The sequence below is a fragment of the Antechinus flavipes genome, chromosome 5 (assembly GCF_016432865.1).
Source record: "Antechinus flavipes isolate AdamAnt ecotype Samford, QLD, Australia chromosome 5, AdamAnt_v2, whole genome shotgun sequence".
NCBI lineage: Eukaryota > Metazoa > Chordata > Mammalia > Dasyuromorphia > Dasyuridae > Antechinus > Antechinus flavipes.
Genome location: NC_067402.1, coordinates 162,595,678 through 162,667,766, shown reverse-complemented (window position 1 = coordinate 162,667,766; position 72,089 = coordinate 162,595,678). Strand labels below are relative to the sequence as shown.

At 35.4% G+C, this 72,089-nt stretch overlaps 1 protein-coding gene and 1 long non-coding RNA gene across 5 annotated transcripts; one reads left to right on the top strand and one right to left on the bottom strand.

The window, feature by feature from the left end:
- Positions 1 to 13,539: 13,539 nt before the first annotated feature.
- OPTN (optineurin) lies at positions 13,540 to 52,924 on the top strand. 4 transcript variants are annotated; one of them, XM_051961422.1, is made up of 14 exons: positions 13,540 to 13,699; positions 24,168 to 24,344; positions 24,972 to 25,174; positions 28,196 to 28,375; positions 31,856 to 31,929; positions 33,818 to 33,952; positions 34,929 to 35,031; positions 36,466 to 36,581; positions 37,943 to 38,092; positions 38,478 to 38,571; positions 39,463 to 39,621; positions 48,733 to 48,863; positions 49,701 to 49,783; positions 51,947 to 52,924. In XM_051961422.1, the coding sequence occupies exons 2-14, from the start codon at positions 24,179 to 24,181 to the stop codon at positions 52,075 to 52,077; spliced, it is 1,725 nt and encodes a 574-aa protein (XP_051817382.1). In that variant the 5' UTR covers positions 13,540 to 13,699; positions 24,168 to 24,178; the 3' UTR covers positions 52,078 to 52,924. The 4 variants fall into 4 exon arrangements, with proteins under 4 accessions (XP_051817382.1, XP_051817384.1, XP_051817383.1 ...); XM_051961421.1 differs by lacking the exon at positions 13,540 to 13,699 and adding an exon at positions 19,211 to 19,396 and having other exon boundaries at positions 49,698 to 49,783; XM_051961424.1 differs by lacking the exon at positions 37,943 to 38,092.
- Positions 52,925 to 59,397: 6,473 nt separating this feature from the next.
- Positions 59,398 to 70,565, bottom strand: LOC127537986 (uncharacterized). Its single transcript, XR_007947656.1, has 2 exons — positions 70,501 to 70,565; positions 59,398 to 67,943 (listed from the first exon to the last, which is right to left on the bottom strand). It is a non-coding gene; the product is annotated as an uncharacterized LOC127537986 (long non-coding RNA).
- Between the last annotated feature and the right edge of the window lie 1,524 nt (positions 70,566 to 72,089).

Sequence of the window (72,089 nt, the reverse complement as noted above, 5' to 3'; positions counted from 1 at the left end):
TAAAATCATTTTATATATTTTAGTTTCAGTTAATTGAATATATTTTTATAGGATTCAGAGGATGTGATTAAATCCTTCAGACAATAGAAACAGACTTCCTATTTGTCATCATTTCATTTCATTCAATGGCTTTCAAAAACTTCTCACATTGTGTCTAAAACCTATGATTGACATTAATTGAACATTTTGTCACTTTCTTTAAATTATAAAGAGAATTTTTATTGATTTATTCATCATTTGACTTCTATGTGTACACTAGAATACAGGCAAAAAGAATAAGCATTAAAAGCATTGAGCTGAGGATGAAAAAAAATTTTTAAAATAACTTTTAAATGAATGATGCAAAAATCTTTAATTAATTAATTGTCTTCTTCCCTCCCTTCTCCTCTCATCGCTTTGAAAATCATGATTTAACACTTTGAGATACAATGATTTTAAGATCTGGTTGTAAATTCAACTTATTACAATATTTGGTTTAAATGGCTATCACAGTTGAAAAAGATACTTTACAAAGATATGTAGGAAAGAGTGCATTGCTGACTTGGTTACTAAATCAAGCTTCTTGTTTTTCAGTCCTTTCCAGCAATTACACAAAGGTTTAAAATCTTTAAAAATCAGTCAGTAAAACCTCTTGTTCCCTTGAGTTAATTGTTCTTGCAAACTAATCAGAAAGTATTACATTCATATATTTTTGACAAATTAATTAAAAACCTACAAGACTAATTTGGAAGATTTTTAAACAGGCTAGAAAAACTATACTCCAAATTTCTAAATGGTCATATATGAGTTATTATCGATAACTACAATAAAAACTTGGTTTTTACATATCCTACTAATCATGATAACTTCACACTAGCTAATTATTATTAGCTAATATCCCAATGCAAAAAATATACTTAGGATGGGGATAATCTTTAAGAATAGTGGATGAACTATTCTGGACAATAATTTGGAATTATGCTCAAAAGGCGATAAACATGCCCTTTTACTCAGAAATACTGCTCTTAAGTCCTCTGACTCTAAACTCTGGGGATACACCTCGAAACAAAAAAACATTCTCTGCTCTTAAGAAACATAGTCTAATGGAGGAAAGCAATACAAAAAAGCTAAAAAGTTCGTGAGGATGAAGAGGAAGAAGCTACTTAGGTAGAGACCAGGTGGCTAAGTCTTAAGAATTATGGATAACTGGTGTGGAGTCCTTTTCCAAAATGGAGGTCCCAGGAAGAACTCACCAATAGGAGAGGTCTACAAGAGTAGAATTAGAAAGCAGCTCAAGCATGGTGGTTAAGTGCAGAGAATCAAGGATGATTGGTCTTTTTCCACCAAATGAAGATTCAAGGAAGAGCTCACTAGCCTCGGCCTCCCTAATGGCAGTAATTATAGGCAAATGTTACTAGCCAGAATGGAGTTTTCTGCCAGAATTAATAGAAAAGAAAAATGAAAAGAAAAACTCTATGTGAGACCAGATTTTAAAGCTCCTGAATTTGCTGCAGTGGGAAGTATTTCCTAAGAACTTCCATTTTCACAAAAAAAGGACTAGGCCACTTTTTCCATAATTCTTCATGAATAGAGCACTGTCTCAGCAAGAATTGGAACAGTTGGTTTCCCCCCTTTTCCCCAAGGTAAGATCAGGTTAACTACCAGTGAATACCTCAACAATTCTTGTATTTTAAACCATTTCTCTGATTTTCCAGTAGAATTAGAAACAGGAACAAATGAGATCAGAAAAAAAAAATTAGTAAATGATTGCATTATCTAAAGAAATTTTAGACAGAATGAAACAGTGACTCCTAAAGGCAGATGAGGGTTATTAAGTGGCAAAACACACAACTCACATGTGACTGGTTCCCTCAAGGTTTTGGCCAACTTTTTTGACCATGTTTGGTCATGTCACATCCTCTTCAGTTCTAGGTTCAGGAAGCAAAGTCCTGAAAGGCTGGGAATTCAAGCCATGGGAACCTTAGACTCCAGGATTCCAGGTTAGATGTTGCAACTAATTCAGTATGGAGAGCTCTGAAAAGCCAGAGTCCCAGGACCCAAGTTCTTGGATGCAGAACTTGATAAAACTAATGCTATATAGGAACTCAGTTAAGCTGCGAACCTAATTCCAGTCCCTTTCCCAGAGACTGCTGGGCTGAAAAAGGATATTTTGCTCCCAAGATATTTAGGGTGGATGGGAAGAGAAATGTGTACATTTGCTTTTATTATACCTTTGAAGTCAGTCTTCCTTTGTAAAAACTAATCTGATGGCTAATTGATTAAACAGAACCAGTATACTCAAACTCCTAAAACTGAGGAAACATAATCAGTGTGGCTTAGAGACAAGAAACCCACTGAGAGCCCCAAAGGGATCAGAGAACCCCGGGGAAGGAGTTAAATGAGCCTACCTGGAATTCAGGCAATGGAAGCTAGAGGGTAACTACTATTACACAAATTTGATAGTAGAATATTAAGTGGTCTACTAGAGTCCTTTTCTGATATCTCATTAGGGTCCAGAATTCAGCTGATATGCCTGCTGAATGTGTGTGTGTCTGTGTGTGTGTGATCAGATCTGGGATTTCATGAATGCATAAAGTTCCTGGAGGAGGCAATTCCCTCTACCAGAGCAAATCAGCAACTTCTCAGCAGTTTCTAGAGTTACAAAATTGCTCACTGAGAGATCAAATGATTTGCCCAGAGTTCCACAGATAGTAGGTATGAGAGGCAGAATGACCAGGTCTTCCCAGCTCCTAGGCCTGCTCTCTATGATCCATATTGCTTCTTGTCTGGAAATCATAGAATTGACATTAAAATTACAGTAAGCTAAAAAGTAATTAATTGACAGACATGTGGTAGGCATAAACAAGCCATATAGTATTTTGCCAGCTAAAATATGAATTGGCATAAAAGCTATAATCTAAGGTATTTAGGTCTGGAAAAGGAGATTTTACACATACACACATATATAATATATTCATACAACATACATGTATATAGTAATATCTGTATACATAGTAATATATATATAGTGATAATAGACAAAAGATGGATAGCTAAAATGCTACATTGGTATCCAGGAGATTTTTTTTGAAAAATCAATAATGAGGGCAGCTAGTTGGTATAGTGGATAAAAGGAAAGAAAAGGAAAAAAAAAAGAAAAGAAAAAAGAAAGAAAGAAAGAAAGAAAGAAAGAAAGAAAAAAGAAAGAAAGAAAGAAAGAAAGAAAGAAAGAAAGAAAAAAGAAAGAAAGAAAGAAAGAAAGAAAGAAAAACCAATAATGATATGATAACAGAGGAAGGCCTTTAGAACATTGCTTAATTCCTCTAAGACAGGGGCTTACATTTGATAGTTCACAAATCCCTAAAGGATTTGCAACAATGGTCCAAGGTATTCATGCTAACAATTCTTTAGTGACATCTTTGGTTGTAAATAATTGTAAAATATTATACATAGAATATTAAATTACCCTAGGTATCTACAAAACATTTTATTTATTAAAGAACAAAAAACACTGAAAGCTATTGCTCTGAAATATGTAAAAAATGATTATCCATGTAAAACCTCTTTTAGATTGCTAGTTGTCTTAGGAAGGGAAGAGAGAGAAAAGGGAAGAGAGGAAAAAAATTGGAATTCAAAATCTTACAAAATTGAATGTTGAAAAACATCTTTACATGTATTTGGAAAAATAATATTATATTAAAAAACAATTTAAAAATAAAAAGTTAATTTAGGAACTGCCCAAAGAATAGATCAAGTTAGAATCATAGAATGACAGACCTGGAAAGAAAATTAAAGATCAGTTTGTCTCACCCCCTCATTTCACACATGAGAAAATTGAGAGACATAACTAAGAGAAGGGAAGTAACTTCTTAAAAGTGAATAACTTATTAATATCAAAGCTAAGACTAGAACTTAGGTATTCTGACTTCCATTTTAGTCCTCTTTTAATTACAACACATCATCCTTATTGAAAGAATGAAATTTCCTCATTTTAAAAAGAATTTAAGTGAGATGGAAGATGATTACATCCCCACTGACCTCAACAGTACAAAGAGATCAATTATTTATATAAAGAGAAGAAATTAAGATGCTCTTTGTAATTAGACACTAAGATGGTTTTTCACACAGGCACAGAAAAAAATAATTTTTTCAGACCATGAAGAAGAAATATGAATTAGTTACATATTATTTTTTTCAGAAAACCAGGTATAGATAATGAAGGTTTTTACTAAAAATTTAATTCCTATGACTTCTGTCTCAAATAATATTCTATTAAAAAACAATTTAAAAATAAAAAGTTAATTTAGGAACTGTCCAAAGAATATATCAAGTTGGAATCATAGAATGACAGACCTGGAAAGAAAATTAAAGATCAGTTTGTCTCTCCCCCTCATTTCACACATGAGAAAACTGAGAGGCATAACTAAGCGAAGGGAAGAGGAGAAATTCTAGACATAAGGGGAAACCCAAGACTAAGTCCAAACTTAAGCTTTCAACTTAAGCTTTTTAGTCTCCCTTCACCAAGATGAGAATTTAATGAGTCAAAGAGTGTGAGGAAATGTAACCTACCTTTTCATCAGTGTAGCTCCCCCCGCAGGATTATCCTTAGAACAAACTACATGTGTAGGCTGAAAGTAGAGGGTCCCTTGGTGGAACAGGAGTGGCAGAGTAGTCCTGTCCACTGGCTCAAGAAGCTTTTTTGTAGTCAGAAGGCAACATAGGAAGTGGAAGGAATGATAAAGAATTAGGGAAAACAGGGGTGCAAATTCTGAAGGGACTATCATTTCCACTCCCAAGCTCCTGCACTTAGGCTGTTTTATTTTATGTCTTGACCTTTCCTTTGTGTGAGACAGAATGAGCCAAAATTAAGAACCTCAATTAATTTCCCGTGCTATTGTTATTTCGGCTTTGTCTGGTTCTTCATGAACCCATTTAGGGTTTTCTTGGAAAAGATACCAAATTTGCTATGTCTTCTCTAGCTCATTTTACAGTGCAGGAAACTGAGGCAAACAAGACTAAATGACTTGCTCAGGATCACATAGCTAGGAAGTGTCTGAGGTCACATTTGAACTCAGGAAAATGAGCCCTCCTGATTTCAGGCCTGGAGCTCTATACACTGCACTACCTAGCTGCTCCCTTCATACACTCCTAGTCTGTCAAATACTTTTTGAAATTCCACTCTACCCCTAAGTCTAATAACAGCTCTTAAGACGTGGGAAAGGTCTAGAAAAAATGAAAACATATTTTACTCTTCTCAAAGTTTTAATCCTCACATTTGATCACTTGCCAAATCTCACCAATCTATCCATTCTTTAGTTGAGATCTCTCCCTCATCTGTCCCATTTGCCATTTGCCATTTGCCACAGACACTGCACTTAGTCAAAGTCTTCTTTATCTCTCCTGGGAGATATATATATACACATGTATATAAACATATATATATATATAGTATATAAATTTCAACCATGTTTCCATTGTTTAAAAGATTTTTGGAAGAATTGGTATGTGAGTTACATAATAAAAATCAGTCATATTACCTTACACTTGAGTAAACAGTAAATGAAGAAGAAACTTTGTCATCTGACTCGATACCAGTATATCAGAAGTGGTCCTTTAACACTTTAATTTTCTTTCATATTCATCCTATTCATCAACATAATGCAACAGAATCTCAGTAGAACACTGGTGTCTTAGGAGGATAAGGACTTTTATAAGACAATGAAAGAGAAGCACTACATATCACTATAATTTGAACTGAAGGACAACTGAATCTACAATCTGCTGAGTTGCTTTATAATAAAGCTTAATTTTTTTCTTTTCAACAAATAACCAACAAATGTTTCAATACACAAAGAACAAGAAAGGATTGCCTAAGAAAATGAACTTCTATTGTGTTTTTTAAAGAAATATTCACCCTTAGCTATGTGACCCTGAGCAAGTCACTTAACCACAGTTTCTCAGGGGGTGGGGGGTAAATTTTTTCAGGCTTTTCTAAAACCACCCCGTTTTCATTTTTTAACAGAACAATAATATTCCATTACTTTCACATGCCATAACTTATTCAGCCATTCCCCAACTGATAGGCATGAGATATTTTTTAAGTGGTTAGCACAATATTTAGAACTTATTAGATGCTCTTATCCCTTACTTTCTCACCTTCTACTCGTCTTGAGCCTTTACAATATGACTTCTATCCCCATAATTCAAATGAACAGGTTTTTTCCAAATTCACCAATAATTTCATTTTTGCCTGATTTTATGTTGTTAGAGAGCATTCTCTTAGTTCCGATTCAATGTCAGGATAAAGTGAAGTGCTCACAAGTTGTTGAACAATTAATAAAAAGAGGTTTACTTTGCCCTAACAAAATAAGAATATGTAATGAAGGTACAGTGGCACTTAGTTTCTCTGGACACAGCCCTTGCTATTTTCCATATGGAAACATCTGGCCAACAAGGTAGAGTAGCAAAATAAAATGATAACTTTCTTGGTCTTCAGAAATCCTCTAAGTCAGAGAAGCCCTAACTGCATGAAGTGTGACTTTTTATATACCAATGTAACCAGAGAGCTGAGATCCAGACCAATTTTGTCTCCTTTTAGAGAAATGAATATCTGTGGTAGGAGAGAAGGAGGAAATATGGGCCTAATCTATGTAGGGAAATGCTAATATAATATTGGATTACTTGCCATCTAGAGGAAAGGACGAGAGAAGGGGGTTTTACAAGGGTTAATCTTGAAAAATTATCCATGCATATGTTTTAAAAATAAAAAGCTTTAATAAAAAATAAAAATTATATATAAATTAGTGCTAATAGTGTGTGTGTGTGTGTGTGTGTGTGTGTGTGCAAGAGGCAAGAGGATATAATGATTAGCAAACTTACTTCATTTAGGAAGTAAAAATCTTGCTTCTGATCTTGTGATTCTAAAAATATCAGTTGATTTCTCAGTGTACCCAGGCAATTCTCTAAGACTACAAATTTCAGAGCAAGGGCTGATCTGCATTAAAAGAGGAAGCTTCTTCATAGGTCTAGTGCAAAAAAATATGCATGTCTAAATGTAACTCCCACTAAAATATAATCATATTTCATTTTATTCTCATCTGCTAGCTACCTAATTCCCAAGATATCATAGGCATTTAATAAATATGACTAAAATAGATACTGAAAAATATACATCAGTCCTCAAACATTTAGTAAGCATTTCCTTTATATTGGGCACAGTGATAACTGTTGGGGATATAAATATAAAAGTGATATAATCTACTTCAAGGAGATAGCTGAGTGAAAGAGTAGTGTATGTAACAATTAATGAGAAGAGAATATCAAGAAAAGGGTGATTAATAATATGAAAGGCTGCAGAGAGGTCAAGATGGATTGAGAAAAAACCATTACATTTGGCAACTAAGAGATGACTTTGGAGAGAGAAGGTTCAGTTGATCAATGAAGTTTGAAGCCAGACTGAAGAGTTAAGAAGAGAGAAAGAGAAAAGGAAATCAAAGCACTGATGATAGCCTACTCCAAATAGAATGTCTAAGACAGGACCCAAAAGATCAGGTGATATATTGATTAGAGAGTCAACATGAATCAGGAATTTCATACCAATTTTATGGTATAAACTAATTGCCCCTCATGGAATTATAGATTTAAACCTAGGAAAAAATTTCAAAAGACCTCCACTCCCTCATTTTTATAGATGAAAAACTGAGACTTTGAACTTGAAGATTTGTTCAAGGTCTCCAAAAGTAAGTTTGAAAATCTATAATTAAACATTAGCTTCTCTAATTCCAAATCTCCCGTCTCTTACTTTCTGAATTTTTTGTTTGTCTATCTTTAATATAATAGTACTTACAAGGCTATATTATACTACCTCTCATACAACTATTTTGTTGAGCAACTAAAAGCATTTTACAAAAAAAAATTCATTTAATCTTAAGATATATTTTAATATATCTGCTCAAAAATTATATAGAGAATTGGTGGGAACCATCTGGGTTATTCAGATTAAAATGCAGATCCAACTCGAAAGTACTACATAGGAGCCAAGATGGTGAAGTAGAGAAGCTTTCAACCAAGCTCTTCCAAAATCCCCTCTAAACAACTCTAAAATAATGTCTCAAATCAAATGCTGGAATAGCAGAACCAACAAAAGCTTGTGAAGCTCAAGGAAATTTAGAGGTCAGCAGGAAAGGTCTATTATCCAGCATGGTCAAGTCTGAAGTCCAACAAGACCTCACAGTCCAAACCTGGTGGTGGGGCCAGCAGTGGACCTTGGAAAGGGTTGCATTGGTGGTGGCGGCAATTTCCAGAGCTCCCACTCCCAGATTGGGTTTTGTGGTGGGGGGTGGGGTGCTGGAAAACTAGCACCAAGGGAACTGCAAGGCACCCTTTTTTGCTGCATTGTCCATGCACAGTTCCCAGTGACAGTCGTAAAGCCAAAAGGATCCATAGCATTTGCAGCAGCCGGGGATCATGGGCCCTGGACATGGTTCCAGAGGGGAGAAGAGTGCTTATGGTAGCTCATGAAATAGTGGGATTCTGATCCCAATTCCAACTCGGAGGGGAGCGCTAGAAGTTGTGGCTATCAGAGAGTAGGGGACCTGGTCCCAAGACTAGGAGGAGTGCTAGTCTATGGGAGGCTATGGAAGGGGAAGGCCCCTTCCTGAGTAAAGACCAGAATACAATCCAGGAGAGCAGTGACCAAACTTCCCCCTAGATCATCACACCTTGCAAAACCCCCAAAACCTACAGACCCCCAGAACTAGCTCTGAAAACAACAGTAAGAAAGGCCTGAAGCCAGAGACAGTGACCCCTCCATCTTGGGAAGGGAACCCAAGTTTGACACAATGTTAGTCAATAATTAGGTTGGAAAATGAGCAAACCACCAAAACAAAAAGAATCTGGTCATAACAAGTTACTATGGTTGACACTGAAGGTGAAGATAAAAACCCAGAAGACAAGCTGTCAAAACAGCTACAAGCAAAATTAAAAAAAAAAAAAAAGTGAATTGGATTCAAGCTTAACAAGAACTCATGGAAGAGATCAAAAAGGATTTTAAAAATCAAATAAAAGAGAAAGAAATTGAGGAAAGAAATGAGAGTAATAGGAGAAAATTAGAAAAGACAACAACTTTGTAAAAGAGGCATAGAAAATAACTCCTTAACAGAATGGGCCAAGTAGTAAAAGAGGCACAGAAATAGAGTGAAGAGAAATCCTTAAAAAGTAGAATTTCAAATATAAAACTCAAGAAAATCATAAAAAAGGTAAATACAAAAGAGAAATCATACAGGATTCAATAAGGTTAAACTGTTTACATTCCTCCATAAGAAAATGATACCTAGAACTAAGTATTTTGTTATTATCAGGGCAGTTAGGAGTAAAAATAGAGGGCACTGGTATGAGTTAAATTTGATGGGATGGTATATAAAAAATAAAATTAAGGAGTGAGTAAGAGGAATGTACTGGCAGAAGGGGGAAGGAAGGAAGAGGTAGACAGAAGTAAATCATCTCACATAAAAGAGGCATGAATGAGCTTTTACAATAGAGGGGAAGATAGAAGAGATAAAGAGAAGTGATTGAACTTTACTCTCATTGGAAATAGCTCAAAGAAAGAATAATATACACCCTCAGTTGGGTGTAGAAATCTGTCTTAGCTTATAGGAAAGTAAGAAGGAAGGGGATAAGAAAAGACAGAGGGGGTCATAGAAGGGAAGGATGATTGGGCGGGGTGGTAGTAAGAGCAAAACATTTTTGAACAGAGAGGGTAAAATAAGGAAGTGAATAGGATAAATGAGGGAAAATAGGATGGAAGGAAATATACAGTAATCAGAACTTTGAAAAAAAATTTACAACTTTCTCTAATAAAGATCTCATTTTTCAAATATGTAGAGAACGAATGAAAAATATAAAAATAAAAAACATTCCATAATTGATAAATGGTCAAAAGATATAAACAGGCCATTTTGAGAAGGAAAATAATCATATAAAAATTAAATTACTATTGATAAGAAACATACAAATTAAAACAATTCTGAGGTACTATTCCACATCTATCAGATTGAATAATATAATTAAAATCTGGTCAAATGTGGGAAAACTGAGACACTAATGCCCTGTTGGTGGAGTTGTGAATTGATTCAATTATTCTGTAGAGGAATAATATTAAAGGGCTATAAAACCAAAAGCTATAAAATCAATACCACTACTAAGTCCATATTCCAAAAAGATAAACAAAAAGGTAAAAGACCTATATGTACAAAAATATTTGTAACAGCTCATTTAGTGGTACCAAAAAAAATTGGAAATTGAGGGGATCATCATCAACTGAAGAATAATTGAGGAAATTGTAATGTGTGAATGTGATTGAATTGTGAGAAATGACGAACAGGATGGGGACATTTACATGAACTGACACAAAGTGAAATGAGCAGAATCAGGAGAACACTGAATCTAGTAATAACCATATTGTATGATGGTCAGTTGTGAAGAACTTAGCTAATCTTAGCAATTTAATGATCCAAAGTATTTAAATGATGAGATTTAGATTTAGGGAACCAAAATGAAATTAGGGTTTCTGGTGATCAGGGAATTAAATGATAAAGTCTAGTGGCAGGTTCAGGGTTCAGGGAACCAAATGTAGAGGCTTGGCTCCCCTTGGGATTCGGCGCAAGGATAGGGAGTTTTGAAGATTCCCTTCTGGTGGCACGGAGTTTCTCTGTAAAAGAATTTACAGACGCGAAAACCTAGATTGATAAATGAGGTTTATTATGGGGACTGGAAGCAAGGTTAGAAATCCTGACAGAGAGGCATAAAGTCTGGTTAGGAAATAGGTGAGGATAAAGAGAGGATGACACTGGAAAGAGTATTCCAGGGGACAGAGACTCCTTGGCATGCTAAGCATGGAGCTGGCATGTTTGGAACCTCTACAAAGAGAGGGTTTTAGTTTGGCTCTTTTATAATGAGAGTTTTGGTTAGAAGCTGAAAGGGGCTCATGGGTGGAGTCCCAAGTTGGCTCATGGCTGGGGTTTCAGCTAGAGCTGGAATTTGAATTGATTTCAATGATTTTCAGGACTGAGCTGACCCCACCCAGATAACAAGGATGAAACTGTCCCTCAAGACAGGCCCTCACTGAGACAGAGTTGAAGGAGATTTTCTCCTTTAAGGATTTTCAGAGTTTCCAAGTCCCCTCTTCACTTAACAATGAAAAATTCTATCAGTTTCCAGAGAAAGACATGATGAAATCTAAAGACAGACTGAAACACACTTAGAAAAATCTATTTTAAATTTTATTTAGTATTTTCTTTTTCCTAGTTTTATGTAAAAACAATTTTTAACATTCATTTTAAAAATTTTGATTTCTAAATTCTCACCTTTTTTCTTCCTTATCCATTCCCCTCCATTGAAAAGGCAAGCAATTCAATGAATCATACTTTAAAAAAAAAAAAAAAACTTTTTTTGTTATTTTTGGTTTTTTTAGTCTGCGTTTTCTTTTGAAACATGGCTAATTTGCAAATATTTTGCGTGCATATGCATGCAAACTCTTTTCAAGGAAAAGATAAAGAGAGAAGGGGAGAATTTGGTTTTCAAAATTAAAAAAAATGTTAAATTTTATTTACATGTGATTGAGAAAAAAAGAAAACAAACATTAAGGTACAGTATATCAGACACTAGTCCTGCTATGGCAGTTGGGATTAAGGAGTCAAGTCAACAGACATTTATTAAGTGCCCATTATATACTAGGCACTGTGCCAAACTGAGGACAGAAGAGAGGCAAAAAATGACCCCTGTTCTGAAGGAGTTCACAGTCTAATAGTGAAGACAACTTGCAGATAAGTATATACAAACAAGCTATATGGAGGATAAATTAGAAATAAGCTCAGAGAAAAGGCCCTATTCCTGCAGAAGGTGGGACTTTATCTGAGACTTGAAGGAAGCCATAGAGGCCAGGAGACAGATGAAAGGGAAGAGGATTCCAGGCATGGTAGATACAGCCAGTGAACATGCCTGGAATTGGAAAGAGTTAGCTCAGCCAGCTGGTGTTAAATTCTCTGCCTCTGTCTCTTGGTCTGTCTCTGTATATAATTAATCCATGCTATCATCAAATCAAAGCTGATGTCCTCACCACCTTACATACACATCCATACCCACACATACCCTAAGGGGCTCCATATTTTGAGAATTTTCTTCCCTTTAATGGCTTCCCATGCCTAAAAAGCTCCCATGTTTAATCACATTTAATTCACCTAATAGCATTTGTTAAAAAAAAAAAAAAAAAAAAAAAAATTGAGACAGATGGCAATGTATACAGCTTGGAGTCCTAGGACTACACAATGAGGTGATCTTTTATGGGGGAAATATAACCTGGGGGGTTGACGTTTTAACTTGGTTTTCAGATTGAGTAAGTAAAGGTGAGGTTTCTAAAGACTTCTCATTTACACACTTGGGTTGGAAGTGTAATTTAAAGTCCACTTGAACAAGACTTCCTTAAGAACAAAAGGTTCACTTTTGGCTGAGAGGACTCAATCACTGCCCTTCGCTGGAAGCCTCAGGGAGTATTAACTGCTTCTGGCTTTCTATGCCAAGTCCCACTTTCATTCTTAGCACTTCATCTTCTAGACTCTGGAATATTGGGTGGTTGTTCTTCTTTAGCCCAGGATCACAGAGCCAATATGCCCAAGCTTTTCCCAGCCTCACAGATGGTTTTCTATTCAGTAACACTATTATTGATTACGCCCTGGGACATGACCAATATGGGGATTTTTGTGTATTTGCTACTAGTGACTCTAATTTTGCTGGGGAGGAGGGAGATTGAGGGTAGGCGTGGGAATTGAGGGGGACCATGCAGGGAAGTGGGAAAGAGGAAAAATAAATAAATAATAAATGAAAAAAAAATAAAAACAAAAATATCAAAATACTGTGAGCAAAATTCAATAGAGGGACTGTTTTAAGCTTCTGGTATACTGTCATTACACAATGGATTATTAATGATGAGATCATATATTTATTCAAATAGGATCCCAGATCAGAAGTCACGTATGTACATAACATGCATATGCATGTATGCGTGAACAAGGTCAGATTTGCAGGGGGATCTTCCTTGGGGAAAGGTGGTCTAGAAGGATTTCTAGTTCTTGGGTTCCCTTTGACTTATATACTCTGCAGGAGCTGGATCTTTTTTCAGCATAGAGCGACTCCCGCTGGCTCTTCCCATGGGCCACACGGACCCTCACTCAGGCTGGGGAAGACCTGAGGAATCCCGGAGCCGCGTCAGGAAACCAAGAATGAATCGGCAATAGGGAGAGGAAGGAGGGAAATGACGCACCGAAGAGAGGCGTGACCACCCCGGAGCGGGGCGGAGAGGGCGGGGCCTCTGGGCTGCACTCCGCGGGCACGTGGCTCAGCGCAGCTGCGGGCAATGGGAGCCGAAGGGCAAGAGCTCAAGAGCAGTGTAGAAGAAGAGAGGGCGGAGGCGATTGTGGGAAGAGCCGGGGAAATTCCCCTGGCGGGGCGGGGGCGGGCTCCGGCCGGTCAGCTGAGCGGCTCGGGGCGGGGCCAGGAGCTTCACAACAGACGCTACTCCTCTAGCTCTCGGGTCCTCCCCCGCTGCCTGGCCAGCTGCGGGCCCGGTGAGCTGTATTTTTGGCCGGCTCCTACCCCCTGGCATCCTGGAATGGAGCCGAGGAAGCTGTGACCCGGCCGATCTGCACGACTGACTGCTACCGCGCCGGTAAGTCGAGAGAGGGGCTGGGCCACCCGTACACGCCCGAAAGGAGGACCTGGTTGGGGCTGTCCGCATCCGGCGCCGCGAGTGCAGAGGGCCGCGGCGAGGAGCCTCGGGGAGAGCATGGAACTCTGTCCAAGGTTTAGGGTTCAAATCTCTTGCCCGCCGCTTTCTACGTCGTGACCTTGGCCTTGTCATTTCATTTGCTATTTCAGAGTCCTCTACTGTCTTGGGAGGGATGACCTTAGGTGACCTGTACGCTCAGACAACCCAAAATTTCTGGAAAACGAAAGCCGAGGGGCGGGACAGGTGCTGGCTCCGATGGAGGCCCCTCCCGGAGCGTGGAGCTAGCGGCCCTGCCTCGGCCCCTGGGTGGTAGAGGGGCCCCTGCGCCCGCTCTCGGTGGCTGGGGACTGAGTGGCCCGGCCACTTGGTGCCTGGAACCTATCCGGGCGGGCCAGGAGGTGGGAGGGGACAAGGCCCCGCCCGCGGTCATGCTGGGGGCCGTCGGGGTAGCCCCACAGGACTGTATGAACTCACGGGGACGCTTTGGCTGGACCGAGAAACTGCTCCGGGGTGGAAGCCCCTGCATATAAAGATGTGCGCCCGGGAGAGGGAGCTCCCCCAGCCGTGGGATGTGACTTTTCAGAAAGGGGGAGGGAAAGCAAAGCACCGGAGCTAAGGAGAGACGTAGTAGAGGACTGTCACCGAAGATCGGGAAGAGAGAGGAGTAGGAAGGGCACTCACTCCGCCCAAAATGTAAAGAGGCCATTCTGTGGACCTCTCCCTGATGTCTGTAAGGTCAAGTGCGTAAAACCTGCCGTATTAAAAGTGTCATCAGCATCTGAGTACTAAGCTGTTTAAAGCTAACGTGCTGCGGCTTTGGATGAACTGAGACCCTGGGGTTGAGTGAGGAGGAAAGCTAAAACTACGGGCCGTTCTGCAAGTCACTGTTCAGTTTGGATTGTACTAGAAAGTTCTGATGGGGATGGTCAGGACCAGACTGCTGTCATGAGTCTGAATAAACAAATGACTTTAAAAAAAATTTGCATCTTAGAAAACAATGATGGTATTCAGTTTGTCCTATGAAGATTCTTTGGTGTTTTTCTTGCAGAGGCCACTTTTGGTAAAAATCAAAATAAAAGAATTTCCTTTTAAGGCCACAAGTTAAACAATTTATCACCAATTAAGTGAATCCACTTAAATAGAAAAATATTCAGGCATTTATTAATGTGCTAGACACTGTGTTGTGTGCTGGGAATACCAAGAACAAATACTGAAACGAGCTGGCATTCTATACCAGAACATAAGATGCACATGCATGTGTGTGTGGTACTTTTACCAAACAACAACAAAAAAGTACTCCTCTGGAACCCTTTGAGAATATAGAAATACCTCATGTCACTTAGAGACTAGCTATCTTTCTATCAGTTTGTCTATCCATCTATTTTGTCTATCCATCTATCTCTCTATAGATCACTCCCACATATATATGTACATGTGTATACATGTATACACACAAGATTTTCCAAAAATCAAGCTTTTGGAACACTTGATATATTTTTTTGCATATATATTGAAAATAAATACATATATATAAGTTAAATTTAAGATAAGGGAGAGAGTGTGAGGAATATCTATTGCCTACCATAGAATGTTGATGAAATTAGAAGATAAGCATATGGTGAGATGGAAAGACAGTTCAATTTGGAGTTAGGAAACCTCTTTGGAATCCTGGCTACTTTCTGATCTTTGGCAAGTTCTTTAACCTCTTTAGACCTGTTTTCTCATTTCTAAAATGAGAGAGTTATATTTATACCTTCTGAATCCAATTCTCCCTGCGCAACAAGAGAACTGTTCGATTCTGCACACATATATTGTATCTAGGATATACTGCAACCTATTTAACATGTAAAGGAGCGCTTGCCATCTGGGGGATAGGGGGAGAGGGAAGGAGGAGGGGAAAAATTGGAACAGAAGTGAGTGCAAGGGATAATGTAAAAAATTACCCTGGCATGGGCTCTGTCAATAAAAAAGTTATTTAAAAAAAAAACACACCACTGATGTGGATAAAAATGTAAAAATAAAATAAAATAAAATGAGAGAGTTAGCGTAAATAGAATCTGAGGTCCCTTCTAGTTCTAAATCTATGATCACTGTGGTTGGCATTTGAGCTGAGATTTGAAAGAAATGATTCTGATGCAGAGGTGAAGGATTAGTACATTTCAGGGATGGAGGTCAACTTGTATAAAAGTCTTAAAGCTGGAGATGGAAAGTCCTGAGTAAAGAAGAGCAAGAAAGCAAGTTTGGCTGGACCATAGAATTTGTAGAGGGAAAATATGTCTCTATGTACATGTACATATATATATATATATATATATGTATATATGTATATATATATATATATATATATGTATGTATATATGTATATATATATGTATACATGCATACATATATATCTGGAAAGTTCGAGGAAGTCCAAAGAATATATTTATTTCTAGAAGCATTAGTGAAGCATTGAAGTTTCTTGAGCAAATAACATTTTTCTCTACTAACTAGAGGAAGGACATCGAATTATAAGCTGGGTCTGACACAAGCCAATTTCTTGATAATTTGTTTAAATTCAATTTTGGAATAAAGTAAATACTTGCAGGTCATTCAACAGTTAATACTAGATTTATTGAGCATTGCTTCCTTGTCTAAGTTGCTCGTTGTGGTCAGCGAAGCATTAGAGAGCCCCTTAAGCTCTTTCTTCCTGGCTGGTACTCACAAGATCAGGAGTAACTTTATCTCAACTTAGCCAGATATCCACGATGGTCTCAGTAACTTTTAAGGAAAAATGAAATTACTGGAGGCAGGGGTTAATGTGAAAGTTGAGAAGTGAAGGGAAAAAAGGAGAAACTTGAGGCAGGGAGGAAAATGAGGAGGGTGTTTCAGTTGTCCAGACTGAACTAGAGTAAAAACCACCTGAGTGGAGAAGAGGATAGATATGAGAGAGCCATGGTGGTAGAATAGACAAGACTTAGCAGCTGATTTATTGGATATGTTCAAGGCACTTGCTAGATGTCATGAACAAAAGGAAAAACAAATGTTTGTTTTTGCCCTCAAGGAGCTTACTTTTTATTGGGAATAGCATCTCTACAGGCAACTTATTACCAAGTTATTCCCCCTCCCCCCAAGGCAATTGGAGTTAAGTGACTTACCCAGAGTCACACAGCTAGGAAGTGTTGTTTCTGAGGTCAAATTGGAACTCAGGTCCTCCTAACTTCAGGGCTGGTTCTATACAGACCACCTAGCTGCCCTGTAATTTTTTTTTTTTTTAAGAAAGAAGCAATAATTTGATTTCTTGGAAGATGTTTGTTTCTATGTCATGCCCTGTACAATCCCTTCCTCCCTTCAAGAGGATATTTCTACTAATGGATACTAGCTATCTCTCCCCTTATCTTCCCTCCCCAACCCCAACCCCCAATTTCAGATTTGTGGCCTTAAGCACTCAGTGGGTTTTTTGAAATTAATAAAGTAATAATGTAAATTTCTCCTTATATCTCAGTGGAAATAAGAATACATTTATTTGATTTTTTAAAAAATTCTGGCAGTGTTTACCATTTAGCCAGAAAAATATAATAAATATATTAAATATAATTGGAAAATGTTTTCAAAAATAAACAAAAATGCCAGAGAAAATAGACAATGCTAATTTGTGTGACCTCAAGCCTTATTTCCAGTAGAGTTTGAAGCTATTGGTCCATCAGCTAGACCCTGTCTCTGTCTTGATGCTTCAGTATATGGTTAAGTCATTCATTGTATGCACCCACCTTAGAGAAAATAAGAAATCAGATCAAAATGGATTAGAGGACTGGCCTTAGAGTCAAGGAGACCTGGATTCAAGTACTGCCTCAAGGCTGCTGTGCGACCTTAGGCAAGTCACTTCAACCTTGAGGTAGCTGACTATTAAGTTACAAAGATTTGCATCAGGAGAAGGAGGCTCTACATATTAGAGTTCTCTACTGAGATGAATTCACATATTTACACCAAAATAATATTAAATTAAAATTAAATGGTTCTTTTCCTAAATGAATATTTAATCTCCAGATTTGCCTTGAATGTTTTTCTAAAAGTGGTGATAGATTCAGTTAATTGAACAAATGTATTCTGTTTTATTGTATTTTTATTTTGTTAAATATTTCCCAAGTACAGTTTCCCAAGTACACTGAGGGAATGTTGTAGTTCTCTACCTCCAGGGGTTTGTCACTTCTGTTTTAGAGAAGGAAAATAGGAATAGTCTGTAGAAATCACAAAAAGTTAGATTTCATCTCAAAATGAAGATCTTGCTAATGGATGGAACTGTCCCGGAATAGAAACAGTATCTGCTTTAAGAGGTAATGAAGTCATTATCTCTAGAGGTAAACACAGTCTGTATGACACTTTCTCAGGATACTATAGAAGGTAGTTTTGCGATAGGTTGGAAGTTGGACTCTGAATTTAAAAAACTTTAAATATTTTGCTTCAATACTTCCAGAAGTTTTAATTAACTCCATATCAATGAAATCTTTGAATTATATACTTGAATAAATTAACCTTTAAACACCATTTTTGCTGAAAAAAGAAAGTTTAAAGTTGAATTAGTTAACAAAATCGATCCTATTGTAATGGACAAAGTATTATGTGAACTTGAAGGCAAGAGACATAGGTTCACTTATAGGTACTGACATCTCTAAGGCCTCTAGAAAATCACTCTCAGTTTCTTCTATAAAATGGGGATAATATTTCACTATTACCTCAAAAAGTTGTAAAGAAAATAATTTTATAAACCTCAAAACAGTATGTATATTTTGCACACATGTCTTGTATCTAGGATATACTATAACATATTTAACATGTATAAGACTGCCTGCCATCTAGGGGAGGGAGTAGAGGGAAGGAAGGGAAAAGTTGGAACAGAAGTGAGTGCAAGAGATAGTGTTGTAAAAAATTACCTATGCATATGTTCTGTCAATAAAACATTATTTTAAAAAAACAGTATATACAGGTGAACTTTATTAGAAGTATACATGAATTGGTATTCCTGTGTCTGTAAACTTTCAAAATGTAAAGATTTATTCCCAGTTTCCCAAATGAGATACCAAGTATTCATATTTGAAGTTCTCTATTAGCTAGTATTATGCTAACCGACACTATCATATTGCTAGAGCATGATAGCAGATCCGTGTAATGATGAATCTGAACTGTTAATAAAATCTGAAAGTTTTTATCAGTGCAGTGTTTTATCAATGTAGTGTTCATGTTAAGTATTCAAAGTCTTTGAATTAGTTTGTAAATCATCTGTCTTCCTTGTCTTTAAGATGAGGGAATTGGTCTAGATCTGGGGCTCTTAATATGAAATCCATGAACTTGTTTAAATATTTTAATAGGTGTATCGCATGGTTTTCTTTGTAATCCTTTGTATTTTATTTTAGGCATTTTAAAAACATTATTCTGAGAAAGGTTCATGAGCTACATCAGAGGCCCAAGGAACCCAGGACATCAAAAGCTTGAGTCTCTGGACTAGGTGGTGATTTTTAAGGTTCTTTTCAGCTCTAAATCCTACTGCAGATAAACCCTCCATTAACTATAATTTCAGAATTAGGAGCATCAAAGTTCAGCACCTGTCTCCTTCCTTCATCCCAGGAAATTCCCTTAATCTCTGGTCCTGTTTCCTCTTTGGTAAGATAATAATAGCACTTGCTTCAAAAATATCTAATGAGATAATATATGTGAAATATTTTGCAAACATTAAAGCACAATAAATCTTCTAAATTCAGATAGAATTAGGAGAGCAAGGGGAAAGGGTGAGGAGAATGGATAAAAGAGGGATTTTAGGTGGTAATAGGTTAATAGGGCTAATAGGGGTAGAAATAAAGCAGAGTAGTCAGGAGGGCTAAAAAATGAGGTATATAACAAATATAAAGATCAGCAGTGCAAGTGTGTAAAAAAGAAAGGGTAGTAATCATGATCTCAGAGAAAGTTAAAGCTAAAATAGATTAAACAGAAGAAAAATTGCTATATTACTATGGGTCAGCCATATTTTATCAATGTTTTTAGATTCTTTAACTAGACAATATGAGGTTGGAATATTGCTGTGATAAAAATGATAGAAAAATATGGAAAGACTTGGATTTATAAAAGATGTTATCCACTTTCTAAGAAACAAAAGGAAAAACAAGCATTATATGGTCTTACATATATAGATCTAGATGAACATATGATTATAGATATCTATATATAAATTCTTGTATGTCTGTGTGTGTGTATATATATATGTATATATATATATGTATGTATATATATATATAGATAGATAGATAGATAGATAGACAGACTTAATTGTAATCCTGGGGAGGGGAAAAAAGGAGGAAAAAGAATAAAGTAAAAAGTTCATAGCAGAGAATAAATAAATCTACTAGGAAGCAAAGAAAAGATAGACAGCTCTGAACATAATATGTAGGATTTATTATATTAATTTTCTTGAAATGGAAATTTATTGCTTTATATTTTGATTCCTCTTATGTTCTGTTGTACACATAGCACATGGAAATTCATTTTTCTTTTTGTATTTAAGTTTAAGAAAAAAACTGAAAAACGAGAAAAAAATTAAGTTAAAAAATGTTAAATCTAAAAAAAATTTAAATGCTTAATATGGAAATGTTTTACATAATTGTACATGCATAACACCCAATTACTTACTTTGGGGGGAGGAGAAGAAGAGAGGAGGGAAAGGATAGAATTTGGAACTCAAAACTTTTAATAAAAATGTTTTTGAAAATTGGAGAAAAAAAAAAAGAATTTAAGCTTTAATCTAGTTTTACCCAGAAGGAATAAGTTCAAATGTACAGGTGGGAAGATTGAGCAAATACAGGAATGAGGGGAAGATATTTTCCTAAAATTTTTTTCATTTTTTTTCCTGGAATACTAATGGAGATTGAAAACTCTTAAAGGGATAGGAGGATTGATCCTCCACATATGAAGTTTTAATCAGTAAGCCAGCCTTCAAGGGAGAAGAATCTTAGAAAATACTACCTCTGTTGGTTTTCAGTCACAAAAGATTTCCATTTGTTTTTACTCTATCATTCCAGTACTTTTCCTACTTTTTGGCTTTAGAGGTTGTTTATCTAGCTTTCATGAGTATTAAAACTTTCTCACTAGCCTTTTCCTGAACATCTTAAATCCATTCTAATCTTTTGACATCAAAGGAGGAAGGATATAGAAATAGTTTAGATGCAATGGAAAAAGTAAATGGGCAACTTCTCAGAAAGGGGGTGAGTGGCCAAGGAGCAGTAGAGTTTACACTTAACTGTTTGCAGTAAGGCAATAGATTTAAACATCCACATATTACCAAATGCTAAAGTTCTTGATCATTTTCCACTTAATTATTTGTCTGCTTCATTAATAGTCACTCAATCTTACTCCCTCAAATAAACACAAAATGGTTTATTTTTTAAAGAGAGAAACTTAAAGACTGAGCATATGGTTTGTAGAAAGTCAGGGAATGTTTTGTGGAATAAATTTCATCTGAGATGGCCCTCGGTTTCAGAAACAACTTTAATGAAAAGAGATGTTTGTTATTTCTAGTCTAAGATGCAGAAACTGAGTTATAGACAGTTTAAATTATTTGCTCCACAATTTACTATTTAGACTTGTAGATTTATGCTTTTTTTGTTTTTATCTCAGGGAATAAGTGACTAGTAAATAAAGCTAAAGAAAACTCCAGCATATTCATCCACCCACTTTGATAAATTTATAAAATATATAAACAATCCATCTATAAAACTTTCAAGTTAGGGAAATTCCATTGATACGTCTATATTTTGTCCTTGAGAAATTTTTTCATTTTTTAAATCTATTTTTCTATTTTGTAACTTGTTGAAGGCTTAGGCATACAATACTATCTTTACAGAAGTAAACTAGAACTTAAACCCAAAGAAGTTAAAGTATCACAAGTAGATATAAAATGGGGGCACATCAATTTAGGGATCTGAATGGTAAAAGTTGATTTGGTAATGTTTACTAAGATCCAGATGTGAACAATTATTGTATGTTGTATGACTATACCAAATCAGTAGTTTTCTCATATTTGCTACTTGTTTCCTATTTCTATTTCTATTCCTATTTCTAACCTACTGGTGTTTGTTTTTTTTCTCTGCCCCACCTTACCCCCCATATACAGTGTTTGGAACTACGTTTTATTTACTTGTTAAAAGAAAGACTAACATTTTTTATTTTTAAGACCATTTAGGATGTAAAGATGGCTTTCCCTCTGATCTCAGAAGAAGTGAAAATACCATGAAAAAAGGAAAGTTTTGGAAGAAAAAATAACTGCCTTTTAAAATATTTTATGTTAAGGAGTAAATATTGAAATTTTTGTGTATTTATGGGGAATTTTATAATCTAGTGCTTGAATGTGGGGAAGAACTTGTTTTTTTTTTTTTTTTAATAAATATAAATAAGGCCTTTAATTCCTTAATGCAAAACTGTGTTTATGTTATTCATGACATGTATTTAGCAAAGTTAAAAGGCAAATAGATAACATAATATTTTGCTAAATACTAACATAAAAATATGTTATTATAATCTAGTCAGTTTCAAAATAGTTCTTCAAAGGAACTTCAAAGGAATCTCCAATTACAAATAAACATGGTTTTCAACACTCATTTTTGTAAGATTTTGAGTTCCAATTTATTTCTCTCTCTCTCCCTCCCCAATACAGCAAGCTAACTGATATAGGTTATACATGTAGAATCAATTTTTAACATTTCCAAATGATTCATGTTGGGAAAGAAAAATCAGAACAAAAGGGAAAAACCACAATAATAACAAAAACAAGGACTTTTTTTTTTTTTTTTTAAGGTGAAGATAGTTATGCTTTAGTCCACATTCAGTCTCCATAGTTCTTTCTCTGGATACAAATGGTATTTTCTATCCCAAGTTTATTGGAATTGTCTTGGATCACTGTATTGCTGAAAAGAACTAAGTCTATCGTAATTGGTCAACACAGTCTTACTGATAGTGTCTTCCTGGTTCTGCTTACTTCATTCAGCATCAGTTCATGTAAGCCTTTCCAGGATTTTCTAAAATCACCCTGCTTATCATTTCTTATAGAACAATCTTATTTTATTATATTCACATACCATAACTTATTCAGTCATTCCTCAACTGATGGGCATCCTCATAATTTTCTGTAATGTTTGGGCTAGCTTTCTGGAGGTCCTCCGGAAGAGCCTTGGTCTCAACAGGATAGTCTCCACGAGAATGGACAAGACTAGAGTCCAAAGTCTTTATTGTCTCCTTCACAGTCTGTATCTGTCATAGTTTGACCCAATCTCAGTCTGATTCAGTCTCCTCCAGCAGTCTGGCAGTTTCAACCAGTCTCAGTCTGAGTCTGACTGTTCCCAGTTCTCTCGGCCCTTAAATACTCTATTACAGTTACATCATTATAATATACCAAGTATAAGCCAATCTAGAGTGATTATATCATTATATCAAACTAAAGTGATTATATCATTATATCATACTAGATATATGTGAACTAGAGAACCATTATCTCGTCAATTCCACTGAGTTAACACCTTGTTTCAAGTATACTTCTTTAGAGTTGTAGTCCTCTACAATTTTCAGTTCCTTCAGTTTTTGGCCACTACAAAAAGTTTCTATAAACTTTTTTTGCACATGTTAGGTGGGTCCTTTCCCTCTATTTTAAGCTCTCTTTGGCATATAGACCCTGTAGTGGCACTGGATCAAAAGGTATACACAATTTGATAGCTCTTTGGGCACTGTTCTACAAAATGGCTGGATCAAGAACCTTATTCACTAATACATGGTTCATTTTTATGTAGGTGTCATGCAGTGCTGAGAAAAAAAGTATATTCTTTTCTATCCCATTCAGTTTTCTCCAAAGGTCTTATCACACCTAACTTTTCTAAAATTCTATTTACCACCTTAACTTCTTGTTTATTTTGTGGTTAAATTTATCTAATTTTGATAGAGGGAGGTTGATCTATTTCTTCTTGCACCTCATAACTTTTCCTAGGAATTTGGATGCTATACTACTTTGCATATATGTTTGGTATTCTTATTATTTTATTATTTATGGTACCCTTCAGCAAGTTGTAGTTTCCTTTCTTATCTCTTTTAATTAGATCTATTTTTGTTTTTGCTTAATCTGAGATCAAGATCGCTACCCCTGCTTTTTTTACTTCAGCTGAAGCATAATAAATTCTGCTCCAGCTTTTTAACTTTACTGTATATGTATCTCACTGCTTCAAACATATTTCTTGTAAACACTATATTGTAGAATTCTGGCTTTTAATTCACTTTTCTATCCACTTCTGTTTTATGGAGAAAAGAATCTGGATTTTTTTCCCCCTGAGGCAACTGGGGTTAAGTGACTTAGCCAGGATCACCGAGAGAATCTGTATTTTTTAATGTGGTTGTCTTATAGAAGCTGCTACAATGTCCCACCAATCACTGAGTGACCCAGCTGAAAATGGGGATTGCTCTAAGAAAAGCACAGGAAATGGACCACAGAATTTGGCTCATCCAGACCTGGATACATTCACTCCAGAGGAGATGCTGAAACAGATGAAGGAGCTTCTTATTGAGAACCATCAGTTAAAAGGTAAAAATGATAACTGGCCTCTAAGTTTATTTTTATTTCTCATATTTCCCTGTATAGTTTGTGAAATATAATCTGTTATAAAGGCCTAGGAATTGGATATTTTTATAGTCTGCTTTCTCTCTGTTTCCCTGGAGATAACCATGTGTTAGCATTTGGCTTTTGACAGAGTTAAACTTCTAATTGTTTAACATTTGCACATAGGTCAGAATCAAGAGTATTAATGTATAGCACATTTACAAAAAATTTTTAAACAAGATATTTAAAGGGAGGGTACTTCTAAATAAATTCTACCTTTTAAAGAAAGAAAGCATTGTATTATCGCTTTTCTAGAAAGGTCTAGGAATCTAGGATTCCTGAACCAATACTTTATCTACTGTATACTAGCATATATTCATATTGGAGTTAAATAATTTAGGGTGCCTGAAGCTCTAAAAACTGAAATGCCTGTTCTATCTTTTTACCTAGTCATTAAGACTTTTTCTTGCTATCCATTGAACTAAGTTGATTTTTTTATATCCAGGTAACAAAGTTATCTATGGAGAAATTTAATTGGGTACTTTTACTCTTCAAATCACTATATTAGTTCACTTCTTGTCAACTGATGCCTTCATTGTGAATTGTGTACAGAGGCCATGAAGCTAAATAACCAAACTATGAAGGGACGATTTGAAGAGCTCTCAGCCTGGACAGAAAAACAAAAGGAAGAGCGTCAATGTTTTGAGCTGAAGTTCAAAGAAGTCAAAGAGAGCTTGTTATCTTTGAGTAATGAAAATGAAAATCTGAAAGCAGAAATTGAAAACCTTAAAGTGAAAAAAGAAAGATCTTTAAAGGTAAGCAAAATATATTCATTTCTAAAAAATTTATATATTTTAAAAAAATCACTGTAACAGAATCTGATCTGTATTCTAATAGACGAAAATTTTTGGTAATTCTGGTTGTGCTGGGATTAACTTTTGTATTGTTTATGCAGAAAAGTTTTCCTGAGAAAATTTGTGGTATAAACAAAATAATGGGAAACATATTTAATCTCTTTTAGGAAATGTTGCTAAACACTTGTATACAAGTGAGTATCCTCTCTCAATAACAAGCCAGACTTAATGATCAGACACCTACACCTTTGGATCTTGTAGCCTCTCTAGGAAGCTAATTCACTGCTTGAGATCTAGAGTTCTGAGCTGCAGTAAGGTTAAAGTAGATCTCAAAGGGGATCTTCACAGAATTTAACATGTCCAAGGAAGGGTGAGGTAGTCCAGGTGAGAAATGGAGCCAGTCAGAGTTTCCTGCAGATCAGCAGTTGGGATTGGGCCTAGGGGTGACCATTATACATACAGAACAGGAGAACTAGGAAATAGCTAGCTATCTCTCTAAAATAGAAAACGAAACAAAAAAACATTTTTCTGTTCCATCTAGCACATGACAGAATTTTTAAAATTAGGTTTTCTTAAATATATGATTATGTGTGATTATTCTCCTTTCTGAGATTTTTTTCCCCCAAAATCTAAAAGAGAAATTAATTTTTAATGAGAAGTCTGCAAATATTTTAAAAAGATAACTTTTTCAGTATAACTAGTTTCCTTGTTAATCCTATATATTTAATTTTATTTTATGCATTTAAAAATATTATTCTGAGGAGTCCATAGAATTCACACTGCCAAAGGAGTCCATGACACAAAACAGAATTTTTCTCCCAATAGAGATTAAAGCACTAAGTTGGGATAAAGCATCAATTAAATGGGTCAAGTGAGTTCATTTTTATATTTATGCCTTTACTATGAATTTGATCAGCTACTATTTTTGGGCTAATATAGAAGGAGCTGCAAATGAATGAATGGGAGAGAATTAAGAAAAGGGAATGTTGAGAGAACAGAGGAAGGGATGGAAGCTTGAGTATTACACGTGATAATAAGGATCATACACTTAGTACTGGAAGGGACTTTAGAAGTCACTTTATGGAGGAGAGAAACAAGGCCCAGAGAGGTCACCTGACATGCTCAGAGATCCCACAGGCAGAAAGAGGCAGAGCTGGCATCTCATGGAAAAGCTGATGGATAAATAGCCTGTCCCCAGACTAAGACCAAGTCCCCATGTAGTGTCGCTGAAGCACACCTGACAGTGACTCAGCAGAGAGTGCATTTGGGCATCTGATAATTCAGCCCTTAGGCTTGTTACTACTCCCTGGAGTTTGTCAGGAGCTACATCTTTGGAAGGTGAAGAGGAAATGGCATGTTCACCTGGAGAATATGAACAACACAGGAGTATATTGTTTTAGAAGACAACAAATTTTATCTTTCTCTTTTAGCCTTAAGGGAGCTGACAGTTGGCTTTAGCTTGCTGTGAGCCAATCACATTGTAGTCTGAGAGGGAAGATTCCAGAAACAGTTAGTCTGTTTGGGCAGTTGCCCACAAGTTTCAAGGGAGTCCTTGAATTGAGGGATATTGAGATCAGAAGCTAGGGCCTGCATGGCTTCTTCCAAAATGGGAAGCTAACTGAAATGAGCTTCAAGGAGGACTCAGTAGTGAGGTGCTAGTTTCCTCAGGAGAGTAACTGCTTGTATCATCTTTGTTTCTTCTGTCATCTTTTTCTTCCTCCAAACCTTGCTTCCCAGCTCCATTTTCTCCATCCTTTGGCCTAAATTTCTCTTTCATAAAGTAACTCCCTTAAAGTATTAATTAGTAAGGCAATCCTTTCCATCTTGCTGTTCTTTGCTTCAACCTTTTGACCTCAATTAAAGCTTTCAGGCCCTTAATAGTTTGAGATTTTGATTGCCCCATGTTGTTTCACTGAATAACATTAAAATTATCATTAAGTATTTACATCTCTAAATGCATACTCTTTAGCCTAGGTTAGAGAATTAGGGAGTTATATAAAATTGTTCCTACCTTATAATTATGCTTCCATAGTCTTTTAAGGATTTTACAAAGGATTTGCTTTTAAGAACTTAAATTCCAAGATCAAAATACACATAAGTCATAAATATGCAAAAGAAATATTACAACAACACATGATGGGTTAGACAACTACAACATTTTGAAACAAACAACATGTATATATCCTTAGTTGTTACTTGGTGCAGGACCTTGGTATGCAAAGATTTGCTTTGGTTAAGTTTAGATAGTTGTTTTCTGTTTGTTTTTTACTGTCAAGTAATCTTGCACTTTACCAGGAAAGAATATCAATGATTGAATTTGGGGGTAGGGAGAGAACTGGCATAGTAAACTATGGTCTTTCTAATTGAATGGTCTTTGCAATGTGATGAGTTAGTGCCTACATATGATGACAGCTTCTGCTTTTATTTTCTGGAACTAGATTAGATTATAATTTTTTTGAAGGCAAAATTTATATAATTTTTCATTGTATCAGCAAAGAAATACATAACAGATATGTGGTTTGGAATTAAAATTTGAATTGAAATTTAGGAATATTTCCATAAGTTCAGTTTTCCAGCATAACTTTTATCCAGTTGATTTCCAATGTCATAGATTTTAAAGGTGAGAGGAATCTTAGGGTTATTTGCTTTACAAATAAGAAAATTGTGGCTCAGTGAGGTTAAATGAATTACCCATGGTTACAAATATAGTAAGTGGCAGAGCTAGGATTTGAACCCAGCTTCCCCTGATTCTAGATACATTGTTCTTTCTTTTCTGTCACTCTAGACTGTCAGTCTTTTTTTTTTTTCCTGAGCATAAAATGGTTTCCATCTTCCTATATTTGAAAACAATACAGTACTATAGTACTTTTTCAAATTGAAGGATGGCCTGCAAAATAGTTTAATGCTTGAAATGCATTCAAATTTAGTGTCTTGTTTTTTGTTCTGTTTGATAATCTGCATAGTATAACTTGCCATTTTCAGGATATCACTGGAGACTCCAGAATTCCCAGGACAGTGACAGACCAAGAAATGGAGCAACTTAAAACACAAGTGACTCGTCTTCAAGCTGAAAAGGCAGATTTACTTGGCATTGTATCAGAATTACAGCTCAAGTTGAACACAGGATCTTCTGAAGACTCATTTGTTGAAATTAGAATGGCTGTAAGTTATAAAATCCTGCCAGTTACAGATAAATTATCTTGTGACTTTTTCTTTCTGATGATGGGAAGATAAATGATGCCTCTTTCAGGTGATACGAGATATTTTAAGTACTGCCTACTTGAAGTGAGGAATTCCTTTAAAAAAAAAAATCCTAAAATACTTGAGATGTTGGTTGCTTTTCAAAACAAAAATTAGTTTTTCTTTTAAATTATGAGCAAAGAAACATTTTCAATTATAGAATGTTAATGAATACATTACATTAAAAATTATTCTGATTTGCATTGTTGACCACAAAATAGATAATTTTGATTATATTAAGTTAAAAAAATTTTGTACAAACAAAACTAATGCAGACAAGATTAGAAGGAAAGCAATAAATTGGGGAAACATTTTTATATTCAAAGGTTCTGATAAAGGCCTCGTTTCTAAAATATATAGAGAATTGATTCAAAGACAACTCTTGAGATACCACTACATGCCTCTCAGATTGGTGAAGATGACAGGAAAAGATAATGATAAATGTTGGAGGGGATGTGGGAAACTGGGACACTGATACATTCTTGGTGGAACTGTGAACAGCTCCAACCATTCTGGAGAGCAGTTTGGAACTATACTCAAAAAGTTATCAAACTTTGACCTAGCAGTGTTTCTACTGGAATTATATCCCAAAGAGATCTTAAAGGAATGAAAGGGACCCACATGTGAAAAAATGTAACAGCCCTTTTTGTAGGGGCAAGAAACTGGAAACTGAATTATTGGATGCCCATCAATTGGAGAATGGCTGACTAAAAACTACAGTATAAATGGAATATTATTGTTCTGTAAGAAACGACCAGCAGGATGATTTCAGAGAGGGCTGGAGAGACTTATATGAACTAATGCTGAGTGAAATGAGCAAAACCAGGAGATCATTATATACTTTGACAACAATGCTATATGAGAATCAGTTCTGATGTACGTGGCTCTCTTCAACAGTGAGATGATTCAAACCAGTTCCTATTGTTCAGTGATGAAGAAAGCCATCTACACCCAGAGAAAGGACTGTAAGAACTGAGTGTGGTTCACTACATAGCATTTTCACTCCCTTTGTTGTTTGCTTGCATCTTTTTTTGCTTCTCTTCTTTTTTCTTGTGTGGCAAGACAACTATATAAATATGTATACATATATTGGATTTAACATATTTCTACCATGTTTAATATGTATTGGACTACTTGCCATCTAGGGGAGGATATGGAGGAAGGGGAGGAAAAGTGGAACACAGGGTTTTGCAAGGGCTAATGTTGAAAATTGTGCATGAATAATTTTTTAATAGCTTTTTATTGACAAAATATAATGCATGGATAATTTTTCAATATTGGCCCTTGCAAAATCTTCTGTTCCAACTTTTCCCCTCCTTCCTTCCACCCCCTCCCCTAGATGGCAGGTAGTCCCATACATGTTAAATATGTTAAAGTACATGTTAAATACAATATATGTATACATATTTATATAGTTGTCTTGCTACACAAGAAAAATCAGATTTAGAAAGTAAAAATAACCTGCGAAGAAAAAACAAAAATTATGTATATGTTTTGAAAAATAAAAAGCTTTAAAAAAAAAAAAAAGAATTATTCTGATTTGATCCTAAGTCTGGGCCAGCAGAATGGTATTGGATGTTTATTTAATAGACGATCTTTACTTAGTCTCATCAAACTGAGATTTATGTGGTGTCCCAAAATTAAATATACTATCAGATATTGCATATCTGACATATTTTTCCCTCTAAATTTTTTTGGGGAACATATATCTCTAGTATCTAATTTATTAGTAGACATATTAAACAGCAAAACAAGAAGATAAACTTTGTGTGAGCTTCTGCTTTATATGGCTATGTGAGACTGAATGATGCATCTAAAAGATCCCCAAGAGAATAGATTAATTATCTTAACTATCTTTTCTAAGACAATGTTAATATCTTTTTGCCCCAAAAGAATAGATTAATTATCTTCACTATCTTTTCTAAGACAGTGTTAATATCTATTATTTTTATTTTTTATAATTGCTTATTATTTTTCCAAATGAATGTAAAGATAGTTTCCAACATTCACCTTTGCAATATCTTGTGTTTGAAATTTTTCCTCCTTTCTTCCCCTTCTTCCTCCACCCTTAGACAGCAAGCAATCTACTATAAGTTAAACATGTTAATATCTTTTAAAGGAAAAGAGAGAAAATATTTGTCTAACTCTAAGAACTAAAGTATGTGGGTAAATGTGTAAAAAGAAAAAAAAAAATGAAGAAAAAGAAAAACAATCTGTAATCCAAAGAACCAGTAATTTTGATTGCAACCCAAAACGCCATTATAGTGCCTGACTTAATTTTTTCCTTTGATCAGATTAGAAGAGTTTGTATGGTATGACTTAAAAGTAAAACTAAGCAGGCAGCAAATAAAGTGTAGTAATTACTATTTGAAAATGACTTAATGGTAATCAATACATCTAAGTCATCCTAATTCAAATGATTTATAGCCATGAAATTAAAGAGATTTTATAACTCTCCACTTGAAAACAAAGTTAAAACTTTGTCCATTCTCTTTTTACAAGTTACTGAAAGTTCCTAAAAGCTAATGGGTTTTTCTGAAGAGCTCTGTTTGCTGAAAATAAATTGACAAATTCAAAAAAAATCCACCTACATTAGAAGTTCCCAAATGAAATTCCTTCTTTTGAAGCTCTTGATTAGTAAGATACCTTTCTCACAAGTGAATAATTTAATAATATAGTCACACAGCTAAAATAAAAAACATTTTTCTTGCTTCATTGAATTGGAAATAAGCTTAATAATCTAAAAGACCTCATGCAATAAAATTAACTTATAGCCATCTTAATCTTTTTTGGAAGTTTTTTTTTCCATTGGGCACATTATAATGTAAAAGTATTTTAATATCAGTGTATATTCTTAGTCTTCCCTGTGCCCTAAAGATCATATAGCTCATAATACATATCTAACTAGAATCATCTTGGCAAAATATATTATTCTGTTAATATTACCGGGTAAAAAAGGCTGTGTCCTCCACTTTGGTTACAGTAATTTCCATCCATCTCTTCCTAAAATGTGAAAGACAGTAGGGAGATGTGGGGAGACAAACACTAGCATGTGTTCCTTATTTCCTCTAGAGGAAAAAGAAACTTACTAGAGAAGGAGATAAGAAATTCTCTTTTACAGAACCAGAAACACATTTACCTTCTGAGTGACTCTGCAAAAAGGATCTTAATTCATTATGATATTGAATAAAAACTGAAAAATTAACTTCTATTCAGTTGGAATGAATTTTAAATACTAATACAACTTTCAGATTCCTTGAATTGAATATCTTTAAAATTCTTGCTTTATTTGTTTAGCATTTCTTTTTGATAGCTGTTAATTATCTGTTCAGCATATCTCATTGATATTTGTTAATTATTAAGACTACCTTTTTATTTTATTTTATTTTTTTAATTTCCCAGGAAGGAGATGAGACAGCAGCCCTAAAAGAAATCAAGAATGGTCCTGGGTTGATAACACCTGATCCTATTGACAAGTAGGTAGAATAAAAACTAGTTACTTTAAAATATACAAAAAAAAAATTATAGTGAGAAATCTTTTTTCAGTTATCTTGACTTTATCCTCTGGTGGGTTGCAGTGTAACTTTTCACAGACTTATACTACTAATCCTTGAAAAATTTTGTGTTTAAATGTTATTACTGTAACAGTAAAAATGAATTAAAACCATAATGGTACTTAAGTATTTTCTCAAAAACCAATTAATATATGTAAAAGAGAGAGGACTAGGTATTTCATGTTCCTCAGACTAGAGGAAAAAGTATAAAAAGGTGAATCAACTCACTTTCAATTAATAAGTCTTTGTAAAAATTGGAGTAGAATCTGTGTCTCCTGATATCTAGACCAATGAATTCTTCAATATCTGAAAAGGCTGCCTCTTTAATATAACCTAACATTTGCCTCTTCCTATCCTTCACTTATCCTACTCACACGGTAGGATGATTAAGGACTTTATAATCTTGTGCCTGAATAAGTTGCCTGCATAAGCTGAGAAGCACCTAAATTAGTAGAAGGAATGATGGATTCAAAGATGAGATTTGAGTTTGAATACTAGTTAGAACATTTAATAGCTGTTGACTGTGGGGAAGTCACTTTACTTAAATGTCCTTGTCTATAAAATAGAAATAATAATATTTAACCTCATAAGATTGTTCTGAGAGAAATATTTTTAAACATTGAAATGATATATAAATACGAATTGGGACTAGATTATATATGGGGGATATGGGGACATTTTGGGCAGCTAGGTGGTGCAGTTGATAAGGTTGCTGGGCCTGGAGTTAGGAAGACTCATCTTCCTAAGTTCAAATTTGTCCTCAGATATTTACCAGCTGTGTGACTCTGGACAAGTCATTTAAATCCTATTTGCTTCAATTTCCTCATCTGTAAAATGAGCTGGAGAAGGTAAGGCAAACCACTCCAGTATCTTTGCCAAGAAAATGTACATGATTAAAAACAACTGAAGAGGACACAAATGTGAGAGTGTGAGCTTAGTTAAGAGAATAGAATGGAAACATTTTTCTCAAAATGTTTGAGTAGTGATATAGTAAATTAGTAGACATCTTACTATCAAAACTAAGTTAAACTACTGTGCATAATTCTTAATATTACATCCCTCTACTAAATAAAGGGTGTCAAAAAAGCTTGGTATTTTATTTTTGTGTGTATATTAAATTTATCTAAATTTTTTCTGTAAAGGATCAGTCCCTAGAGCCTTACTGATCTCAGATAGCTTATTATAGGATTTGAGTTCTTTCTCAGAACAGTATTTCAAAAAATATTTTGCTTTTCACACATCCTTACCACTTCCAGGGTTTAAACTGTCACAGCTTCCTACATTTTTACCTCTCCCTTAAAACATAACCCAAATTGTTAAACCTACAGAAACTTTGAATCCTGACTTTGAGTTTATTAGCCAATTATATAATCCCTTGAACTCATCTTTAGTTAACCAGGAAATCCTTGTACAGCAGATTTGAGAAGGCAACAAAAAATAGGAAAGAGACAGTTTTAGCCATTCAAGAACTTCATGTAGTAGGAAATGACATGTAACAAAGACCTTAGTGATACGAGAAAAGAAGTCATAGGACAGTCCCTTTGGCTGAGCCCAAGTTGGGTATTATAAGAGTGCTGTTTTGTACTCACTTTGTAGTTTCCTTTAAAAGCAGCAGAAGAGCTTGATATGGGATTTAAACTATCACTGAATAATAGCTGATGGATGCTCAATTAGCAGTATTCTGTTTAAAACAGATCATGTTTAAATGAAATAATCTATTTTAAATTATAACACTTTTACTTCCTATTCTAAATGTTAACCTTTTTGGTTTTTAATTTTACTAAAAAGAAATACTTTTATCTCTGCATAGGAATCAATCTGTGGATGGGGCCAAGAATTATTTGGAATCTGAGGAATTAACTGTTAGTCAGCTTCTACTGTGCCTCAGGGAAGGAAATCAGAAGGTGGAAAATCTTGAAACTGCACTGCAGGCAGCTAAAGCCAGGTATAATATACATCCATTATAGTCAGTACACTTTCAGAACTTCTTAATTTTTATAAAAGAATTTTAATGCATGAAGTACACAAGGCTATTTTTATAGAATAAAAATTGTTTTCCTTGTTTGATGGCATTACTGTGAGATTCCATTGAGCTAATGTATTTTAAAATTATATAAAGTTATACAAATATGTAATGATGATGATATGCAAGTTTAACCAAAATAATGTTAAATGGAAGAGATTTAAATTAGCTGTTTCTACTTTAATCTGATAATGACAATCAGGGTTAGACTATGGGCTTTTTGACATTTTCCCTGTAGTTTGCCTATTAACTGGCATCTTTATAAAAACAGGGACACTCTGGTGACTAGCTGCTAAATTTTATCTATGTCCCATGCTCAAATAGCATGACACTTTGCTTGACTCCAGTAGAATAGAAGTAGGAACTTGTTAGAAGCTGTGGAAAGGAATATTTATTCTCTGTGAAATTAAATTTGTGATTGTTAACATGATCTTTAACTAGTTGATTGAATCAATGAACATATTAGAACTTTAAATGTCAAATAAAGGACTTTATAAAAAGAAAATAATATGGTCAGACTTAGGAAAATTCCTTTGGCAACAGCTGTGTGGGAGCAGAATTGGATTAACTAGAGTTAGGAAAACCAATTAGAAGACTATTGTAATAGTCCAGGTAAAAGTTATGAGGGTTCTGTCCTAGGCCTTGGTAAATTAATACCTGAATATTGCATTTGTTTGAGGACAGACAAAACTTATCTTCTGAATTAGTTTAGGACCATCCTTATTCTTCATATTAGTTCTTAAGCATGTTATATCTTGAATCTTTGCCAGCCAACTTTGTTCTGAAAAGGCGAGTTCATAGTTAATCTGTTAAGCATACTAATAACTGTTCCAGTTAGCACTTTTGCAATTGTCATTCCTCTTCAGAACTCAATGAAAGTAACATTGGAATTTCTCAGACTCGCAGATTTAGAAAAGAAGGCACGAGATCATTCTGAGAATGGCACCCAGACTGAGGAGAGCCCTGGAGAAGAAAAAGAAAAGAAACAAAGCATAGAGACTGTGGGTAACAGAATTAAAAGATTGTTTCTCTAAAATGATTATTGACTTATGTTATTGCTTATATCCTTATGCATTGTCATACATTTTGGGAGCACAGACTTTCTATTGATTCTAAATTTTTATCATCACTCTCAAATTCTCTTTTTTTGATTTGAATTTCATTCTTTATAAAATTAAGCCAGGTCTTAATCCTTATAAATATAGGAAATCTGGACTCAGAGATATTACTGGTATTAGACTGATACTTTAGCTTTCCTCTGAATTTCTAAAGGACAAGGATAATTATAAAGGCAGATCTTGTGAATATGGAAGTTTTTCTTGAGAATTTATATGTAACAATATATTAATCCTTATAAATATAGGAAATCTGGACTCAGAGATATTACTGGTATTAGACTGATACTTTAGCTTTCCTCTGAATTTCTAAAGGACAAGGATAATTATAAAGGCAGATCTTGTGAATATGGAAGTTTTTCTTGAGAATTTATATGTAACAATATATTAATCCTTATAAATATAGGAAATCTGGACTCAGAGATATTACTGGTATTAGACTGATACTTTAGCTTTCCTCTGAATTTCTAAAGGACAAGGATAATTATAAAGGCAGATCTTGTGAATATGGAAGTTTTTCTTGAGAATTTATATGTAACAATATATGGATGAGTTGAGAGCAAGACACAATTGAAAAGCAAAAAAGTAGAGATAGTCCAGAAAGTTGTTGAAATTGTCTCCTTGTTGATTGTTATAAGGTAGAAGATTTAGGTAAGGTGGATATTGCATGTTTTATAAAGATTTCTAAGTCTGCTCAGAAGAGCCCACAAACCAAAAGAAGGTAGTTTTGGTAGCTATAAAAGTTTTTGTGGGATACGATAAAATAAAATATTTAAACAAAATCCTCATTTCTGCTTAGCCATCTAAACTTGAAAAAAGACACATAAATGGGGAGCTAAAACCCAAAAGCTTATTATCAGGAAGTCACAGAAGCTTCGGGTTCTGCTAATTCAATAACTAGTTCATAGTAAAAAGAGACTGACCCCTCTTAAGCTTCATGAAAGACATTACTCCCCTGCATGGAGAAGATCCAGATAAGGATTAATTAAACAGAATTGTATTTCTGAAAATTTAAGGCTGAATCACAGTCATGATTAAATTTGTGATGTAGTCATTTTTTCTGACACAATCAGTTGAGAAAGTGAAGGAAAGGAGAGCAGTTTCCTAAGTCTACCTTTAATAAGTTAATTTAAAAGTACATTAACAAGTATTTATAAGCTACTGACATTGAATAAAGTTGTGACTGTTAATAGCTTTATTTTTAAATATACAAAAAACTGGTAACAGAGTAATCAAGCTATTTTGTTTAGTTTTGTTTTTCCAAGAAAAAAACTAACCTGGAGTAATCATCTTTGTGTGTTGGAATTTTCTATTGGATAGGTTGGAAGTGAAGTGGAAACACTTAACCTCCAGGTAACAGCATTGTTTAAAGAACTTCAAGAAGCTCACACTAAGCTCAATGAAGCTGAGCTGATGAAGAAGAGGCTTCAAGAAAAGTAAGAGTAAAGGGTAGAATTGATATGTATTTGGAAAATAAAAAGAAACATACAGTTAATATATTACTGATATTAGAAAAGTAAAAGCTGTTCTTAATTTTTAAGTCAGAAAATCCTATGTCATTAGTTTCAGGTATATATGTGAAAAGCTGTTAATGACTTTTGAGGGTGTGTGTGTGTGTGTGTGTGTGTGTGTGTGTGTGCGCGCGCGTGTGTGTGTGCGCGCGTGTGTGTGTGGTGTAAAAGTGCCTCCATGTGAGACATTTTACAAAGTGAGCAATAATACTCAAGTAAAAGAGAAAAGAAGAGGAAGAAGTTGTAAAAAATCTTTTCATTATGGGTCAATTATTAAGACTAATAAGTAGTGGAGAGAAATTAATGATTTTTAAAATTGCTTTTTTTCAAAAAAAAAAAAAGGTCTTTTGCATAGAATACTAGCTAGTGTTAAAACTGATTATACTTAAGTATTTTTGTGTTTTATTCTCGGACTAGAGAAGTTTACATGTATCTTAACAATGCTGTTGGGCTTCTTAAATTAGTTTTCCAAATAAACAGAAGTAGTGTTCAAATAATAGCTTCCCAGTACTTATATTCTCAGGCTTACAAGTACATATTTGGAGAATCGACATGTTTTTTTCATTTTTCCTACATTTGCAGAAAGCTTTATAGTTGTCTCTTGAAAGAAATTTAGTAGTCATAGTCATAATCTTTGAATAATATAGGTACATAACTTAAAAGAACAGGAACAATGTTGTCAAGTATAAATCACTTTAGGAAGAACATTTTATTACTGATAACTGCTGGGGTTTTTAAAGATTGTTTTAAAATATCACCCTATCTCCTGAAAATGACTGAAAGTTTCAAGGGGGTTAGTATTTTGTGTGATACTGACTGTGTAATCTTTTGGTAGTGGCAGAGTGAATTAGTAAATAAACCTTTGATTAGTAAGAAGGCAAATGGGAACTGGCATTACTGTTACTATTATTTACTAAATAAATCCCTGTACATTACACATATGACATGCTTTACTTTTCTACATAAGCTTAGACCAGTGGTTCTCAAAGTATGGTCTAGAGAATCCTGGGGATCTCTGAAACCCTTTTTAGAGGGTCTACAAATTCAAAAATAGTTTTTATTTCTAATATGGTAAATGTCTATAAATATAATCCAGATAAACAAAAACGCTTTGGAGAGATCCTCAATAATTTTTAATAGGATAAAGATACTGAAAACAAAAGTTTGAGAATCACTGGCTTAGACTTTTAAATGTGTTGAAGTTACACATTTGGGTTCCATTTTGATCTAGATGGCTTAGAAGTGAAAGAACCATTCCAATTGAATCTTTGCCCTGCCCTTTTCAGGTGTCAGGCCCTTGAAAGGAAAAATTCTGCAACCCCATCAGAGTTGGATGAAAAACAAGAATTAGTATATATCAACAAAAAGTTAGAACTACAAGTGGAGAGTATGCGCTCAGAAATCAAAATGGAACAAGCTAAAACAGATGATGAAAAGTGAGTTTGGTATAGAAAGCAATGGTAAAAATGAATGATAAATAAACTCCTTTGTAATAGAATAGAATTTGGGGAATGATAAGTTTGTACAAGTTCCTCTTTTGATTACTATACTAGAGCAACAGGAACCTTCTGATGCATAGCATTTTTCATTAGAAAAGAACCATAAGTTTAAGTGGAGGAAGAATTATACCTTAATTTTTTGAGTGGAGAAATTTTTCTTGGTGGGTAGGAAGTTGAGGTAAAAAGGAAGAGAAAAATACTTATGTATATTTATATCATTGTTAAGGGAGGCATTTACCTTTTTGGGGGGAGGAGGAAAAAAAGCAATAAAATTACTCATTTTTTCCAGTCTTCCAATTAATTTTTTTATTTGTTGAAATAGGTCCAAATTTGCCATTTTACAGACAACACATAACAAGCTTCTTCTTGAACATAGTAATGTACTGAAAACAATTGAAGAACTAAAAAGAAAAGAGGTATTTAAAGGAAAAAGGCAATTTACAGAGAGTAAAGAGGAATATGAGTCTTTATGTGTATTGATTGTGCATGTGAAATAGGTCAATTATTATAAATCTCAGCAAAGACATTTAAATTTTGCATCAAAATTATTTTTAAGTTATAATTTTTACTGATTTCTGTTTCATATGTGTGTGTGTGTGTATGTATATATAAATGATACTTCTGATCTACTCAATGATATTTTAATATTTCTCACATTTATGATAAATGTATGGTCCATCCCTATAGACTCCTTGTGATCAGTGTCATGCATAGTGAGAGCATTAGCTGGGATTAGTGCTTTTGATTTCTGTAGAAATTGACCTGCTGTTGATTGCCCAAATTCATATAGTACTTTGATTAAGCAAATTCCTGTCATAGTATTCTGGTTTAGAATATATCTGCTTTATTTTGAGGAAGATTTTTTGTTGTTGTCAATCTCACCAATTTATAAATTTAGTGATTTTCATTAGCTCACTAGAGTTGTAGTACCTTAACTTGTTTGGCCCCTTTTAACATTAAAGTGTATTCCTTTTTTCCCCTACTGATTACACAAAGAAATTACATTGTAAAATTATATGAATCAGTTACATCCTCAGTCAGCTTAAAAGTATCTAACCATTGTGGTTTGGTTTGGTTTATATTTTCTAGCTTGAGATGAAATGTTAAATCCTACCAGAAGCCAAGAATCCTAAGTTGGTATTCACTGATATTTCTAAGAAACTGGGAAAGAAAAGTTGGCAGCCTTATTAGTAAGGGGCTGAATAAATGAAAACCAGTAATTTTTTTCACATATATTTTGTCTACTATTTGACTAAAAGGTATTTTATGGTTTCAATATTTTCTCTTCAATTAATTTTTTATAACAGGCAGAGAAAGTTGACAGGTCAGTGATGAAGGAATTAAATGAAAAGCTTGATTTAGCAGAGAGAGCCCTGGCTTCCAAGCAGTTGCAAATGGATGAGATGAAGCAGATTATTGCTAAGCAAGAAGAAGACTTGGAGACCATGGCTGTCCTCCGGGCTCAGGTACAGATATATTTTATACTTGTTTAAATTTAGGCATCACTTAAACAAATATGTATTTCACTGTAAAATAAAACTAATAATGTAATTACTAATATATGGTACTTCCATATGTCTGTTGTCATTGTATTTTAAAATCAAATAACCATATTGTCAATCTTTAAAACTTAACCAGACTGATTTTTCTCCCTATTAGTAAGGAGAGGCAACCCTTATCTTTTCCATTCCCTTAGTACATACTAATATTGAAAAAGTCCCTAAGCTTTTCAGTAATAGAATATGGAATACTCTCTTTATGATTCCTGTTCTTAGTAGTAAAAAACAAAAAACAAGTCATGTTATCTAATATCAAATATATCTAAATATCTAAAAAGAAAAAGCATATCTAATCAGGAGTGTACAGTTATACAGTTAACCTGGGGATCCCCAGAAGATCAAATGTATTACAAAAATTAGGCGTTCTTTTTGTAATTTATTGGAATAGCCTGCTGAAGCTAACTATCTTCACTAGATCTCTTTGATATCATTAACAAGAACATGTTATAGAAAGGCAATTTTAATCAAAAGTTTTTTAAGATATGTTTTTAGCATGATTTAAACTTCCAAGTCTAGCTTCAGCTTTGGAAATCAGAATATCAAAACTCTGTGACAGGTAACAGTTGTAAGAGACCAACCCCATTGGAATATGAGTAACAAAAAGTTGCAAAGTCTCTTCAAGGACATTCTTCACATTATTGCCTTCAGTTTACTGTCGTCTTATGTTTAGGCTAGTAGACTTTTTATTTTATTATTTTAGAATTTTTAAAAATATTAAATTAGGAGGAAAGTTTTGTATAATTAATAGCTTTCATAATTATCTTTTAATAATTCTAAAGCTATTCTATAATAATTGTATCATTCTATATTAAAATAAAGTATAAATATACTATTATTCCATAATAATTCTATAGGAAACAAATAAGAAAAAAAGTAAAGGCTATTTGAAAATACAAGGAAATTGGTACAGATGTACTATGTAGGTACTGAAAATCTTAGTGAAAATCGTCATTTACTTTTTGTATTTTGTATTTCTTGTCCTTTCATATAATTTTTAGAACTTAAAGAGCTTTCTCTTATTGTCATTCTTTTAGACATATAGTCTTATTTCTTAGATTTTCTTTTCTTTTTCTCCTCCCTTTTAAAATATTTTATTTATTTTATTTGGCCAAAATCTCCCATTCTACCCCTTTACCCAATTGAGAACACAAGAAAAAGATAACCTATTACGAACATATATAGTCAACTGAAACAAATTTTCACATCCTCTTCTCTCCAAAAAAGCTTGTCTCATTCTGTATTGAGTCCTTTACCTCTATATTATGAGGTGGATTGCATGTTTCATCATTTGTATTCTGGAATTGTGATTGGTCATGATGCTGATAAAAAATAATAAAAAATTATCCCATCACATATCGTGACTTATTCAACTATTCCCCAATTCAGCCATCCCTTCAATTTCCCATTCTTTGCCATCTCAAAGGATACTTAAGTGTTCAGGTTTTTTTTATTTTTGCTTAGAATTAATCTCCTTTATAGCCTAGCTGTGTCAGATCTAAAGCTATTATAAAGCAGCAGTTATCAATATCATTTGGTATTGGTGAAAAAGGTTAGGTACACAATAGTCAGTGACTATTATCAAACTACTTTTTGATAAGGCCAAAGATAAGAACTCACTAATTGACAAAAATTACTGGGAAAATTGGAAAATACTATGGGAGAAACTAGGCATAGATCAACATCTTACATTCTATACCAAGATAAGGTTGAAATGGGTTCATGATTTAAACATAAAGGATAATATTATAAGCAAATTAAGAGAGCAAAGGATAGTCTATCTGTCAGATCTTTGGAGAAGGGAGGAATTTATGGCCAAAGAAGAACTGAAGAGCATTATGAAATAATGAAATGGAAAATTTTGATAACATTAAAATAAAAATTTTTTGCAAAAAACAACAACATTAACTAATGCAGCCATGATTAGAAGGAAGGCAAAAATTTGGGAAACAATTTTTACAGCCAGTGTTTCTCATAAAGGCCGTATAAGGGAGCCATCCTGCTGTCTTGGAATCAGGACAATGTGTGTTCATAGCTTGTAACATAGACAAGTCATTTAGCCTCTCTGAGATTGTTTCCTTATCTGTAAAATGGACACAAAATATAGTACTAATAATACTTCACAGGGTTGTTTTGAGGTTGGGAGTTCAAGTTGGGTTTTTGTCATTCAAAAAAAGATAATGTGTGTAAAATGTTTTGAAATTTTAAAATGTGATATAAATGTATTGTTTTTGTTACTGGCTTTTAAAAAATCAACACTAAAGTTGTGTTTTTATTCCTCATTGTGTCATGAAAATTATGTTCTGTTCTCAGAAGTTGGATTAAGAGAATGTAAATTCAGGCAGAACCTACTAAAGCTTGGAAGAGCTTTGACTTTGAAAGCAAGATTAAATATGTATCATAGAAGGAATTTAATAGGGATCCTTTTTATGTCTTTATATAATATTATAAATAATTAATATTGGAATGTTTGGTAGAATTCATATAAATCCATTTTTTTCTTTTATTGTTCAATTTCTTTTTCTAGGATTGATTTTTAAATCCTATTTTCTGAGCCTCTTAATCTGCATATTGTATAACTATTCACACATTTTATATAAATTATTATTACTGTTAGTTCGTAATTGGATAATGAAAAAAATCATTTATTTTTAACATTTTTTTTAAATTTTGAGTTCCAAATTCATTCCCTCTCTCATCTATCCCCCACTGACTGAGAAAACAAACAATATCAGTCACATGTTTAGTTGTGCAAAACTATTTCCATATTAGCCATATTGCAAAAAAAAAAAAAAAAAAAAAAAAAAAAAAAAAAAAAAAGGCAACAAAAAACAAAGAAAGCTAGAAAGTTATAGCATTTATATCACTTCTCTTCCTAGAGGTGAACAACAATCTTTGGAATTGTCTTGGAACATGGTATTAATCAGAATAGTAGCCATATCTTTCACAGTTGTTCATCATTATAGCATTACTGTTACTGTGCATGATGATCTTCTGATTCTTCTCATTTCCTTTTATAAAAGTTCATACAGATCTTCCTATGTTTTTCCTGAAACCACACCCCTTGTCATTGTCCAATAAGTACTCCATACAATCATTATGCTGCAACTTGTTTAGCCATCACTTCTGATGAGCAATTCTATCATCATATAAAAAGAGGTACTTATAACTATTTTTGTACAAATAAGTCATTTTCCTTTGGTCTCTTTGGTACACACCTAGTAGTGGTGCTAAATCAAAGGATATGCACAATTTCATGGCAATTTGGACATAGAGCCATTTTTTTGCTTTACATACACAAATTTGACTCAGAGGTTGGTGGCAGGATCCTATGTCAGCCTAGGCAAAAGCTCACTGAAATCCCTTATTTTGATACTGTGTATTTGTCTCTGTTTCAAGTATGTCTCTTATAAACAACATAGTTTTGGATTCAGGCTTCTAATTAATTCTGCTGTCCATATTTGTTTTATGGGTGAGCTCATCCTATTCACATTTAGTTAGGACTCAGAATTACATATTTCTCTCAATTAGATTTTCTTCTGTTGATCTTTCTCTCATTTTTTTCCTGTCCTTCCACAGAAGTTTGTTTCTGATCACTGATTGTTTTAATCCATGCTTCCTTTTATCATGCCCCTCCCCCAATAGCTTCTTGTTCTATTTCCCTGTTATACTGTGTGTGTGTGTGTGTGTGTGTGTGTGTGTGTGTGTGTTATCATTTTCCCACAAAGGAACCAACAGTTTTAACTTTATTAAGTCCCTTATAATTCTCTTTCATGTTTACCTTTTTATGATTCTTTTGTTTCTTGTTTTTGCATGTCATATTTTCTGTTCTTTTTTTTTTTTTTAAATCAGGAATGTTTGAAAGTCCTCTATTTAATTAAATATCCATTTTTTTCCTCTGAAGGATTATTCTGTTTAGCTAAATAAGTTGTTTGTAATTTTCATGCCTTTGTCTACTAGAATTTCATTACCTAGGCCTTCTGCTTTTTTAATGTCTTCTAAATCTTATGTGATCTTGGCTATGGTTCCATGATATTTGAATTGTTTCTTTTTTGGCTGCTTGCAACCTTTTTTCCTTCACCTCAGAATTCTGAAACTTGGTTATAATATTCCTGAGAATTTGGGGACCTTTTCCATGTGAAGATTGGTAGATTCTTTCTATTTCTAATGTATCCTATATACCTAAGATATCAGGGCAATTTTCCTTGATAATTTCTTGAAATACAATGTCTAGGCTTTTTTTTTGACCTTGGTTTTCAGATAGTCTGTTATCCAGGTCATTTGTTTTTTCAACAAGATATTTGTCATTACTTCAGTCAGAAGTGCTAGTGCCTGCTTTGAGCTAGGACCAGAACTTCAGCTGTTTTTTGACTGACCATAAGTGTTCCTCTCTATCCTGGTACTGTGACCCAGAACACTTGTGAGCACTAGTTACCAATCAGTGCCTCAATTTTCTCTTTGGCAAAATGAGCAGTAGAAAGAAATAGCAAACCACTTTATCTTTGCCGAGAAAACCCCAAATAAAGAAGAGTCAGAGATGACTAAAACAACTGAACAACAGCTTTTGAGCTGTACTGTCATCTGTTGTCCTCCCTGTTCTGCTCCAGTCTTATTTGTGAAGGTGTTTATAGTCACTTGGCAATGTGCTGAATTGTTTGTTTTGTTTTTTCCCCAGGCAAAATCCGTATATAGTTTCAGGGTAGGGGTCAGAAGGAAACAACTCAACTACCATTACTTATCATACCTGCAATAAGAAAAATGTAAAAAAGACCTCATTGGGGCCATCTCTGCTAACCTTTTCTATCAGATATGTTTTTATGCCTTATGTTTTTTACATCTGCTGTGTTTCTGTTACTCATCCTCTATTCCTTGTTTTCTCTAACACATTCCCCTTCAGTGTACCTGCTCCCACCTTTTTTAATTGGATAATATGAACTTCAGATTACCCTTATTAACAATAGTTTCTTAATTTAACATTTGATAAGGAAGGGATAATAATGCATGGTATATTTTTCCCCTCCTTTTTTTTTCTCTTCCCTCCCTTATGTTTCAGCTTACTTCCAAGGAGATTCAAATCTACTCTTTTCTAACCCTCTATTGTTCATCTTCCACCTAAGGGTCACCATAGTGGGGCATGCAATGTGGAATAAGGCTTTGCCTATTTGGGGAACAGTTTTATTTTGTTTTGTTCTGTTTTCTTAAACTGGGCAGCACTATCTTCAGATTCAAGTTGTGAAGAAAAATATAGATTAATGTTTTCTAACAAAATAGTGATTACTTGGGAAGGGGAATATAATATATACATATATTTGGGACTATACATGTTAGATATACATTTTTCTCCTTGGGAACCTAAAAAGGGGTCTTTGACTGCAACCTCAATTTTAGTACATCTTGTTAATTTTCTTTGAAATTTTCTATTCTTTTACTCAAAAATTCTTTAGAATTATGTGTTAGTCTCAACTAATTTTTAATCATTTCTTCAAATTTCATGGCATTTGTGGTATATAAAAGATTAAGATCTGTTTGCATTTACACATGAGGTTTATATATCTTAATACATGGTCAGTTTTTTTTAATAATAATAATTTTTTTAATATAGCTTTTTATTGACAGAACATATGCGTGGGTAATTTTTACAACATTATCCCTTGCACTCATTTCTGTTCCAACTTTTCCCTTCCTTCCTTCCACTCCCTCCCCTAGATGGCAAGCAGTCTCATACATGTTAAACATGTTAAAGTATATCCTAGATACAATATATGTGTGCAGATCCATACAGTTCTCTTGTTGCACAAGAAAAATTGGAATCAGAAGGTAAAAATAACCTGGGAAGAAAAACAAAAATGCAAGTAGTCCACATTCATTTCTCAGTGTTCTTTTTTGGGTGTAGCTGATTCTGTTTATCATTGATCAATTGGAACTGAATTGGACCTCCTCTTTGTCAAAGATATCCACTTCCATTAGAATACATCCTCATACAGTATTGTTGTTGAAGTATATAATCATCTCCTGGTTCTGCTCATTTCACTCAGCATCAGTTCATATAAGTCTCTCCAGGCCTTTCTGAAATCATCCTGCTGGTCTTTCTTACAGAACAATAATATTCCATAACATTCATATACCACAATTTACCCAACCATTCTCCAATTGATGGGCATCCATTCATTTTCCAGTTTCTAGCCACTACAAACAGGGCTGCCACAAACATTTTGGCACATGTGGGTCTCTTTCCCTTCTCTTTGGGGTATAACCCCAGTAGTAGCACTGCTGGATCAAAGGGTATGCACAGTTTGATAACTTTTTGGGCATAATTCCAGATTGCTCTCCAGAATGGTTGGATTCGTTCACAACTCCACCAATAATGCGTCAGTGTCCCAGTTTTCCCACATCCCCTCCAACAATCAGCATTATCTTTTCCTGTCATCTTAGCCAATCTGAGAGGTGTGTAGTGGTATCTCAGAGTTGTCTTAATTTGCATTTCTCTGATTAGTAGTGAATTGGACACCCTTTCATATAAGTAGAAATAGTTTCAGTTTCATCATCTGAAAATTGTCTGTTCATATTCTTTGACCATTTATCAATTGGAGAATGGTTTGATTTCTTATAGAGTCAATTCTCTATATATTTTGGAAATGAGGCCTTTATCAGAACCTTTAACTATAAAAGTGCTTCCCTAGTTTATTGCTTCCCTTCTAATCTTGTTTGCATTAGTTTTGTTTGTACAAAAGCTTTTAAATTTGATATAAAAATTTTCTATTTTGTGATGAATAATGATCTCTAGTTCTTCTTTGGTCACAAATTCCTTCCTCCACAAGTCTGAGAGATAAACTATCTTATGTTCCTCTAATTTATTTATAATCTCGTTCTTTATGCCTAAATCATGAACCCATTTTGATCTTATCTTGGTGTACGGTGTTAAGTGTGGGTCCATGCCTAGTTTCTGCCATATTAATTTCCAGTTTTCCCAGTAGTTTTTGTCAAATAGTGAATTCTTATCCCAAAAGTTGGGATCTTTGGGTTTGTCAAACACTAGATTGCTATAGTTAGAAATCTATACTTTTTCCTGTATAGGAGGAAACTTTGTCCTGTGAACCTAATCTATTCCATTGAACAACTAGTCTATTTCTTAGCCAATACCAAATGGTTTTGGTGACTGCTGATTTATAATATAGTTTTAGATCAGGTATAGCTAGGCCGCTTCATTTGATTTTTTTTTTTATCCGTTCCCTTGAAATTCTTGACTTTTTGTTCTTCCAGATGAATTTTGTTGTTATTTTTTCTAGGTCATTAAAATAGTTTCTTGGGAGTCTGATTGGTATAGCACTAAATAAATAGATTAGTTTAGGTAGTATTGTCATCTTTATTATATTCACTTGGCCTATCAAAGAGCATTTAATATTTTTCCAATTGTTTAAATCTGACTTTATTTGTGTGGAAAGTGTTTTATTATAGTTTTGCTCATGTAATTCCTGACTTTCCCTTGGCAGATAGATTCCCAAATATTTTATGCTATTGACAGTTATTTTGAATGGAATTTCTCTTTGTATCTCTTGCTGCTGGATTTATTGGTGATGTATAAAAATGCTTAGGATTTATGTGGATTTATTTTGTATCCTGCAACTTTGCTAAAGTTGTGGATTATTTCTAAAAGTTTTTTAGTTGATTTTGTAGGGTTCTCTAAGTATACCATTATATCATCTGTGAAGAGCGATAATTTAGTTTCCTCATTACCTACTCTTAATTCCTTTAATTTCTTTCTCAACTTTTATTTGCTGAAGCTAGCATTCCTAATACAATATTGAATAGTAATGGTGATAGTGGGCAGCCTTGTTTCACTCCTGATCTTATTGGGAATGGTTTCAGTTTATCCCCATTACATATGATGCTTACTGACGGTTTTAAATATATGCTCCTGACTATTTTAAGGAAAAGTCCATTTATTCCTATACTCTCAAGTGTTTTTTATTAGGAATGGATGTTGGATTTTTATCAAATGCTTTTTCGGCATCTATTGAGATGATTATATGGTTTTTGTTAATTTGGTTATTGATATAGTTTTGCTAATTGATATAGATTTTGCTTAATTGATATAGATATGCTAATAGTTTTCCTAATATTGAACCAGCCCTGCATTCCTGGTATAAATCCTACTTGGTCATGCTGTATTATCTTGGGGGTGATATTTAGTAACCTCTTTGCATTAGCAAAATATTTTACTTAAAATTTTTGCATCAGTATTCATTAGGGAAGATTGGTCTATAATTTTCTTTATCTGTTTTCAACCTACCTGGTTTAGGTATCAGTACCATGTCTGTGTCCTAAAAAGAATTTGGTAGGACTCCTTTAATCCCTATTTTTTCAAATAGTTTATAAAGCATTGGAGTTAATTGTTCTTTAAATGTTTGGTAGAATTCACAGTATACATGGCCAGTTTTATAGAGGTACAATGCATAGCTGAAAAGTAATTCCTAGATATCTAGTGAGTCTTAACTTTTCTAAAATTCTTTCTTGTTTACTCTTTGGTTATATTTATTTAGATATGAAAGGGCAAAGCTAGACCAGTTTCAAGTCATCACTTAATACCTCCATTTCAAATACATTGCTATAAGAGAATATTAATTGTCTTTTATTCTGTTGATAAGTTTTCATTCCACTAAGATTTAATCAACACCACCTGTTAGAATACAGAGATTTCTTGGGGCAGAGCTAGAACAAATTATGCTGAATGTTCAAATCTTTTTGCCTTCGCTAAGCGTTTTTACTTATGTAAAATTAAAATGAATTTCAAAGGCAGCTTTAAAGGGGAAAATCATTTAAAGGGAAAAACTATTAGTTTTACAATATATCACTCCCTGTAATTCACTCAACTTTTAAAGTATTTAAATGCTGTGCCATTTGGTGCATATGTAGTAAATATTGATATTCTATGCTATTTTAATGTGTATGCAATTTTCTTTTGAGTCTTTAAGTACACAGAAAAGCAGTGAATTGAATTTTTTTGTTGTTGTTGTTAACCAGATGGAGGTTTACTGTTCTGACTTCCATGCTGAGAGAGCAGCAAGAGAAAAGATTCATGAAGAAAAGGAACAACTGGCATTGCAACTGGCATTTTTACTGAAAGAAAACAATGTTTTTGAAGATGGGAGCAGGTAAGAAAGTGAAAGGCAGGCTCTGAAATGTAGACTTGAAATAGATTGCAATACAGACTTGGAGCTTGATTCTTTATTCAGCAGAACATTCTATTCTGTATTAGAAAACTGCTTTGTTTGAGTTTGGAGAGACATAATAATATAGTTCTATAAGTGCTGGACTTAGAGTATCTAAGCTTGGGTTTGATTCCTTCCTTAAGCACTTACTTTGTGATAATGTTTAAACCCTTTAGCCTATCCGAGCCTCAGTTTCTGTAAAATACTGATAATACTTTTACAGGTGACACAATGGATAGAATATCCATCAGACTCAGTCAGATTCATGTTCTTGAGTTCAAATTTAGCTTCAGATACTATGTGACCCTAGGCAATTAATTTATCCCAGTTGTCTCAGTTTATTCATCTGTAAAAGGAACTAGAGAAAGAAATGGCAAACTCCTGCAATATCTTTACCAAGAGGGGTAGCTAGGTGGTGCAGTAGATAAGAGTACCAGCCCTGAAGTCAGGAGAACCTGAGTTCAAATATGACCTCAGACACTTTAACACTTCCTAACTGTGTGACCCTGGGCAAGTCACTTAACCCCAATTGCCTCAGCCCCCACTTCCCCCCCACTCAAAAAAAGGAAAAAAAAAAACCTTTACCAAAAAAACCTCAGCTATTATGATTGAGAAGTAGGACTTGAAACCAGGTCTTTCTGACTTCTGACTAGATCGGTGTCCATCATTCTGTTTGTTATTTGATTCCTTGATGTTATTGCAATCTATTTGATTTTGTTAGTTACTTCTATCTTTTAGAATGCTAGCAAATCACTATGTGCTAATTTTTATTCTTAGCAGACAGTCTTTGATGGAACTGCAAAGCCGTCATGGGGCCAGATCAACAAATGAACAAGACCAACAACCCTACCTTGTTCAGAGAGGTAAATTCTTAAATTCATTATTTTGTTTCAATAAATGAACAAGACCAATAACTTTGTTCAGAGAAGTAAATTCTTAAACCTATTACTTTGTTTCCATAATGCACAGCATAATATCCATGTGAGTTACATGGATATTATGTGAACCCTAAGCAGTGGCTTTTCTCAAAGAATATATTTGTTAACCAGGAAAGCCACATCTCTTGTCTCACACCTACTATTTAAAATTTGGTAAAATGAATTTCAGTGGCATCTCAGAGGATTATCACTAGAATGTTGTCTACCAGATAATGAACAATGATTTTATTTTTATCTTTTAAATCATAGCAACTCATAAAGATGGTCCTTTAATTCATGGAGGTGCTGCAGTCTTAGTTTATAGAAGGAATACTCTAATTAAATTACAGTTAATTTGAAGTAGCAACTCTAAAAAGCATTAGTTTTCTGAGTTTGGGGTTAAACTTAGGGAAGAAAGACTTATCATACCTGTTTTGTAAATTCTGCTAAACATTGCTGAAAGTCTATCATGTTCAGTGCACTAGAGAAATACAAAGGCAAATCTCCCCATGTTCTCATGGAACATATATTTTATTGAGATAAGTAGAAGAGAAATGTAATCCAGAAAATAACCAAATGATAGCTGAAAGGTAATTTAAAGATGATCACTAAGAATCCAGAAGTCCCATTTTAAAATTGTGTATTAGCTTTTAAACTTTTTTCTTGGCAAAGCTAGACCAGTTTCAAGTCATCACTTAATACCTCCATTTCAAATACATTGCTATAAGAGAATATTAATTGTCTTTTATTCTGTTGATAAGTTTTCATTCCACTAAGATTTAATCAACACCACCTGTTAGAATACAGAGATTTCTTGGGGCAGAGCTAGAACAAATTATGCTGAATGTTCAAATCTTTTTGCCTTCGCTAAGCGTTTTTACTTATGTAAAATTAAAATGAATTTCAAAGGCAGCTTTAAAGGGGAAAATCAATCACAAATACAACTTGAAGTATTTTTATAGAAGGTGGTAAGGGAAGGGAGGAAAGTGTGCATACATATGCATGCACCTCTGTGATTGTCTAATATATTAGTCCTTTTAAAAATCATGTAATTAATAACACAAAGGTAATTGTACAAAAAAAGGAATAAAACAATAAAAACATTATGTTGCCTAGTATCTTAATAGGAGTCAAACGTTATAGAAAGAATTCTTTTTCAAGTACAAATTGGGCTAAATGATCTCTGAGATCCCTTGCAACTCTTAAAGTTCTGTAAAATTGACAAAAGGATGAATTTGCTGTATTTCCCTCCAACCTCATCCAAAGTGATAATCCCTTTGACTGTGCTTTTCTTTGGGAGTGAGGAAGAAGAAGGAATGGTAAAGGTCAGATGTGTGGGATTTTCAGCGTGGTAACTGCAGAAAGAGACATTTGATTATCTAATGGTAGTGGAGTTTGCCTAGGGAACTGAAAGGTTAAATGACTTACTCATGGCTTTACAACTTACATGTGTTCAGCATGTAAATCTAAGCCTCCCCAGCACTAAACCAACTCCTTGCCACATATACAATATAAAATGTCTACATCAGTATATGCCAGTTTGTATGTTGTTCCAATTCTACTGACCTCACTTCACACCATTCACATATTTCTCTATTTCCTGGTATTCATTTTTTTCAGGGTACTATATTTTCCCAGAGAAATGTCATAATTTATTAATCTTTTAGTCATTACACATCTAAATTGTTTCCTAGTTATTTTAACTATTTCCTAAGTTATTCCTAATTATTTTCTAGTCAGAACTCAAAATTCCAGTTGAAATACAGAAGCAAGGTATTATGCTGCTTTGTAAAATAGGTTTTTTTTCAGCAGAAACTTTTGAGCCAAGGCCAGGTGACTCTCAGGAATAAGAGATACTTTATGTACTACATATGATTTTTCCTGTAATGTGTGCAGCTAATGAAACAATTTCAGCTATAAGTCAGTGAACTGATGGAACCTTTTTAAAAAGCACATATTGTTGAATCCACCAAAAATTGCTATTAGAAATTTGGTTACATGTGCTAATGAGTAATAAACTTTAAACTTAAGCTTATCAAATGGTATGTTTTAAAAAAAAAAAACCCTACTTACAACAAATAATTCATAAGATGGATGCTTTGTTCACAGGAGCTGATGATAGAAGCTGGCGGCAGCAGCAACAGCAAAGGAATATTCCAATCCATTCATGCCCTAAGTGTGGAGAAATTCTGCCAGATATAGATACGTTGCAGATTCATGTTATGGACTGCATTATATAAATGTTGATGTTCCATCTCAAAACGAAACAAAAAAATCCCCACCCTTTCTGGTAAATGTTGACTTCATCCTCTTAAGAATGGTACCTTTGTGTGTTTTTCCTCAAATATTTTGCCCATTACATTTGTTTTAGAAGAAAGAAAAGCTCCTCTGTGTTAAATGAGTCACTTATTGTCCATAAAGGATTCCATTTAAATGAGCTTCATTTTTTTCTGTTCAGTTTATGCCAGCTTTGCACCCTGATATCTGGATAAATTAATGTAATCAAAAGATAAACTTCATTGATCAATTTAAAGCACTGTAATGAGCAGAAAATATGAAGTGATTATAGGTTTAATCAAGAAACAGACTTCCCTGTTTGAAATGTTTCTAACAAACTGATCAGTTCGTTTTATTCATCATCCATTAAAAATGAATCCTTTTGGATTTTTTTTTTTTTGCATTATAATTTACTGTAGCTAGAGTAAGCATACTAAATTTTTTTGGTATGCTTTTTATTTGGGCACCATGCGCTTTAATTTGACATAGGGAAAATAAAAATTGTGGGCATATATGAGGTAGATAAGTGTTAAAGTTTATTTGATTTTATGAAAGAGTTCATGGTGTAAAAATGTTAACTTTGTTTTTTAGTTATTAAGCACAAATAGGTTTGTACAGTAGATGCTTATTCACTTATTGACGAGGACAGATGTTAATTCATTTTCTTAAATGATGAAGTTACATCTTAAGAGTCTTGAAAACAAAATGATTGCAAAATAAAACTGCTTATCTTATAGATTTTTCTTATATGTACATTGACTAATTTCTTAATATACATTTTCTGTATTAAATTATATACATATAACTAGCTATCTGTATTTGTTTGCTTAATTCTCTGTACATGACAATCTCATTCTCGGAGGCCAGTTCTCATACTTAGATTGCCAGTAGCTACATTCTGGGATAAAGTGTTTAGCTGTCCTTAAGTGAGTCCAGTTCTAACTGGCCAGCATGTTTTGAGCCAGAGATGAAAATAAAATAAGCCCAAGCCTGCCACCTCACAGACTAAAAATAAGACAAAATTAACATGTTCTATCTCTTTTATATCATCTTGGGTTTCATTTTCATGGTGTATGGTAGGAAAACCATATTCTTCGGTACAAGCTGGCCAATTCAGATTTATAAGCTTGGTTGAATCAAGGAGCAAGTGGTGGGCCCAGATTTTGGAGATTGAATGTCTTGTTTGAGGAATATCAAGAGGCCAGTGTCACTGGACTGAAAAGTAAGCAGAGGGGAGTAAAATTTAGTAACACTTGGAAGATAGGAAAATGCCAGGTTGTGAAGTGTTTTAAATCCCAGACAGAAGAATTTCTATTTGTTTTTAGTTGACAGGGAACTACTGAAACTTTTAAGGAGGGGAATGACATGCTTAGACTTTTTCTCTAAGAATACTATTTTGGTTTTTATTTTCAAAATATAAGCAAAGAGTTTTCAACATTCATCCTTGCAAAATTTTCTCCCTCCCTAAACAGCAAATAATCCAGTATATGTTAAAACATGCACAATTCTTCTATACACATTTCCACAAAAAATACTGTTTGGGCAACTGTGTGGAATATGAATAGAAGAAGGAAGATATGAGATAGACCAATTTGGAGGCTACTGTCCAAGGGAAAGATGATAAGAATTTGAATTAAGATGGCACCTGTGTTAAGTAAAGAAATGGAGACACATGCGATAGATGATGTAGATGTAGAATCAATAAGAATTAAGAACTGATGGAATAGGTGAGGTAAGGAAGAGTTAAGAGTCAAGAATTACTACAAGACAGTAGATTTGGAAAAGAAGAGAACCCAGGACAGAACTCTCAGGTATTCCAAGTAGAGGGATTTATGCTGAACAAGGTGAGGGAGCCAACAAAATAGATCAATCAGGTAGAGAAAGAGGAAAGAGCAGTGTCAAGAAAACCTACAGAGAGGTTATTCAAAAGTACCAAATAGTACCGATATGTTAAATGAGATAAGAATAGTGTCAATTAGCATCAGATTTGGGAATTTTTTGTTTGTTCTAAGAAGCAATCAGGGTTAAGTGGCTTGCTCAGGGTCACACAGCTAGTAAATGTCAAATGTCTTAAGAACAAATTTGAATTCGGTTCTGCTGAGATCAGGATAGGTGCTCTATCCACTGCACCACTTTACTGTCCCAGATTTGGCAACTGAAAATAGCTAACATTGGAAAGGGCAAGGCAGAAGTCATATTGTTAGGGGTTTATACATAAATAAGTGATAGTGATAGGTTTGGCTGTGAAGGGGGAAAGAAATCATTTGTAAGAGTAGTATAATTAAACAATGATTTTGTTGCTATTGTTTATGAATGAAGATCTGGAGATGTTTTTAGGCAGTAGGCAATATGCCAGTGAATAAGGAGAGACTGAAAATTTTGGGAGGAATGTTCCCAGAAAAGGCAGGAGAGAATAAAGAACCCAGTCATAGTGATTGGTGAGGCAGCTTGCTCAAAGATCATCACAAAAAAGGGAGACATTTAAAATAATGTAGAATTGGAGAGAAGAACTCAACAGTGGACAGCTCCAATTTTCTCAGTTAAATATTTAGCAAAACAAATAAAAATTATTTAGCAAAACTATTGTCTTAGGGAAAGGCTTAGCTGGCTTTAGAAAAGAAAAGATTTGCAATAGATACAGAAAAGAATAGGATAGAATTAGCTAAGGATTAGTAAAAAGGACTGACGTATAGGAGTGATGGCCCAGATAAGAATGAATAATGACTAGTGAACCCAGTTGGGACAGTTTGATACTTCTTTCATTTGCCTCAAAGTGCATGTAGGGGAGAAAGAGAATAATTCAGGATTAGAATTTGGAATTGAACAGGACAGCACATAGGACAAGAGATTTAAGGATAGATGACAGTATAAAGTTCAACTGGTTGGTTACCTCTAGGATCTTGAAGAAAGGAAAGGCTTGTGCCAGAATTTAAAAAAAAAAATTAGCATATAATAGAAGGCACAGAGGAAGAAAATATAGAATCCTTTTTTGAGGTAATAGACTAAAAGACAACTTTTAAGTACCATCCAACTTCAGTGATTTTGTGATTTTCCCCTGTAGCTGGCAGTTTGTTCACACCAGCAAGAATATCAGGTGTACCCTGACTGCTGGCTAGATATGCACTTCTTCTATACACATTGGCTACTGGCCACCTTCCTTGGTTCTGCTGTTCAGCTCAACTAAAGATATATACCAAAAATAATTAATGTTCTGTGTCCAACACTTTACACTTACAGATCTTTTTTTTTTTTTTTTCCTGCCCCTCAAAGGGTTGGTTTATGTTGGTAGATGTTCTTATTATTTCTCATTTTCTGTTTGAGGCATCCCAAACTAGACAAAAGACTTAAATATTGTCTGCTAGGATCCTCTCCTAATCTATATAAATCAAGGCCATCTAGAAGGTCATATTTAAAAACAAAAAATATTAGACTTAATTTGATTCAAGGTTCTCAGTGGAATAGTTTAGGCTTAGATGCCTTCCTACTCTCTACTTCATAGAATCCCATACTTAGACTCAGCTTAATTACATGAAACCATTCTTAATCTAATCTTTTCCCAGTACTCATATCATTTTTGCCAAACTACCTCATGTTTATTTTTTATTTTTCTTGTTTGTTTTCTCTTCCTGATAGAATGAGTCCCTTGAGAGCAGGTTATTCTATTTTTCAATCATGGCACATGGTTGTGTTCAACCAAACAAGTTTGTAAAGTGTTGAATGTTCATCCTTCACATCCAATGAAGTTACACTGAATTGGCCTCCAAAAGAGGGGAGGAATTATAGTGCCTGAACCATTGCAACCTGAATGCTATTCCATGGCCATGCTAACCATCCCCAAAGCTACCTAGCTCCATCCTATCTATCCCCACTTGCCACTAAGCCTTTTGTAATGAGTCTCCCTTTGGCAGTGAGAACTCATTCAAAGATAATCTTGTTGCCTCTGCTCTGAGCCTGGTAGCTCAATAACTCACCAAGTTCTAGAATTACTCAGGATTTAAGCAAATGAATTCTCAATCAAGTATGACCAGAGGAGAGGCCTTTGCCATATGCATGAGACTTCTTTTCCTCCCATTGGTGGGCCTTTTTCCCTATAGAAAAGCAGCTGATCAGAACACCAGCATAAAACACACCAGTAGTAAAGTTCTCATAGGATCTCCAAAAGGCTTCCCCTTAGCTACTCTGCCCAGATGCAGGGAGCTCATCTTTCCATGACCTTATGATCCTAATCCCAGGCCCAATAACCTCACTAGCCTGATCAAGAATGCCACAGCAGAAGCACAATCCATAGTGAACTAGGCACTGTCAACTGTTTAGGCAAGCAGTCTCTGGCTAAGCCCAAGATTGCTCTTAGGTGACAGAAATCTTTTATAGAGTCTCTTGAAGACTTTTGTTCCTTTTCCACCAAGGTACATTCTGTTTGAAAGGGAGAATATTCCTATCAATAATGAGGAACTTCACTTTAAACAGCTGATATATTAAAGTTGCTGCCCACTCCAAGGTATACTCTCAATCAGTCAGCATTTAATTACTATGTGCCAGGCGCCATTCTAACTGCTGAGGCTATAAGGCAAGGCAAAATATGGCCCTTACTCTCAAGAAACTCACATCCTAATGTGGGAGATAAGATCCAAATAATTATAAGAAATTTCAGGAATAAGGCATGCATCAGGTGGAATTTGAACTGGGTCTTAAAAAGCTAAGGAAAGTAGGAGGTAGCAATAAAGAGAGCACTGCAGGTGTAGGAGATAGCCTCTTAAAGCTACCAAGTTAGGAGATGGGATTTGTGTGCAAAAAACACCAAGGCCAGGGTTGCTGGACCTTAAAAGTTCTGCGAAGGGGTCCATGGCTAGATCTTAAATACTGCCTCACACAGGGTTAGAAAGACCTGGGTATGTTCCTATTGTCCCTGTAATAATGGATGGGGAAATAACAGAAACTATAGCAATGTTCCATGGTCTAAGAAAGCTAGTATACATGCTATCCTATAGTGGATATTATTCTTATGCCATAAGCTGAGCAACAATGCCTATTGTTCCTGCAATAGCTCACGAAGTCACTATATAACTTATAATCAATCCTCTAGAGATGGGTGCAAAGTTGTGACTGTAGTCTTCATAGAAGTCTGGTCTGTTGTTTTAGGCTCCCATAACCTTTTCACTTAATTGGTATACATTCCACCACATCATACTATCTCGATAAACTAACAAGTATAAACAAAATGTTAGAAGGTAGGACAAATCATAATGATCATGGATTCAGAGCTAAAAACAGTATCAGAAATCAACTTGACCAACCTATTCATTTTACAAAACTAAAGTTTTGTATTCAAATTCTGGATAGATCTCACAGAGCAGATGACATATGAGCTAGATCTTAATGAAAACAGGACTTGTACTATATTTAGAATGCAGGAATAGACATTCCATATATGAGCAAAGGTACAGAGGTGAAAAAAATCTTGGGAAAGTATTAAAGAAATATCACAGAACCAGTCTTGCTTGAGTGGTCACTACAAATGAAGAGTGTGATTTAAAAACTATGACAAACTCTCTAGTTTTACAGATGAGAAAATTGAGGCCCCAAAAGATTAAGGGACTTGTCCAGTGTTTTTCAAAAGAATATAGGTTTGAATTCAGTACTCTTTCAAAATCCAGTGCTCTTACAGGAGAAAGTTTAGACTGGTGACATGAAACTGGAAGCTTTTAAAAGCCTCATCAATTGGTGAGATGGAGAACAGTTTTTGTTCTCTTCCCCCTTCTTTCCCTTGAGTTTTGTTCATACAATCTACTGCAGGAACTGGGTCACACACACACTCTTTCTGGAAATGGTTAGGCCTGATAACTTGCTTGTATCACAGATACAAATAGCTAGATAATGCTTGGTCTATTTCCTTTCATTTTTAAAACATGGCTAATAAATTCATTGTCTGTGATCTATGAAATTTGTTATAAACAATCATTTTTCAATTGTGTCAATTCTTTGTGATCCCATTTCAGGTTTTCTTGGTAAAGAAACTGGAGTGATTTGTCATTTCCTTCTCCAGCTCATTTTACAGATGAGAAAACTGAGGTGAAAAATGACTTGCCAGGGTCCCAAAGTGTCTTAAGATCAAATTTGAATTCAGGTCTTCCTGATTCTAGAACCAGAACCAGTCTACCCACTACACCTATTAGCTATCCTGCTCTGTGAATATAGGGAGTTAAAATTGAGACAAAATCTAAAACAAGGGGTAAACAAGCTAAGGTTGAGGGGCTGAATCATTAATTTATGTGGGGGTATCCCCAAAAGTTTTATGTTTAAATTACTAAAGCTTAGACTAAGACTTTTGAAACACGCTTATATACTTGAATTTTTGAGCCATATTTCATTCACTTAAAAATTGAAAATTTGGCCAGCACTGTTCTGAAAAGTCAGGCAAGACAGGGAATATGAGATGGGGAGCATTTTGAGCATTTGTAGGTTGAATGTCTCAATGGCATACTGTTTTAAGAAGGCTGGAACTAGTAAAGTTTTGTTTTGACAGGACAACTTAACTGGAGATACTAGTCTGGTACCTTCAAGCAAAAAGCCAGATACTGCACTCCCTCCCTCAACAGATTGTACACTCTTTTTCTGTAGAGTTAAAGAAGGAGCACAGGAGATAGTGCAAAACGTATATGAAACCACATACCTCAACTCTAAAAGGACACATTATTTATGTATAAAAGATCATATAATAAATGATTGGCAGAAGGGAAAACATTTTGGATCTATCACTAAGGGAAAAGTTCATAAAAGAGGATCACAGAAGCTAGAAAGAACAATTTTGCACATTGAAAGGTTTTGTAACAACAAAATCAGTACAACTAAAATTAGAAGAGAAAGAAAGAATTAACTGGGAGAAAAATCTTTGCAGATAATTTATCTGACGAAGATTTCATTTCCAAGAAATAAAAATTATTCAAATTTATAAGAATAAAAGCCATTTTCTCATAAACAGCCAAACTTCAAAAAAATGCTCCATATCACTGATAATTTTTTAAAAACAAATTAAAGCAATTCTGAGGATCTCTCTCAAAGTCATAATATTGGTAAAGCTAATAAAGTAGGGAAATGACAAATTCTGGAAGGGCAAAAGGAAAAACAGGCACATTAGTGTACTGAATAGTGGATCTGGGAATTAAGACTAGACATTCTGGAAAACAACAGAACTAGGCTCCAAAAGTCATTAAATTGTAATCCTAGAATTCAATAATATCTCTTCTAGACCTATCTTCCTAAGAGAATAGAGAGAGAGAGAAAAGTACTGTAACTTACCATCTCTTTTATTTTGTAGTGGCAGAAAAAAATCACAAAACAACTGAAAACATTGTTTCCAGAATAGCTGATCAATGCAATGACCAACCATAATTCCAGAAAACCAATGATGAAACATTCCTTACTTCTTAAAAAAAAAAAAAAAAAAAAGATGATGGATTCAAAATGCAGAATGAGACATACATTTTTAGACATGGATAACCTGGACATTTGTTTTCCTCAATGAAATATATTTGTTTTAAGTGAAATTGAAATACAGAGAAACTACGTCTTAGATGAATTTTTTTTAAAAAGCATTTATTAAACACCTAATATATGCTAGTAATTATGCTAAGTGCTGGGGATACAGAGGAAAAACAAAATTTCCCTTCCCTCAAGGAACTTCTACTGGAGAAGATGACATAAATAAATACAAAACCTTAGGATGATACTAATAGTGTGGGGGCAGGTGTGAAATCCGGATTAGCTCCCCAGAGACCTCAGAATCAGTCGGACTCAGGATAAGCAAAAGTCCTTGATCTTTAGGGGGAGAAGTGAAGAGGAGCGGCAAAACTGCCACACGTTCTCCACCAACCAACCTCCCTTCTCCTTGTCCACTCCAAAGTGACTCTAGCTTGTTTTACTCCACCCCCTAATCTCTCCTACAATTATCTGTATACACCAAAAGATCGAGCCAGCACAGAATAATGAGAAGGGTCATTTTTCCAAGAATATGCTAATAGAGTATTGTCCAATAGGTAATTAGCCTTAGGTGCTCGGTTGTCTGATTACAGTACATCAACTCAGAGTTTCAGCCCTTTACATCTCCCGCTTTCTTTTGTTTTAGAACATAGGTGGTTACACCATCCCTGACTTCTCAGGGAGGTGAGAACCCCAAAAAGGCGGTGATCACGCCCTCCCTGACTTCTCAGGAAAGGAGGTAAAAACACCAAAAAGGAGGTGATCACGCCCTCCCTGACTTCTCAGGAAGGGAGGTGAAAGCACTAAAAAGGAGATGATCACGCCCTCCCTGACTTCTCAGGAAGAGAGATGAAAAACACCAAAGGGAAGGGGAGTCAAGCCAGATATTGCTAGCGGGTTTCTGGGCTGAAGGGTGTTACTAGAAATAGATATGCACAAACCCATTCGCATGGGAGGTATTACACAAGCACATAGCAATAACGCATAGGCTGTTAGTGATTACTCTCCCCATAGTCAGTGCAGGCTCGATGTGGTGTAACAAACATGAATTATACATGCAATTAGTGATATAACAAACAATATGAATCAACATGGTATTGTAAAAGATTTCCAGATGTCCTATCGTGTTTCCCCGATAAGACCTATCCCGAAAATAAGCCCTCCCCACTTACTGTGTAAGATTCCTCTGAAATAAGCCCTCCCCCGAAAATAAGCCCTATTGAGATTGCTACTGTAGTGAAGGTGATCCCCTGCGCTACACGCTACATTACGGTACCCTCTATATGCACCGTCTCTCCCCCTCCCCCCCACCTGTGAACCACATGTCGCGCTCTGAGCTGCATCCAATCAGAGCTGCAACAGTGAGCGCATCATCCTGTTCTTCCCCAGTGATTTACTTGCTGGCGCCATTGAGAGCAGTGCCGGGGGAGGAGAACTGAGGCAGGACAACATAAAAACCCGGTATGTAAGCAGGAGTGATGGGGCATGATGGAGGATAAAAGGGGCATGATGAAGGATAGAAGGAGCACTGAGGGAGCATTGCTGTCAATGTTCATTAAAATAAGCCTTCCTCCTCCCCCCCCCCCCGAAAATAAGCCCTCTAGTGTTTTTCTGTCCAAAAAAATTAATAAGACAGTGTCTTATTATTGGGGAAACATGGTAGAAGGGGGATATGCAAATAACAACCACAGAAACACTTCTTCAGCAGCCAAGAGATAATCCAAAGCCAATCTACTATCCATTGCTTCACGTGTCAGGGAATACAATGATCCCCACAAGTTTTTGAAGTCTTGCAACAGTTTCATCATGTCTCAGAGAATCCAATGATTCCTGAGGGTTTTAAGTCCTACAATAGTCTTATTATTTCTCAGAAAATCCAATGATTCCTGAGGGCTTTCAAGTCCTACAACAATCTTATGTTTCAGAGAATCCAATGACTCCTGAGGGTTTTCAAGTCCAACAATAGTCTTATCATTTCTCAGAAAATCCAATGATTCCTGAGGGCTTTCAAGTCCTATAACAGTCTTATGTCTCAGGGAATCCAATGATTTCTAAGGGTTCTGAAGTCCTACAACAACCTTTTTATGTCTCAGAGATTCCAATGATTCTTAAGGGTTTTGAAGTCCAACAATTTTTGATGTCCATGAGTCAAATGCCATAACTGCTCTTTTTAAAATGCTCTTTTCAGTGGTGGGCAGTCAGCAACAGAACCACCTGATTCAGTTTCTTGGGTCTTCTCCTTCGTTTCAAGGGTCTGCTCCGTCTCTTTCTGATGGACAAGGCGAATATGGCTCATAGGCACCCATCTGATTCCTTCTCCATCTGTAGAAATACAAGCAAACCCTCTCCCCCAAGCAGTTAGCCTATCTGGTGCCTTCTATTCACCACTTTCTGGGTCTCTCCACATCACTTGGTGATTATCTAAAGATAGTGAAGCTGCTCACACTGGACACTGCCCTTCCGGTGGGTTAGAAAACCTGTCTGCCAGAGCCAGTGCATCTTTGTCAAAAATCAAGAAGTAAATAGTATAAAGGGCTAAATTTAGAAGTTCTCTAGGGTTCCTGCAGCTCCCCCTTTCTTTTGTTTTTGGAGGAGTATCTTAATGTCTCTGTTTCTCTTCTCTACTATTGCCTGTCCTTGAGAATTAAAGGGTATGCCAGTGGTGTGTAAAATCTTATACTGTGCACAAAAGTGTGCAAAATGTTTAGAAGTATATGCAGGATGAGATGAACCAAATCAGTTCCAAAGGAGCAATAATGAACTGAATCAGCTACACCCAGCGAAAAAACTCTGGGAGATGACTAAGAACCATTACATTGAATTCCCAATCCCTATATTTTTGCTTGCCTGCATTTTGGATTTCCTTCACAGGTTAACTGTATAATATTTCAGAGTCCGATTCTTTTTGTACCGCAAAATAATGGTTTGGTTGTGTATACTTATTGTGTATTTAATTTATACTTTAATATATTTAACATCTACTGGTCATCCTACCATCTAGGGAGGGGGTGGGGGAAAGGAGGGGAAAAATTGGAACAAAAGGTTTGGCAATTGTCAATGCTATAAAATTACCCATGCATATAACTTGTAAATAAAAAGCTATTAAAAAAAAAAAAAAAAAAAAAAAAACCTTGCAAAGTAAAGCTGGTAGAACAGAACTCAGGGATAAAATACAAAAGGATGGCATTTGTCTTTTGAAATACAGGAAAAAAAAAAAAAAAAAAGAAGAAGTATAGGCAGGTCCATTATCTGTTTTTATTGCTTGTGGCACACCCATAATTGCAAATGCTTGTATGAGGAATTCAGTGACCACTCAGGCTGTCTCTTTTGCTGCTGGCATTGCAAAAGTGAATCCTAAAGACATGTCTACTACAACATGGATAAAAGACAGACGACCAAAAGATTTATAATGGGTCACATCCATTTGCCAAATTTCATTGGGTCTCAAACCATGAAGGTTCTTCCTGGAGAGAACATATGAGTGTGAAAAGGAAGGCAAGCCATACAGGCTTTTACTATCTAGGAGCTTTCTCTCTTGTTATTCCAAATTGTAAACATAAAGTTCGAGTAGCCTGATGATATTTAGAATGAGATTCTCGGGCTTCTTGAAATAAAGGAGTATTGGCCAACATGGTTAGAAGGCTATCTGCTTTTGAATTACCATCAAAAATAGGACCTGGAAGTCCACTATGAGAGTGGACATGCAAGATATAAATCTTACCTGGATGTTTTCTCACTTGCTCTTGAAGTTCCTTAAAGAGCTGATATATATTGGAAGCTACACATTTTATTTGGGCTATGGCAATCCTTTGTACCACATCTAGTGAATAGGCCAAATCGGATATTATATTTATATCTCCTAGATAATAAGTAAGAGCTAGAATGACTGCATACAATTCATTCTGCTGAGTGGATTGAAAAGGAGTTCTGACTACTCTCTTTATTAGTGGTTCTCAAACTTTTATTTTCAGTATCTTTATCCTAATAAAAATTATTGAGGATCTCTCCAAAGCGTTTTTGTTTATCTGGATTATATTTATAGACATTTACAATATTGGAAATAAAAACTATTTTTGAATTTGTAGACCCTCTAAAAGGGTTTCAGAGATCCCCAGAATTCTCTAGACTATACTTTGAGAATCACTGTTCTTTACAGTTAAGTAACGAGAGTATACAGCACAAATATTATGTTTGGATGCATCTATAAAAATAGCTATCTTTTAAGAGGAACTTTAGAAACCTTTTCTTCAAGAATCCATCTCCAATTATGTAATAATCTGGTTATCTTTAATGGAGACTCGTGTGTAAAATTTAGAGCCTTGGCTAATAAAATTTGCCACTCTGGGATGGTTTCACAGCATACATTAATTTGTGCATTAATATAAAAGGTGTATATCTTGCCAGGTCTTATCCCAGATAATTGTACTGCTCGCTAAATGCCTTTTAATAAAATTCTAGCCACAAGCACTGGATAAGGAGTAAGGCTTTGTTCTGGTTGTGCTAGGAGGTTCACTCACTCTATCACACTCTCCTTAATGAAGGACTGCTGTGGGTGCCTCTTGTGTAGCAAAAAATATCAGTTTTTTTTTTAAAGCGACTCTTTCAACCACATTCAAGCCAGTTCAACTTCTCTCAAAGCCTCTTGAGCTTCCTTTGTAAGCTGGCATGGTGAGTTTAAAGCACTGTCTTCCCTTAAAATGTCATATAATGGTTGCAACTGATAGGTAGCCAAGCCTAACATTGGACTCATCCATTGGATATCTCCTCTCAATTTCTGAAAGTCATTTAAGGTGTTTAGATTCTCTGTTTTTAACAAAAGTTTTTGTACTGTAAGTACTTTAGAGTATACGTCATATACTGTTTTGTAAGTACTCTCAGGAAGTGAAATGGTCAAGCCTACTGTACCTGGAGGCAAGAAATCCATAGGCTGGAGAGGAACAAATTTCACTTCTCCAGGGGGTATCTCAGTTGTCCCAGCTGCATACAACTCTATTCTCCCCATTTGTAATCCCCTTCTCCCATCAGATTGCTTCCTGGCTGATTGGTCATGTCTGGGTATTGAACTTCTAAAGGCTCTCTGGGTGTAGCATCAGCTGCCACCATGCCCCAAATATTTTTTGCCTTGGGCCCCTCCTCCCTTTTCCCTGAATCTGTCTACATTCTGAGGCCCAATGGAAGCCTCTGTTGCATTTTGGACATGGGGTTTTGGGTCTTGTTCTCCCACCCTGTTTTCTCACTCTGTCTCTATGCCAACTTTGAACTTTCAGATGTCCTACTTTCACCACATTTAAAGCATTGACGAATCTCTCTGGAAGTCCCTTGCCAAAAGGGACCCTGTCTTCCCATGTTTGGATGTTGGAAAGTCTGCATCATAGCCTGGCTATAAAAGGTATTTGTTCCCACTGTGGCATAGCATCTTATGATATCCTCTAAAGGAGCATCCTTGTGTAATCCTAGTATAATTCTTTGACAAACCTCAGCATTTTTTTTTTAGTAAGTTGCCTTATCATGATTTCTGTTGCTGCATTTTCACCATTAGTTTGTATGACAGCTGTCTGCAAATGTCCCACAAAATCAGCAAAGGATTCATTTGGCCCTTGTGCTATTTTTGTAAAGGGCTCTCCTCTGTTCTGTTTACCTGGGATAAACTCCATGCTTTGATAGCAGCGGCAACAATTTGCTCATATGCTGCTATGGGATAATTAATCTGTACTGAAATATCTGCATAAGAACCTACACCTGTTAGTTGGTCATAGGTGATAGGAGTATTAACTCCACTTTGACTATTTCATTGGGCTTGTATCCTACAGAGCTTACGATATTCAGAAAGCCACAAGTTTTGTCCAGGTTCTAAGCATGTCCTTGCTATAGATTTCCAGTCACTAGGGGTTAAGACTTCATAAGCCAAATTCTGTAATAACATCTTAATATAAGCTGATGTAGCCCCATAAAGAGTGCAAGCCTTTTTCAGGTCTTTGAGGATTTCTAGATCAAAAGGAACGTATCTTCTACTTTCCTGACCTGAAGAGTTAAACTTGAATCAGAGGATACAGTTCTATTCTCAAATCAGCTATATTTTGCCCTTCTTCTGTGGCTTTAAGTAGTGCCTTTTGCAATCTAGTCATAGGAGGGGGTGATTGCTGGGGGGGAGGTGCTGGTGGTATATCACTGCCCCTCCCACTACTCCTCCTCCCTCCATCATGGAAGGTGGAGTTGATAGGGGAGGGTCAAGGACCTGCTCTGGTGTGGGCAGAGTTGAAGCTGAGCTGTCAGAGTGAGAATCACCCTGCCCTAAACTAGGCATTGACCCACACTTAACACCATACACCAAGATAAAGTCAAAATGGGTTCATGACCTAGGCATAAAGAATGAGATTATAAATAAATTGGAAGAGCATAGGATAGGTTATCTATCAGACCTGTGGAAGAGAGAGGAATTTATGACCAAAGAAGAACGAGAGATCACTATTGACCACAAAATAGAAAATTTTGATTATATCAAATTGAAAAGTTTTTGTACAAACAAAACAAATGCAGACAAGATTAGAAGGGAAACAATAAACTGGGAAAACATTTTTACGATCAAAGGTTCTGATAAAGGCCTCATTTCCAAAATATATAGAGAATTGACTAATTTATAAGAAATCAAACCATTCTCCAATTGATAAATGGTCAAAGGATATGAACAGACAATTCTCAGATGAAGAAATTGAAACTATCTTAGATATATGAAAATATGCTCCAAATCATTATTAATCAGAGAAATGCAAATTAAGACAACTCTGAGATACCACTACACACCTGTCAGATTGGCTAGAGTGACAGGGAAAGATAATGTGGAATGTTGGAGAGGATGTGGGAAAACAGGGACACTGATACATTGTTGGTGGAATTGTGAACACATCCAGCCATTCTGGAGAGCAATTTGGAACTATGCTCAAAAAGTTATCAAACTGTGCATACCCTTTGATCCAGCAGTGTCTCTACTGGGCTTATACCCCAAAGAGATACTAAAGAAGGGAAAGGGACCTGTATGTGCCAAAATGTTTGTGGCAGCCTTGTTTGTAGTGGCTAGAAGCTGGAAAATGAATGGATGCCCATCAATTGGAGAATGGTTGGGTAAATTGTGGTAAATGAACGTTATGGAATATTATTGTTCTGTAAGGAATGACCAGCAGGATGAATACAAAGAGGACTGGCGAGACTTACATGAACTGATGTTAAGTGAAATGAGCAGAACCGGGAGATCATTATATACCTCAACAATGATACTGTTTGAGGATGTATTCTGATGGAAGTGGATCTCTTCGATAAAGAGAGCTAATTGAGTTTCAATTGATCAAAGATGGGCAGAAGCAATTACACCCAAAGAAAGAACACTGGGAAATGAATATAAACTGCTTGCATTTTTGTTTTTCTTCCCAGATTATTTATACCTTCTGAATTCAATTCTCCCTGTGCAACAAGAAAACTGTTCGGTTCTGCACACATATATTGTATCTAGGATATACTGTAACCTATTCAACATGTAAAGGACTGCTTGCCATCTGGGGGAGGGGGTGGAGGGAGGGAGGGGAAAAATCAGAACATAAGTGAATGCAAGGGATAATGCTGTAAAAAATTATCCTGGCATGAGTTCTATTAATAAAAAATTATTTAAAAAAAAAAAAAAAAGAGAGAGAGAATCACCCTGCCCTTCAAGTTCATGTAAGTCCTCAAGCCCTCTGGTGATATTGCCATTAATCTGTCCTTTATCTTCCTCTTTTTCCTCACACTCCCTCATCTGGTTGTTTTTAAAACTTTTCTTTTTTTTTAATCACTTGTAGAATTCTTTAAGGCCAATTGTATTATGTTGTATATATAGAATGTTTCGTCAGAAATTGAATCAGGACCATTATCATTATAGTATTCCAGTAGTTGTTCTCCTACTATCTTCCAATTATCTAGCTCTATCTCCTCTTCGTTTAAGAACCAAGGAGATGTGCATTCTACTATATGCAAGAGTTTACAGATCTGCTCCCAAGGTATAAATAAGCCTTGTTCCTTGATCAACTTAAGTATGCTTTCTGTAGCATCCCCTCGGGGCAGGGGTAGGAGTGGAGCTGAGGATGGGGGAGAATTTTTTCCCAATATCTGCCCCATTTCAGTTAGAAAAGGTTACTAGTTTAGCCCTTAACAAATTAAGTTCCCTGTTTGTCTATTAAAATACTCACCCTATTTCCTGGTCACTGGAGACTTCTTCAGTGAAATTAGGGTCCGTGGTTCACAAATTGGGCACCAAAATGTGAAGTCCGGATTAGCTCCCTGGAGGCCTCAGAATCAGTTGGAGTCAGGATAAGCAAAAGTCCTTAGTCTTTAGGGAGAGAAGTGAAGGAGATCAACAAAACTGCCACCCGCTCTCTACTGACCAACCTGCCTTCTCCTTGTCCTCCTCCAAAGTGACTTTGGCTTGTCTTCCTCCACCCCCTAATTCCTCCTAAGATTATCTGTATACACCAAAAGATTGAGCCAGCACGGAATAGTGAGAAGGGCCATTTTTCCAAGCATATGCTAATAAAGTATTGTCCAATAAGTAATTAACCTTAGGTGCTCAGTTGTCTGATTCCAGTGCACCTATTCAGAGTTTCAACCCTTTACAGTCAGGGGATAGAAGAAGAAAGACCATTTCAGGGAATATAGGTCATGGGAATTAAGGCAATTGAAGAATTGGCAATTTTGGGGCATTTGAGAACATCAACATGAATATTGATTCCTTAAAAATCAGGGGATACTTACTGTCACTTAAAATCTCTAATATTGTTTCCTCATCTTGGAATAAATAGATGATTTTTATAAGGTCCCTTGCAACTATAAATCTGCATAGGATTTTATGGAACTACTCCGTCCCCCAATTTTTCTTGAGGTCATTTCCTATCTTCAATCTCCTATTTGTCATCATGTTGATGGCACCAATCTTGTTTCAGTTAGCACACACAAAAGCTTATGACCTTTGACGTCTTTCTCTTCTTTTTCATCCTCTGTCCCTACATTACCACACCCTCATTTATGCCCTTTTTTCCATGAAGCTTCATCATCCAACCAGATGAAAGTTTTCAAAAATTTTCATAGATCCCTTTGTTTAGATCTGTCTTTTTTTGTATCTGCAATCTCCCTGTAATTATTTATTAAGCAGAAACCAATTTTTTCAACTTTTGTCTCCACTGTACAGTGTCTTACATATATGTAAGCACTTAATAAAATGTTGATTTAATTTGTGAACTGAATTAATAAGCATTTATTAAGCATTTACAATGTGCTAAGTATTGGGAATAAAGAGTTCTACCCTTGGAGAGCTCACATTTTATGGGAAATTGATGCACAAACTATGATAGTGCAAATTGTATTTTTAAATGCAAGATAATTTGATGGGAGGCACTTGCAGGGGACATCAGGAGACTTCCTTCATGAGGCAACATGTGTTGTGCATTAAAGCAAACTAAAGGTTCTAAAAAGCCTAGGTACAAAGAGAATATTCCAAGCATCTAGGACAGCCTATACAAATATGAAGATAAGAGGTGGAATGCTCCGTGAGGAAGGCAACAGACATTAGACAGAAGCATGGACTCCTTGAAGGTGAGTATTATATAATAAGTATTGGAAAAGTAGGTTGGGAGACTACAGAATGGAAAAACTAGGTGAGGTGCCACTAATAGAATCAGAAAAAGGAGCAGATACACATTCAGTTTGAGTTGCTAGCTAGCAACTGTGAACCTATATTACGGTATATAAATGAGTCATAGGGTCTGAAGCTCAGAAAAGAGATCTAGATTGGAGACATGAGTATATATGTTTATGCATATTTGTATGTATATAGTATTTCTAGTCATGTAAATATATGATCAGCAATATGAAGTAGTTATAGCACTGGGCATTGGACTTGGGAGTCAGAAAAATCTTTATTCCAAATATATTACCTTTGTGATTTTGGAAAAATCACTTACTCAATCTATCTCTTCTATAATATAAAAGGGTTGGATTTAGTGATAACATGGCTCTGGATAAAGCACTGGACTTTATATTATATAAATTATGTGTGTGTGTGTGTGTGTGTGTGTGTATATATAAAATTTGACTTTAGTATCTGTGTGTTAAGTCTTGAAACCATTTGCCTCAATTTCCTCACCAGTAAAATGGGGATAATAGCACCTGCCACCCATAAGATATTTACAAAACAATTTGCAACCTTAAAATGCTATGTAAATGCCAGCTATAGTTAGTTAGTACCATCTTTGGAGATTCCCTGAAAGTGACAACTACGGCTAAGAAACTAAAGTACGGAGAGATAACAAGAGGGCCAAAGACGACCCTTCAGAGATCTGGGGGAAGCAATGGCGTACAGAGGAGGCTGCAAAAAGAGAATACACAGGACTCAGAGGGTCCAGACTCGGCGGCCAGCTAATTGTTACCTCGGGCCCTCATGGCTTTGACTTTTTTTTTTTTTTTTTTGTGGCAAACCTCAGCCCTGTGGCGAGTCTGTGAAGCCTCTCAGTGTTCCCCTGGCCACACCCAGGTTTTTTAAATACTTAAAAGACGTAGGATTACAAAGGAAACCAAATATAATGCAATCAAAATGTTTAAAAAAAATATTCAGGGACTCCAGATCAAGCCCTTCTGGCCTACCTCTAGTCTCCCCGGGCGCCTAGATCTCGACCCCGACCCCACAATCACATTTGTAGCTTTAAAATATAGTTGCAAAGTTGCGGCCCGTGGCCCAGAAGAAGAAACTGAGACAAGACGCTAACGAGGGGTGACGCATTTATTGGGGCTAATAGAAGTGGGAAACTTAGTGGGAATCGGGGGAAAATACAGAAAACGAAAACTTCCACCAATATGAGAAATAAAGACCACAGAGAATCAAAGGGTAACCTTACCTTACGGTCACCGAAACCCCACGGTAAGGACACGACCGGAAGTCCCGCCCTTCACCGCAGCTTCCTCTCCCCGGCTGCCGCGATAGGGGGGGGGGGGCGGAAATAAAAATTATAGCTTACGCTCCTTCATTTACGTCACCACGTACGCCGGCAACTCAACCAATCAGTTCAGCCTACAGAACGACTGTAAGCCCGCCAGTGCCCTGACGTCAGAAATGGGGGTGGGCCAAATTAAAATTTTGGCGCGGAACGCTGGGAGCACCTTAGTTGAGAAATTGGCGGCGCGGAGGTGACTACGGTGAGTGGTTGGGGGAAGGGTTTCGGAGCGTACCTGGAGAGGCTCCCGGCCTGGAGGAATCGTTTGGTTTGGGAGATTCAGGAGGACGGCCGTCCTAGAGAAGAGCGGCTTGGGGTTTCAGGGTGGGAAATCTTAGAGAGCAAGGGTGTCCTCATTAACTTCTCCTAGGCGCCGTTTTCTGGTAAAAAACAGGAATTCTGGATTTAAAGGCAAACCCCTCTGTTTTACAGATGAGGAAACTTGGGTCCCTGGATGGTGAAGTGAAAGGATTTAGATCACAGGACATTAGTGGCGGAGACAAGATTTGAACCCAAGTTTTTTGACTCCAAATCCATGCTCTGTGGGTACAGAATCTGGGACAGTTGTGTGATACTGTATCTAAAACTCAGTTCATGAAGCTAGCCTTTTCTGCTGAATGAATAAATGAACCGGAATTTCAGCCCGCTTGGGAGCTAGATATGTTTCAGCACAGATAGTGAATAAAATGAAGTCGTGTTCTTGTACACTCGGCCTGGTTAGCTACTTTGCCTTTCAAAGAAACTGTTCACATATGCCAACCTCTTCCAGATTTGACATGATTTAACTTTAAAATACCAAGGGGGACCAATTGATAGAAAATTACAGATATTGGGTAATATGCTTTTAGGGGTAGATATACCAAAGTAAAATACCAAAATTAATTAAATAAACAATAGTAACTACTTGCTGGGGAAGAAGTCTCTCTAGAATAGATCATGGTTAAAATAAAATCTCAGAAAGAGAAGAAAGTATATGTAATAATGGGATTATTTTATTACCAATTTTGACTTTTCCTCAAATTCCTTTCCTCCCTCAAACTTCTTAACTTTATTCTCCCTTCCAAGCTCATCATTCAATTGAAACTATTGTCTTCCAAGTTACCAATGATATGTTTATTGCCAAATCAAATAGGGGTCCAGGTTTGCAACCTATTTGTTATCTTGGAATCCTTACTTTTCACCTCTCCATCCATATCGAATCTGTTGCCAAGGTTTGTCAATTTTACCTTCATAACATCTCTCATATATTCCCCCTTCTCACATTTGACATTGTCACTAATCCAGTGCAAGTCCTCATCTTTCCACATTTCCAATTTTGAAATAGCCTACTGATTGGTCTCTAATATCTACTCAAATGACCTTCCTTTAAAGTACAAGTCTCATCTTATCACCCCCATTTCTACCTCCCTATTCAGTAAATTCCAGTGACTCCATCCACAGGATGGAAAGAAAATTCATTGTTGTTTGACTTTTAAAGCCCTTCATAATCTGAC

Coding starts and splice junctions, on each gene's coding strand:
- OPTN (XM_051961421.1), top strand. CDS start 24,179: ATGTCCCACCAATCACTGAGTGACCCAGCTGAAAATGGGGATTGCTCT. Junction 33,953..34,928: donor CTGCAGGCAGCTAAAGCCAG/GTATAATATACA, acceptor GGAATTTCTCAG/ACTCGCAGATTTAGAAAAGA. Junction 48,864..49,697: donor GTTTTTGAAGATGGGAGCAG/GTAAGAAAGTGA, acceptor TTTTATTCTTAG/CAGACAGTCTTTGATGGAAC.